Consider the following 61,590-nt stretch of genomic DNA (forward strand, 5'->3'; position numbering starts at 1 on the left):
GAACATGTCCCTACCTTAGAAATTCCTAGGCTTACTCATAGCCCTGTATTTTTCTAAGCTCCATGTACCTATCCAAAAGTCTCTTAAAAGGCCCTATCGTATCCGCCTCCACCACCATTGCCGGCAGCCCATTCTAAGCACTCACCACTCTGAGTAAAAAACTTACCCCTGACATCTCCTCTGTACCTATTCCCCAGCACCTTAAGTCTGTGTCCTCTTGTAGCAACCATTTCAGCCCTGGGAAAAAGCCTCTGACTATCCACATGATCAATGCCTCTCATCATCTTGTACACCTCTATCAGGTCATCCTCATCAAGTCAAGTCAAGTCACTTTTTATTGTCATTTCAACCATAACTGCTGGTACAGTACACAGTGAAAACGAGACAATATTTTTCAGGACCATGGTGCTACATGAAACAATACAAAAACTACACTGAACTACGTAAAACAACACACAAAACTCCACCAGACTACAGACCTACCCAGGACTGCATAAAGTGCACAAAACAGTGCAGGCATTACAATAAATAATAAACAAGACAATAGGCACAGTAGAGGGCAGTAGGTTGGTGTCAGTCCAGGCTCTGGGTATTGAGGAGTCTGATGGCTTGGGGGAAGAAACTGTTACACAGTCTGGTCGTGAGAGCCCGAATGCTTCGGTGCCTTTTGCCAGATGGCAGGAGGAAGAAGAGTTTGTATGAGGGGTGCCTGGGGTCCTTCATAATGCTGTTTGCTTTATGGATGCAGCGTGTGGTGTAAATATCCGTAAAGGCAGGAAGAGAGACCCCGATGATCTTCTCAGCTGACCTCACTATCCGCTGCAGGGTCTTGCGATCCGAGATGGTGCAATTTCCGAACCAGGCAGTGATACAGCTGCTCAGGATGCTCTCAGTACAACCTCTGTAGAATGTGGTGAGGATGGGGGGTGGGAGATGGACTTTTCTCAGCCTTTGCAGAAAGTAGAGAGGCTGCTGGGCTTTCTTTGCTATGGAGCTGGTGTTGAGGGACCGGGTGAGATTCTCCGCCAGGTGAACACCAAGAAATTTGATGCTCTTAACGATCTCCACGGAGGAGTTGTTGATGTTCAGTGGAGAGTGGTCGTTCTGTGTCCTCCTGAAGTCAACAACCATCTCTTTTGTTTTGTTCACATTCAGAGACAGGTTGTTGGCTCTGCACCAGTCCATTAGCCGCTGCACCTCCTCTCTGTATGCTGACTCATTATTCTTGCTGATGAGACCCACCACGGTGTGTCATCGGCGAACTTGATGATGTGGTTCAAGCTGTGTGTTGCAGCACAGTCATGGGTCAGCAGAGTGAACAGCAGTGGACTGAGCACACAGCCCTGAGGGGCCCCCGTGCTCAGTGTGATGGAGATGCTGCTTCCAATCCGGACTGACTGACTAGGGTCAGATTGCAGAGGGAAGTGTACAGGCCCAGTCGGCTCAGCTTTCCAATCAGTTTCTGAGGAATGATTGTGTTGAATGCTGAACTGAAGTCTATGAACAGCATTCGAACGTACGTGTCTTTTTGGTCCAGGTGGGTTAGGGCCAGGAGGAGGGTGATGGCACTGGCATCATCTGTTGAATGTTTGGAACAGTACGCAAACTTCAGGGGGTCCAGTGAGGGGGGCAGCAGGGTCTTGATGTGCCTCATGACGAGTCTCTCGAAACACTTCATGATGATGGATGTGAGTGCGACGGGACGGTAGTCGTTGAGGCAGGACACTGAAGACTTCTTCAGCACGGGGACGATGGTGACGGCCTTGAAGCTCAGGGAGAAGTTGAAGATGTCAGTGAGAATCTCTGCTAGCTGGTCTGCACACCCTCTAAGCACTCTGCCAGGAATATTGTCTGGTCCAGCAACCTTCCGTGGGTTGACCCTGCACAGGGTTCTCCTCACATCGGCCACGGTCAGACACAGCACCTGGTCATTTGGAGGAGGGGTGGTCCTCCTCGCCACCACATCATTTTCCGCCCCAAAACGAGTGTAGAAGTTGATCAACGCATCTGGGAGGGAGGCATCACCAGCACAGGCAGGTGATGTTGTCCTGTAGTTGGTGATGTCCTGAATGCCCTTCCACATGCACCGCGTGTCGCCGCTGTCCTGGAAGTGGCTGTGGATTCGCTGGGCGTGTGCACGCTTTGCCTCTCTGATGGCCCGGGACAGCTTGGCCCTCGCTGTTGTTAGGGCTGCCTTGTCGCCTGCTCTGAAGGTGGAGTCACGGGTCCTCAGCAGCGCACGCACCTCCGCGGTCATCCATGGCTTCTGGTTAGCGCGTGTAGTGATGGTCTTGGCCATGGTGATGTCATCAATGCACTTGCTGATGTAGCCAGTCACTGATGCCGTGTACTGCTCTAAGTTGCTGGAGTCGCCATCGGTTGTAGCCTCCCTGAACATGTGCCAGTCAGTGTGCTCAAATCAGTCCTCCATCGCTCCAAGGAGAAAAGGCCGAGTTCACTCAACCTGTTTTCATAAGGCATGCTCCCCAATCCAGGCAATATCCTTGTAAATCTCCTCTGCACCCTTTCTATGGCTTCCACATCCTTCCTGTAGTGAGGCGACCAGAACTGAGCACAGTGCTCCAAGTGGGGTCTGACCAGGGTCCTATATAGCTGCAACATTACCTCTCGGCTCCTAAATTCAATTCCACGATTGATGAAGGCCAATACACCGTATACCTTCTCAAACACAGAGTCAACCTGCGCAGCTGCTTTGATCATCCTATGGACTCAGACCCCAAGACCATCTGATCCTCCACACTGCCAAGAGTCTTACCATTAATACTATATTCTGCCATCATATTTCACCTACCAAAATGAACCACCTCACACTTATCTGGGTTGAACTCCATCTGCCACTTCTCAGCCCAGTTTTGCATCCTATCAATGTCCCGCTGTGACCTCTGACAGCCCTCCACACTATCCACAACACCCCCAACCTTTGTGTCATCAGCAAACTTACTAATCCATCCCTCCACTTCCTCATCCAGGTCATTTATAAAAATCATGAAGAGTAAGGGTCCCAGACCAGATCCCTGAGGCACACCACTGGTCACCGACCTCCGTGCAGAACATGACCCATCTACAACCACTCTTTGCCTGTGGGCAAGCCAGTTCTGGATCCACAAAGCAATGTCCCCTTGGATCCCATGCCTCCTTACTTTCTCAATAAGCCTTGCATGGGGTACCTTATCAAATGCCTTGCTGAAATCCATATACACTACATCTACTGCTCTTCTTTCATCAATGTGTTTACTCACATCCTCAAAAAATTCAATCAGGCTCGTAAGGCACGACCTGCCTTTGTCAAAAGCCATGCTGACTATTCCTGATCATATTATACCTCTCCAAATGTTCATAAATCCTGCCTCTCAGGATCTTCTCCATCAACTTACCTTGTGGCCATCTGGAAGGCTGGGAGTCTCCAGGACCTCCCACATCTGACACCGAGCACAGAAAACTGATCCCACACACATACCTTCTGTCTGTGTTCTATACAGATAACCTACCTCACCTCGACCCTTTATCGCCGAAGCCCTGTTGAGTCAAAGCCTTCCTACTCTGTTTCCCTTTACTCTGGCGTTCACATCTACTGTGATGAAGAACTTTGAGAGTTTGGTCATGGCCAGAATCAACCTGCATCAGCAAGGACCAGGACCCGCTGCAATTTGCTGATTACCACAAGAGGTCCACAGTGGATCTTCACTCAGCCTTAGATCAGCTGGACAATGGCAATATCTATGTCAGGCTGCTGTTTATTGATTACAGCTCAGTGTTCAACACAGTCATAACCTCAGTTCTAATCAACAAGCTCCAAAACCTGTACCTCCTTCTGCAATGGGATCCTTGGTCTCCTCACCAGGAGACCCCATTCAGTGCTGATCAGAAATAACATTGCGTCTCATTGACAAGCAACACTACTACACCTTAGGGATGTGTGCTTAGCCCACTGCTCTACTCTCTCTACACCCACGACTCTGTGGCTAAGCGCAGCTCAAATGCCATCTATAAATTTACAGATGACACAAATATTATTGGGAGAATTTCAGATGGTGACAAGGAGGTGTACAGAAGCAAGACAGATCAGCTGGTTGGATAGTATTCCAAGAGCAATCTTGCACTCAACGTCAGTAGGACCAAGGAATTGATTGTGGATTTCAAGAAGGCAAATTGAGGGAACACTCACCAGTCCTCATCGAGAGATCAGAAGTGGAAAGGGGGAGCAGTTTCAACTTCCTGGGTGTCAACATCTCCGAGGAACTATCCTGGGCCCAACACATTGGTGCATTTACAAAAAAGGTACAGCAGTGGGTATATTTCATTAGGAATTTGAGATTTGAGGAGACATTTTAATGAGTTGCATGACTGTCTGGCATGGAGCGACCACTGGACAAATTTGGAAAAAGTAGCAGAAAGTTGCAAACTCAGCCAGCTCCATCATGGGGACTGGCCTCGGGCAGCATCGAAGGCATCTTCAAGAGATGCCTCAGAAAGCAGCATCCATTATTAAGGGCCCGCAATACCCTGGACACTCTCTCTCCTCATTGCCGCCATAGAGGAGCCTGAAGACACACACTCAATGATTCAGGAACAGCTTCTTCTCCTCTGCCATCAGATTTCTGAATTAACATTGAACCCATAAACACTACCCCACTATTTTTGCTCTCTCTTTGCAATTGGGCCATTGGTTAATCAGGACAGCCTGATTTGGAGTAACTCTTAAAGAACAAAAACAAATCGAGAAAATAGCTTCCTTTATTTGGGATACTTTGCCACTTAACTAGGGCAGGAGACCTGCAGAACAAGTTCTAAAAAGAGCATAAGATGCATGCACTTGTGTGGCCATTAGTCACTACACCGTACTTAGAGCAAAGTTTTTAAACAACGTCAGTTGTGTGTTTGTGATCAAAAAGCAGAGATTTTTCACTGAGAGTCAGTGAGAAATAAGCAGCAAGAAAAGACAATTTAGAACCATTTTGTTCACTGTGGTTTCAAGCATTCAGGCTTGGAGATGCCAGAAATGGTTGGGAGTGAAAATGAAACCACTTCACTATTTCAACAGGTTAGGAACTAAGAAGGATTCAAAGTTATCAACAATCATCTTAAATGTTACAATGAAAATGAAGATTTGGAGGATGAGATTGTGGATACCATTGTATGAAGGTAGTCCATTATCTGCCCCAGGTGTGTGGGCTGATTTTGCTCATTCTGTACACTGGATGAATTCCTCAGTTGATAACTATTAGGAACTAATACACAGTTTTATAGTACCAGAGTAGTTTCTAATTTGTTCTGTATTTCATTCAAATACATAACTTGATTCTCATTGCTTTTATTTTTCTTTCCATGAAACTTCAGCTAATTTGGCCAAAATGTACCGGTCCCAATATGAACTATAAATTACAGGTATTTACTTATTATCATTTATGGTTTATTTTACTACATTTTGCAATGTACCACTGCCACAAAGCATCAAATTTCACAACGTACGTCGGTGATATTAAACCTGGTTCTGGTTCTGATCCAGAGTCAGAGTTCGTTGCTCTGTATTTCCAGCGTCTGCACAATCTCCCGTGTTTATGATACACCAACAAATTCCAAGTCCAGACAGGCGTGGAGGTAGAGCATTTTATTCCGTAACAATTTAGAAAACAATGCTTAGTGCTCTGTACAGTAAGTTATATACATCTTGCAAACAGTCCGCGCTTACCGCAATGACAGGTAACACATACACCATGAAACACATACGTTTACTAACAGTCTGCAGTTAACATGGTTCTTGGCCGAATCCGTAAAAACGCACACATTTATTAACAGTCCACAGTTAACAGGGGTCTTAGCCAAATCCATGAAGACACACATTGTAAAACAGAATAAGGTCCTCCCTCTTCCTCCTGTACATGCCATGCAGTCCGAGGGTGACCTGGAACAGACAACTCCTGTTACTGGACACCAACAGAGGACAGGGAATGCGGTGAAAGACGACAGTGAGTGAAGGAGGCAGGGAACGGATAACCGTGGCAAAGCCACAAAGCAAGTGACTTCAGGGAGCACCCTCATTCCGTCTGCCAGTACAGGCGTGATTTCCTGACGGCCCGCCATTTCAATTGGACTTCCCATTCGGACCATGTCTATCCACGGCCTCCTCTACTGCCACAACGAGGCCGCACCTCATATTGTATCTGGGTAGCCTCCAACCTAATGGCATAAACATGGATTTCTCAAACTTCTAGTAATTTCTCCCCATCAATCTCTTTCTCCATTCCTCATTCTGACTCCCCCCTTGTCCATCGGCTGTCCCTCTGGGTGAGATGGTGGGGTGGTGGGCAAAGTGTTGGGGCCACCCCTGGTGGGGTCTGGTCTGGAGCAGAGACCACCCTCATGGCCTCAGCACCCACATTTTCAGATTGTTTGCGGAGTCTGCGCTAGGATGCTGGCGGTTTACACAGCCAATCCGGTCCTCCTCCAGGCATTTAATCATTTCGGAGGCTTAGGGGAATGAGAGATGATCAGGTGAACACACTCAATCTTTTCCCAAGGATTGGGGAGTCAAGAACCAGAGGGCACAGGTTTAAGCTGAAAGGGGAGAGATTGAATAGGAATCTGAGGGGCTCGTGGAGGTGCTTGAGCTAAGTACATTAATAACATTTAAAATACAATGAGACAGGTCCCTACTGAATATTGAAAGGCCTAGTTAGATTGGACATGGAGGAGATGTTTCCAATCGTGGGGGGAGTCTAGGACCAGAGGACATGGCCTCAGCTTTGAGAGATGTCCATTTAGAACAGAGATGAGGAGAATTTTTCTTTTTATCCAGAAGGTGGCGAACCTGTTGAATTCGTTGCCACAGACAACTGTGGAGGCCAAGTCACTTGGGTTCATTTGCAGCGGAGGTTGACAGTCAGGGCATCCAGGATTACAGGGAGAAGGCATAGGAATGGGGCTGAGGGAGGGAATACAAGTCGGCCATGACGGAATGGCGCAGCAAACTCAATGGGCTGAATGTCTTATGGTATGTGGACGTACCTCCCTTCCCCCAACGATCACACTCAACACCTCATCCCCAACAGACCAAAAGCTGGTCCTTCCCAACCAGGGATATGTAGTAGTGAGTCACTGGGCAGAGAGACTTTCACATATTGCCCTTCCTCTGAGGGCAGATCCTTACTCCCCCCATTGAACCAAGTGTGGGGTCGAGCCCTGACTGGGGGAATATCTCTCAGCAACTATATCCATGCCTGTGTCTCCTCAGCCTCCGATAAGTTCAACTACTGACTGGACTGGGCTCTGCCGGGGCCAGCGGTAAGGTAAATCTATGGGAGGTGATGGCCAATGGTAGGCTACAGATGATGGGCTGATTTACTGATGACCAATTGTTGGGCAGAGGTGATAGGCCAGTTTTGAGGTTGGCCAATGGTAGGATGGAGCTGATAGGCTGATTTACTGATGACCAATTGTTGGGCAGAGGTGATAGGCCAGTTTTGAGGTTGGCCAATGGTAGGATGGAGCTGATAGGCTGATTTACTGATGACCAATTGTTGGGCAGAGGTGATAGGCCAGTTTTGAGGTTGGCCAATGGTAGGATGGAGCTGATAGGTTGATTTACTGATGACCAATTGTTGGGCAGAGGTGATAGGCCAGTTTTGAGGTTGGCCAATGGAAGGATGGAGCTGATAGGCTGATTTACTGATGACCAATTGTTGGGCAGAGGTGATAGGCCAGTTTTGATGTTGGCCAGTGGTAAGGTGGAGCTGATAGGCTGATTTATTGATGGCCAGTTGTAGGGCAGAACCGATAGGTTGCCTAAAACATAGTACAGCACAGTACAGGCCCTTCGGCCCACAATGTTGTGCCGACCCTTAAACCCTGGCTCCCATATAACCCCCCCACCTTAAATTCCTCCATATACATAAACAAGGAAGACTACAATGGGATGAGGGAAGAGTTGGTTAGGGTAAACTGAGAACACAGGCTATATGGTGGGACGGTTGAGGAACAGTGGAAGACTTTCAAAGAGATTTTTCATAGTGCTTAGCAAAAGTATATCCCAGTTAAAAGCAAGGACAGTGAGGGTGGGGAGAGCCAGCCTTGGATAACTAAGGAAATAAAAGAAGGCATCAAACTAAAAGCTCATGCGTACAAAGTCGCCAAGAGTACTGGGAAACTGGAAAATTGGGGAAACTAAAAAGTACCAAAGAACCAATAGGAAAGGGAAGACAGATTATGAAAATAAACTAACACAAAACATAAAAACGAACAGTGAAAGTTTTTATAATTATATAAAGCAGACCAGGGTGGCCAAAGTAGGCCCCTTGGAGGATGAGAAGGGGGAACTGATATTGGGTAATGAGGAAATGGCCGAGGCTTTGAATGACTATTTTGTGTCGGTCTTCACAGTGGAGGACACATCTAACATGCTGAAGGGAGATGATATGGATGCGATGAGGACCTCGATACGATAGCTGTCACTAAAGAGGTAGTGCTGAGCAAACTTGTGGGCCTAAAGATAGATAAGTCTTTTAGTTCTGATGGATTGCATCCCAGGGTACTGAAAGAAATGGCAGAGGTTAGGCTGAGGCTTTGGTGATAATTCTCTGGACTCTGGGCAGGTCCCGGCAGACTGGAAGATGGTGAATGTGACGCCACTTTTCAAAAAAAGGATGTAGGCAAAAGGCAGGTAACGTAGGCCAGTTAGTTTAACATCTGTAGTTGGGAAAATGCTTGAACCTATCATTAAATATGAAATCTGGAAAGAAATAGATCCATCAGGCAGATGTAGCATGGATTCAGCAAAGGCAGGTCCTGATTGACAAACTGGCTGGAGTTCTTTGAGGATATAACGAGTGCAGTGGATAGAGGGGAACAGATGGACGTTATTTACTTGGATTTCCACAAGGCGTTCAATAAGATGCCACATAAAAGACTTATCCATAAGATAAGGATGCATAGAGTTGGGGTGATGTATTAGCATGGATAGAGGATTGGTTAACTACTAGAAAGCAGAGAGTTGGGATACATGGTTGTCACTCTGGTTGGCAATCAGTGGTGAGCGGTGTGCCACAGGGGTCGGTGCTGGGCCCACAACTGTTCATGATATACATTAACGATCTGGAAGAGGGGACTGAGTGTAGTGTATCTAAGTTTGCTGATGACACTAAATTGAGTGCGAAAGCAAATTTTGCAGAAGATTTAGAGTCTGCAGAGAGATATAGATAGGTTAAGTGAGTGGGCAAGGGTCTGGTAGATGCAGTACAACATTGCTAAATGCAAGGTCATCCACTTTGGAAGGAAAAATAAAAGAGCAGATTATTATTTAGACAGTAAAAAATTGCAGCATGCTGCTGTGCTGAGGGACTTGGGAGTGCTTGTGCATGAATCACAAAAGGTTGGTTTGCAGGTGCAGCAGGCTATCAAGAAGGCAAGTGGAATGTTGGCCTTCATTGCTAGAGGGATTGAATTTAAGAGCAGGGAGGTCATGCTGCAACTATACAGGGTACTGGTGAGGCTGCACCTGGAGTACTGTGTGCAGTTCTGGTCTCCTTACTTGAGGAAGGATCTACTGGCTTTGGAGGCAGTGCAGAGGAGGTTCACCAGGTTGATTCCAGAAATGAGGGGGTTAGACTATGAGGAGGGATTGAGTTGCCTGGATTGTACTCATGGGAATTCAGAAGGAGGAAAGGAGATCTATTAGAAACATATAAAATTTTGAAAAGGATAGATAAAGATAGAGGCTGGAAAATTGTTTCCACTGGTGGGTGAGACATATAAAACTAGGACTAGGAGACACAAAATACTCTGCAGATGCTGGGGTCAAAGCAACACTCACAACATGCTGGAGGAACTCAGCAGGTCGGGCAGCATCCTTGGTTTCCAGGTTGCTAGGACTAGGAGACATAGCCTCAAGATTCAGGGGAGTAAATTTAGGACAGAGATGAGGAGGAACTGCTTTTCCCAGAGAGTGGTGAATCTGTGGATTTCTCTGCCCAACAAAGCAGTGGAGACTATCTCAGTAAATATATTTAAGACAAGGTTGGATGGATTTTTGCATAGTAGGGGTATTAAGGGTTATGGGGAAAAGGCAGGTAGGTGGAGATGAGTCCATGGTCATGATCTTATTGAATGGCGGGGCCGGCTCGATGGGCCAGATGGCCGACTCCTGCTCCTATTTCTTATGCTCTTATGGTCTTATTGGTGGGGAAAGGTAGGGCAGAGCTGATCAGCTGGTGCACTGATGGCCAATAGTAGGATAGAGCTGACAGGATGGTTTACTGTGGACGGTCTCTACAGGAACCGGGAGGTTCCCATCTCACCCCCACCCCCAATACACACCCATCTGTACGTACCCCTGGCCTCAGCAGAACTTCACAGGTTACTGACTCTTCTCCTGGAAAGAGATGAACAGCATGTAAACAGATTCAAATTCACAAATGCAAACTTCCTCCCTCCCCGAGAAAACCCTACCCTTCCTGCAAACCCCTTTCCCTCATTTGAGGTGGTCAGCGTAGGACCGGTCATCATAGGAGTGGTCTGCGTCAGAGTGGTAAGGCTTTGGCTCATGGGCTTTAGCTCAACAGGTGGAAGCGCGGCAAGTAGATAATTCTATTTATTTCTTTTTCTTATCTAACACTTGAAAGAATAGTGGGTATGTCTACAGGACCAGAGCTCTGTTCTGGGTGTCAGGTGTGGGATTTCCAGGAGATCAACAGCCTCCCTGGTGGCCACATCCACACCAGGTACATTGAGAAGCAGCTCCTTAGAGACCGTGTGAGGGAACTGGAGCTGCAGCTCAATGGCCTTTGGCTTGTTAGGGAAAGTGAAGCGGTGATAGTCAGGAGCTATAGGAAAGTAGTCACCCCAAGGCTACAGGAGACAGATAAGTGGGTGACTGTCAGGAGAGGGAAGGGAGAACATCAGACAGTGGAAAGCACCCCTGTGGCCATCCCCCCCAACAATAAGTACTTCATTTTGAGTATTGTTTGGGGGATGACCTACCTGGGGAACCTATAGCAGCCATGCCTCTGGCACTGAGTCTGGCCCTGTGGCTCAGAAGGGTAGGGAACTGAACAGGATGCCAGCAGTAATAGGGGGCTCTATAGTCAGGGGGACAGATGGGCATTTCTGTGGGCACGAAAAAGAAACATGGTTGGTAGTTTGCTTCCCAGCTGCCGGGGACTGCGATGTTTCTGAAGACGTCCACAATATTCTGGAAAGGGAGGGTTAGCAGCCAGAAGCTGTGGTACATGTTGGTACCAACGACACAAGTAGGAAAAGGGAGGAGGTCCTGAATACAGAATACAGGGAGTTAGGAAGGGTAGTTGAAAAGCAGAACCTCAAGGGTGGTAATCTCAGGATTGCTGATGTGCCACATGACAGTGAGGATAGGAATAGAATAAGGTGGCAGATAAATACAGTATGTGGCTGAGGAATTGGAGCAGGGGGCAGGAATTCAAATTTCTGGATCATTCTGGGGCAGGTGGGACCTGTACAAAAGGGACAGGTTGCACGTGAATCCGAGGGGCACCAATATTCTTGCAGGCAGATTTACTAGAGCTGTTGGGAGTGGTTTAAACTAATACGGCAGGGGGACGGGAACCAGGATGATAGAGCTGAGGATGAGCCAGCAGGTTTACAAGCAGATGATGGATGTAACATGAATGTAAGGAAGGACAAGCCCATGATTGGGTATGAATGCAGACAGAGTAAACAGTTAATTTGTACCACAGAGGCAAAATTCAGAAGGGCAGAGAATGCAGGACTGAAGATGTTGTATTTAAATATGTGTAGCATTTGGAATAAGGTGGACGAACTCATGGTGCAATTAGAGATGGGTCGGTATGACGTTCTGAGCATCACTAATCCGTGGCTGAAAGAAGGCCATAGCTGGGAGTTTAATATCAAAGGATTTACCTTGTATCGAAAGGACAGGCAGGGAGGCAGAGGTGGTGCTGTGGAATTACATATTTAGAAAGAGGTGACATAGGATCAGAGAATATTGAATCTTTGTGGGTAGACTTAAGAAATTGCAAGGGTAAAAAAACCACTAAGGGAATCATAACATAGTCATAGTCAGACTTTATTGATCCCGGGGGAAATTGGTTGACATAACATATTGGTCCTCATAACATATGGGGAGTGTTTGGCAGCTTTGGGCCTGTACTCACTGGAACTTAAAAGAATGTGTGGGGATCTCATTGAAACCTACCGAATGTTGAAAGGACGAGATAGGGTGGATGTGGAGAGGATGTTTCCCCTGGTGGGGGTATCCAGAACTAGAGGGCACAGCCTCAACATTGAGGGGTGACCCTTTAAAATAGAGGTTAGGAGGAATTTTTTAGCCAGAGAGTGGAGAATCTGTGGAAAGCTCTGCCACATGCTGTGGAGGACATGACTGTGGGTAAATTTAAAGTGAAATTTGATAGAGCCCTGATTGGTCAGGGCATCAAGGGTTACGGTGAATGTGGTTGTGTGGGATCCGGGATCAGTGAGCAGACTCAATGGGCTGAATGGCCTAATTCTGCTCCTACGTCTTACTGTCTACAACATCGCTGGGTCTAAACGCTGGAACTGCTTCCCCACCTCCTCCACCAGAGACCGCAGAGGTTCAGGGGGCAGTTGCCCCTCCTGCGCCTGAACCGCTGTCCTCAGATGCCGTTAGGTACGGACAGTAAGCGGCCGGATTACTTTATACAGGGAGGGGGGCATCTCTCACAATCTATCCTGGGCTGAACATATTGACGCAAACACACAGATTCATGACAGCTGCTTTTTTTCACCGGGAGCCTGAGGAGACTTGGTTTGTCACCAGAGACACTGTAAACCATCACACCTTCTGCTCACATCAGGAAGGGGGTCCCAGAGACGGGACTGGGGGCTGGTGAGAAACGCAGAGACGGGGAGGGGTGTGGGGACTGGGGACTGGGAGCTGGTGAGAATCATGGAGACGGGGACGGGTGTGGGGACTGGGGGCTGGTGAGAATCGCAGAGACGGGGAGGGGTGTGGGGACTGGGGACTGGGGGCTGGTGAGAATCACAGAGACGGAGAGGGGTGTGGGGACTGGGGACTGGGGGCTGATGAGTATCACAGAGACGGGGACGGGTGTGGGGACTGGGGGCTGGTGAGAATCGCAGAGATGGGGAGGGGTGTGTTGCAGAGATGCTCATTCGTACAGATGTACCGTGGAGAGCATTCTGACTGGTTGTGTCTCCGTCTGATGTGAAGGAATCACTGCACACGAGTTATGAACTCAGCCAGCTCCAAGAAGGACACGAGCCTCCCCACCCAGCACCGAGGACATCTTCAAAAGGTGATGCCATAAACAAATGGCAGCACCCATCGCTAAGGACCCCCATCACCCAGGACAAGCCCACTTTTCATTCCTACCATCGAGGAGGCAATCTAGAGGCTGAAGACACACACTCAATGCTTCTGGAACCCCTCTGCCATCAGATCTCTCAATGGACAACGAACCCATGAACACTTCCTCACTATTCCTTTCCGCTCCCGTTCGCACTACTTACTTAATTTGATTTTTTACATATTCACGAGATTTGCCAGTGATATGAAATCTGATTCTGAAGTTACCTTTTCTCCATCTTCAGTGCCAACGCTGAGCGCAGAGCCTGCAGGACGGACAAGACACAGCTGATTATCCTGACCCCACACACCTCCCTGCAGTGACCCCAGGCATCGGCACCCTCAACCATCACACCAACTGCTCACGTCAGGAAGGGGGTCACAGAGACAGGGAGGGGTGTTGGGGCTGGAGTTGGAGGGGGTCACAGAGACAGGGAGGGGTGTGAGGGCCGGTGTTGGGGGAGTCACAGAGACAGGGAGGGGTGTTTGGGCTGGAGTTGGTGGGGGGGTCACAGAGACAGGGAGGGGTGTTGGGGCTGGAGTTGGAGGGGGGTCACAGAGACAGAGAGGGGTGTCGGGGCTGGAGTTGGGGGGGGTCACAGAGACAGGGAGGGGTGTGAGGGCCGGTGTTGGGGGAGTCACAGAGACAGGGAGGGGTGTTTGGGCTGGAGTTGGTGGGGGGGTCACAGAGACAGGGAGGGGTGTTTGGGCTGGAGTTGGTGGGGGGGTCACAGAGACAGGGAGGGGTTTTGGGCTGGAGTTGGAGGGGGGTCACAGAGACAGGGAGGGGTGTTTTGGCTGGAGTTGGAGGGGGGTCACAGAGCCAGGGAGGGGTGTGGGGGCTGGAGTTGGGGGGGGTCACAGAGACAGAGAGGGGTGTCGGGGCTGGAGTTGGGGGGGGGTCACAGAGACAGGGAGGGGTGTGAGGGCCGATGTTGGGGGAGTCACAGAGACAGGGAGGGGTGTGGGGGCCGGAGTTGGGGGAGGTCACAGAGACAGGGAGAGGTGAAGAGGCCAGAGAGAGTCACAGAGATGGGGAGGGGTGGGGGTTTTACAGAGACGGGGAGCGGTCTGGAGGCTGGCACAGAGACGAGCAGGGGTTTCGGGGCCAAAAGAACAGAGGCCGGACTGTCCGTACAGGGACCAGCTCCTGCTCTCCCCGTCCCCCTCCTGTCAGATCCATCCCCAGCCCAGCCGATGGTCGCCACAGCCCGGCAGCGGGTGCTCACCTTGTGGGAACACACAGCAGTACAGCAGTTTCAGAGCTCCGTACAGGACAAAGGCACAGATCAGCATCCCCACTGCCTCCTCCACTGAGGGTCCCGACGCTCCTGTGGACACATTAGGAAGATTTAAACAACTCACCCACCCCTCATCGGCACAGACAGCAGCTGGGCTGCACCGGATGCATGTGTTCCCGTCGGACCAGGAAACAGGGCTGGGAACGCAGGATCATCTCTCTACCCATAGGGTCTTGAGGGAGCACTGCAGGACGAGTGGCGGTAGAGGAGGGACGCTGGAGGGGCGGGTGGGGCACGGGAGACACTGCAGAGAGGCAGAGCTTGAGAAGAGACAAGGGGAATGCCGGGAAGTCTATGGCCAGGCACTCTGGTAGAAGGGATAAAAGGACAGACTATTTTCTAAACGGCGAGGCAAAGGGACTTGGGAGCCCTCGTGCAGGATCCCCTGAACATTAACTTGCAGGCTGAGTCAGTGGTGAGGAAGGCAAATGCAATGTTATTATTCATTTTGGGAGGGCTAGAATATCAAGGTTGTAATGCTGAGGCTTTATAAGGCACTGGCAAAGCCTCACCATGTATTGTGAGCAGTTCTGAGACCCTGATCTCAAAAAAAGGATGAGCTAAACTTTGGATTAGATTTTTTTGCCTCCAGGATAAACACGAAGGAGGCCTGAAACCTTCTCTGGTGTTTAAATGGCATTATGTTATTGCATTGTATTGCATTTAAGAAAGTAACCATCCTATTCATGCATCTGAGTTGAGCTTTTGTACATTGCTTGTACTGGCTGATACTTGATTTTGTTTATTGTTTATTTATTTTATTTGTTTTATGGCATTGAGTACGAGAGTTGCAAACTCATTTTCGCTGTATTGGTGCACGACATTTTGTACCATGCAGTGACAATGAAGGTATTTCATTCTGTTATGAATTTCACAATTTTAACATTAATGGAAAAGACAAGCGTTTAATGTTGTGGAAGGACCGCCATGAAAGGCGGCCCATGCAGCGGGAAAGGTGGCGAGAGAGGGACACCGAGGCTGGGGAAGGGGGCTTCTGCTCTGAGAGAGGAACGGTGGTTGAGGGGAGGCAGGGGAGAGCATTGCCCCGTGGGAGGGCAGGGAGGAGAGGGTGCCACACTGTGGGAGGGGGCTCGGCAGTGGGAGGAGGGAGCATGCTGTGGTCTTCACCTGCCACCTTCAGCGTCAGGCTCTTCCTGAGCCCACCCTTCACGGAGACGTGCTGCACGTGGCAGGTGTAGACGCTGCCGTGATCGGCAGCGGCGGGGCGGACCGAGATGACGCTGGTCACGTTGAAGGTGCCGTCGCTGTTCTTGTCGTGTCCGTTCAGCCAGCTGTTGGGCAGCACCTCCGCGCTGCTGTTCCCGGGGGCCCTGCGGGTCCACGTCATGCTGACGTCCAGCGGGTAGTAGCCCAGCGCCTCGCACAGGATGTCCTGTGGCTGGTCCGGATACAGGTACAGTGGGTCCGGTCTCAGCACCAGTGTTGGTGGCTCTGCATGGACACGCAGGGGCAGTGAGACAAGGAAAAACGTGGAACAGGACAGAAATAGCCTCTTACGCCCACCTACTCTGAGCCAAACTGCTCCTCTGTGTGTTCTCCCATCATCCTGTACTGGGACCACAGCCCTCCATACCTCTCCCATCCAGGTACCTTTCCAAACTTCTCTTAAATGATTAAATCAAACCTACATCCACTTCCGCTAGCAGCTCGTTCCACAATCTCACCAACCTGTAGGCGAAGAACCTCCCCCTGGCGTTCTCCTTAAATATTTCACCTTTCGCCCTTAACCCATGACTTCTAGCCATAGTCTCACCCAACCTCAGTAGGAAAAGCCTGCTTGCGTTTACCCTATCCATACCTCTCATAATTTTGTATACCTCCATTAAATCTCCCTTCAATCTCCATGTTCTAAAGTCCAACCCCTGTTCAACCTTTCCCTATAACAAAGGTCATCCAGACCCGGCAACATCTTGTAATTTTTTTCTGCACTCTTTCACTCTTATTTACATCTTTCCTGCAGGTGTAACCAAACCTGCACACAATACTCCAAATTAGGCCTCACCAACATCTTATACAACTTCAACATAACGTCCTAACTCCTGTACTCAGTACTTTGATTTATGAAAGCCATCATGTCAAAAGCTTTCTTTACGACCCTATCTAACTTGTGACACTACTTTCAGTGAATTATGGATTTGTGTTCCCATATCCTTTTGATCTACCGTTCACTCTGTAAGACCTACCTTGGCTGGTGCTCCTAAAGTGCAACACCTCGCACTTTTCTGCATTCAATTCCATCTGCCATTTTTCAACCCAGTTTTCCATTTGGTCCAGATCCTGCTGTAAACTCTTATAGTCTTCCCCACTGTCCACTACGCCCCCAATCTTGGTGTCATCCACAAATTTGCTGATCTAGTTTACCACATTATCATCCAGATTATTGAAATAGATGACAAACAACAACAGACCCAGCATCAATCCTGATGGAACATCTCTAGTCACAGGACCCCCCCCCACCCTCAGAGAGGCAACCATCTATAACTACTCTTGCTTCTCCCATAAAGCAAATGTCTAATCCAATTTACTACCTCACCTCCTCGACCAACATCCCAAGTGGGACCTTGTCGAAGGTTTGCTAAGGGCTGCGTAGCCAACAACCACTGCCCTACCTTCATCAACTTTCCAGTTAACTTCCTCGAAAAACTCTAAGATAGGTTAGACACGACTTACCACGCACAAAGCCACGTTGACTATCTCTAATCAGTCCCGATCTATCCAAATAATTACACATCCGGTTCTTTAGAACTCCCTCCAATATCTTTCTTAAGCAGTGGAACAATATTAGCGATCCCCCAATCCTCCGGCACCTCTCCTGTAGCTCAGGATCTTCTAAACAGCTGCTGTGGCCCATTGCAATCTTGGCAGTTGCCTCCCACAGGGTCTGAGGGAACACCTCGTTAGGCCCTGGGCATTTATCCACCCTAATTTGCCTCAAGACAGCAAACATCTCCTCTTCTGTAATCTATACAGGGTCCATGGACTCGATGCTGCTTTGCCTCACCCCTCCCCATCTCTGTGACTCTCTCTGACCCCTTCACCCCTCCCTGCCTCTGTGACTCCCCCCCCCCAACTCCGGCCCCCACCCCTCCCCCCACCAAAACTAGTCTGCAGTCTCTACAAATTTGTTTCTCTAAGTCCCACTACTGGGTGGCCTACAATGCAATTCCATTAATGTGGTCATACCATTCTTATTGCTCAGTTCCACCCATAACGACCAACCAGACAAGCTCTCCTGTCTGTCCTGACTGAACATTGCCATTCAGGTCTAAGACAGCAGAACGTTAGAATAGCCTACCACCACCTAACGATGGAATAGCCTAACACCATTGCACTCACAGGGGCACGGGACGATGACAGAGGGGCGAGGACGGAGACTAACGGGCTGAAGGGTGGACGTACCTAAGATGTGGAGGCTGACGGATTGCTGGGCCTGCAGGTTGGGGGCATACACGGTGCAGATGTATGTGCCGTCCTGCTGTAGGCTCACATTGTGCAAGACCAGTGACGCGTTCCCGCGGCTGTGGAGAAGGTCGAGCAGAAGTTCCGCACCCTCCTGCGCTACGTGTACCCGGTCCTGCAGCCCGTTGTAGGCGTAAACCACATGCCCGGAGCCCTCGAACTGGTAGCGCCACTCCACCGCGAATCCCATCGACCGGTCCAGGGTGAAGCCGCAGTCCAGTAGTACATCTTGACCCAGCCTGGCGCTGGCCTGGGGCTCCCGGCTGAAGACATTCAGCACGACTGCAGGAGACAGAGAGGAGGGAGTCACTATTGTCAAGGGGAGCCTGGAGATGAGCAGGTGCCCAACCGTGGCAGAGACATTACACCCTCCCTCCACATCTCCCTCAGATATAAGAGCAGAGAGGTCCTTCTGCAGCTGTACAGGGCCCTGGTGAGACCACACCTGGAGTACTGTATACAGTTTTGCTCTCCAAATTTGAGGAAGGACATTCTTGCTATTGAGGGAGTGCAGCGTAGGTTCACAAGGTTAATTCCTGGGAAGGCGGGACTGTCATATGTCGAAAGATTGGAGCAACTGGGCTTGTATACTCTGGAATTTAGAAGGCTGAGAGGGGATCTTATTGAAACATATAAGATTATTAAGGGATTGGACACGCTGGAGGCAGGAAGCATGTTCCCACTGATGGGTGAATCCAGAACCAGAGGCCACAGTTTAAGAATAAGGGGTAGGCCATTTAGAACAGAGTTGAGGAAAAACTCTTTCACCCAGAGAGTGGTGGATATATGGAATGCTCTGCCCCAGAAGGCTGTGGAGGCCAAATCTCTGGATGCTTTCAAGAAAGAGATGGATAGAGCTCTTAAAGATAGTGGAATCAAAGGTTATGGGGATAAGGCAGGAACTGGATACTGATTGTGGGTGATCAGCCATGATCACAGTGAATGGCGATGCTGGCTTGAAGGGCCGAATGGCCTATTCCTGCACCTATTGTCTATCTCACACCCTTCCCTCTGTGCAGCACTCCCTCAGTCCTGCCCCTCCCGCAGTGCGACTCTCCCTCTGTACCACCCCTCCCACAGCAGGACAAGCCAGCACTGCCCACTGCGCTCCCCAACAGGAATAAGGCGGGTGTACCTGAGGTCTGCACGGGTGCGGGGTCCTGTTCTCCGCCGGGGTCCGACACCACGCGGTGGAGGCTGCTTACGCTGAAGGAGCGGTCGCGGGTGTGCAAGTGGGTGCTGAGCCAGCGGCCTGACTGGTAAGCCGGGGTCCGTTCGTCTTCCGACAGGGGCGTGGCCCAGGCCAGGACTGATTCCTGGGGCAGGTACTTGTTAATCTCACAGCCGTGCTTCTCCCTCACGTCCGGGGGCTGGTGAAACCCCGGGTGTCCGGTAACCTGAGAGTGATCTGTTCCAGGGATGAGGGTGGGGAAGATTAGAGAATAATTCTGCTCATGCTGGGAATTCAGAGTAACACTTGCAAAGCACTGGAAGAACTCAGCAAGTCAGGCAGTGTCCAAGGCGAGGAATAAACAGTGGATATTTCAGATTGAGACAGCCCAAAATGACAAGAGATTAAAGATGATCATCCCGTTTGTTCAGGGTGCACAGCAGAGAGCATCCTAACAACTTCCATCACTGTTTGGTACAGAAACTGCACTGCGGCGGAGAGGAAGGATTTAAAACGGCCACTAAACCTGCTCAACTCATCAGCACACCAGCCTATCTGCCATCAAGGACATACTGGATCTCCAGAAAGGTTCAGGAATAGGGCCAGTAGCATCATGAAGGATCCTACCCACCCTGCTCATCGACTCTTTGTCCCACTCCCATCAGGAAGGAGGCTACATAGCATCCACACCATATTTGTACTCATTGGTACCCCCGTGATCACCCGTTTACATGCACCGCCATTTCCCCTCTCCCCCCTCCCCAACTCTCCTCCACCCTCCCCTCCTCCCCCTCTACCCCTCTCCTCCCCCCTCCCCCTCTCCCCTCTCCTCCCACTTCCTCCTTTCCCCTCTCCTCCCCTCCACTCTCCCTTCTCCTCCCCTCCCCCTCCCTCTCCCCTCCTCCCCTCCCCCTCCCTCTCCCCTCCCCCTCCCTCTCCCCTCCTCCCCTCCCCCTCCCCCTCTCCTCCCCTTCTCCCCTCCTCCCTCTCCTCCCCCTCCCCTCTCTTCCCCTCCCCCTCCTCCCCCTCCCCCTCCTTCCCCTCTCCCTCCCCCCTCTCCACCAGACACAAAAACAGTTACTTTCCCCAAGCAGTAAGGCTGATCAACACCTCCACCCACTAGTACACCTCTCCACAAACCCCACCCATCATTTCCTGTCAGAGTCACCCTCTGTTCAGACACCCCTGTCCCTAGCATCACTTTAGGGACATACAATCAATGTATATAAGATATCTTATTTATATTTGTTGTTTTTTAAAATTGTGCTTTGTGCTGCATCAATCCAGAGTAACAATTATTTCATTCTCCTTTTCACTTGTGTGCTGGAAGTTACATTCAACAATCTTTAACTGAATCTTAAATGCATCGTTGGGTTCAACAACGTAACGCATTGTTGAACACATCTCCCTGCGTTCCAGGACCGGCAAAATACCAGGTGTGCCATAATCCTAGAGTAATCTACTCGGGCAGGGGCGGGGAGGGCGGTGGGAGGCGGCAGGTGATTAAACAGTAGAGATTAACTCATTGTAATTAGCAATTTTCTCTGCGTATCACGAGTTTACAGAGTTTAAAATTAAAGCCTTGCCACCTTATCAGATCCTTGAGGTCAAAGTGTCTGAGGATCTACCCTGGGCCCAATGTGGTGATGCAGTTACAATAATGGCACAAAAGCATTTAATTTCATCAGCAGTTTGAGGGGACTTGGTGCGTCACCAAAGACTCTCACAAATATCTACGGTTGTATGACGGAGAGCATTCGCACTGGTTGCATCACACCCTGGCGTGGACCGGCCACTACACAGGGTCGGAAAGAGCTGTAGGAAGTTGTAAGCTCCATCACGGGGACTAGTCAACGACATCTTCAAGAGTGATGCCTCAGAAAGGCGACATCTACCAGTGAGGACCCCCATCACCCAGGACTTGTCATCTTCTCACTGCGACTGAGACACAGGAGCCTGAAGACTCACACTCAATGTTTCAGGGACAGCTTCTTCCCCTCCACCATCAGATTCCTGAACGGGCAATGAGCCCGTGACCTCCCTGGGCTCTCTTCTTGCACCAGTTATTTAAAATAACTATTTGGGAGCTGTGTACATACATCTACTGGTGCTTCTGGACACGTCTTCAGTGATGTTCCTGGAATCATCGGGTGTTTCGGGTCTTTCAACATCATACAACCCTCCTCCAGGTGACCCAGCCGGGGCTGATCAGACTATTTGGGAAAACTATTTGGGAAAAATCGCTTATTTGGGAAAAGTCTTAAAGAACAAAAACAAATCAAGAAGATAGCTAGGATTCCTTTTGTTTATTTGGGACTGTTGGCCATAAGAAAGGACAGGGGAAGCAGACAAGCCAGTTGTCTTTGATTCCGCCCCCCCGCCCCATTTTGTGGCCGGTGAACTGAGTCTTGCTCTGGGACAATCTAATCAGAGTACTTGAATGTGGACACGAGGAACTTCAGGTAACGACATGCTAAATCTGAGACCATTCCCAGATGAGTAGCTAGTTATTATGTAAAATACCAGACCTACCAAAGAAGCAATCTGTAATCTCGCTGGACTCTATTTGAGTTGCCTAGATTAACTGTTTTTCCACTAGTCAGAGTTGAAAGACTCAAGTACACAAAGCTTGAGAGGTGATGAGGGGGCAGAGCCATGAAACAATGTTGGTTGTAGCCCTGGACAAGAACCAGTCAGAAGGTGACCCAGGTAGGTCAGGTGACCTTGAGCTGAAGAGATGGAGATCGAATGGTTCAATTGATGAGGAATGGTATAGGATTCAGGAGCTCCAAATATGCTCCAGCAACCAGAGACCAACCATTGTGAATAAGGAAGACCCCTAGACACGTGGAGATTGGGACCGCGAGGAATGCCTGACCAGCGTAAACTCCTTTTCTGGGTGATACCTTTTCTCTTCATTGACTGTTCATGGAGGGTCAGGGATTCTAGTCGGGTGCAGACAGGTAGTTAGTTTGTGAACCCATGTGCTTCTTAGTTGAGACAATAAATTACAATCAAATACAAGTGCCTCACTGATCATTATTACAAGGGGTGATTCTTGTAACAGAATTGGCGTCCCCATTGTAGGCTCGAGGATAAGTCTCTTTGTTCAGCGGGAGACTCGAGTCGGACCACGTGGGTGAGGTACAGAGATCTGGGGCTGGGTAGTTAGCGGTTACTGAACCAGGATGAAGAATTCAGGAAATTCTGCAAGTCCACAGGACTTGGGTTGTTTTGATTGGAGGGGATACCTCCAGAAATACATGTTGGGGAAGTGGCCACGATACGAGGAGTTTGTCGGCCACCCTGGCTGTGAAAGGAAATCTGCTGGTGATGCTCTGTGGAGAATCGCCCAAGGGAAGCTATTGATCAGGAAGTTTAAACAATTACTAAAACCAGCAGCAGTTGGCTGTTTAATTGAGGATTTGATAGAATTACGACAAAATGCTAAAGCAGAACCGCAACGATTAGAATCGGAAAATGAATGTCCGCATAAAGCAGAAGCTGGGTGAGATAGGTTACAACAGGAAATTCTAGAACTTCAGTGGAAATCTGAAACCCAGCGAGTGAGGTTAGAAGGACACAAAGGGCTCCAAAAGAAGGTAGAAACTTTTAGAGAAAGGGTTACTGATTTACAGAATCAGAGAAGTACAGTCTTGGTGCATGTCAACAAGTTTCAGCTGATGTGGGAGAAATTACATACTTAAAAGAAAAAAGCCGATTAGAGGAAGCAGTTGAATTAGCGAAGGGTGAAGGAAACAGTGCGGTGATCTAATGATGGCTATGAATGCGATTAAGAAATCAGCACAGGAAAGGACGAGTAACACTGGAGATCATGCAAAGTGCTTAAAGCAGATTCAAAAGCTGCAGGACCAACCTGCGGCACAATGAGGAATAATATGTGCTTTTGGATCTGAAAGAAGGGAGGAAGGTGAATATGGAGATATTCATTGGAGTGATTTAGCAGATGAAACTGCTAGATACGATTACAATACTTACGAAGCACCATTTCCCCAAGGAACTCCCACCGTCACCCTACCAACGGGAGCCGGTGCTACCGTCTGCACGATTGGCACCCCGAGTTACTATCAGAGAGGGGGGGCAGCCGGGGGAGCAGATCAAAATCAGAATATAGCACACACCACAGTGTTCGTGGTACAGCAACTTAGAGATACTGCTATAGATATCGGGACATGTGTGCTCGGAGACAATCCTCAAGAGCTTTCCCGAGCAACTAATCACCAGGGGATAATACACGGCTGAGACAACACTGAGGAAAGGAAACTGATTATAATGTGTTTACACTCAAATATACACTCAGCTTTGCCAGATAAACAATGTGAGGAACTGGAAAACGCAACAATGACCGTATGGGAGTTAACAGAGGGGACTCGGTAGACGTGCTAGCCAAATGTCACCAGAGGAGAGGTGACCATCCTGTTTATGGACTGCGTTCCAAGGGGTTTATAGGACAGCATTAGAGTGGGACCATTTAGGACCAGAGGCATCAAATAGATGGTTGAGGACACTGGTGTCTCACTGTACCGATGAATCTAAAAAGGCACTGGAAATATTTGATCCTTCTGAACCCACACATACTGAGGCATGGGTACTGAGGAAAATGTGTAGAGCGTGGGAGAAGGAGATACAAAGACCATCTAAACTCTCTAATGGGAAGGTGACACCTATTAAAACCTGCCTGGAGAAATGAGGGTAGGGGACCCACCCCCAAGGACCTCCCTGCCTCTATCAAGGGGCAAGGAAGGGCAGAGGAAATGGAGCAGGGCCGGGAACAGGGAGAACCGAAGGTGGAGTAATTAAATGCTATAACTGTGGTCAAGAGGGACACATCAATAGAGAATGTCCAAACCTGAGACGAGAAAGAGCAGAGCAATGCGGTTTGCCCTTGGAGGGGCCGGAAAGACTGGGCCCACAAAATAAAATGGTGGAGACACCACCATCCAGGGGACTGTACCCTGAGCTTCAATGATGGTGTCAGGGCTCACCAACATGGGTGTGTGACACAAGGTGCAATGAAACCGGAAACCTCTAGTGAGTGATAGGGTCAGAGGCCGCCCTGTTACCTTTTTATGGGACACTGCAAGATCCCAAACCACCATCAACACCACTAATATAAATAGTATAAATTGGGAGATACAAGGTAAAATTATCCCAACTGGGGCATGTGAGTGTGACATTGGAAGTTAGAGTAGGAGACATTAGATTAGATTAGCATTGAAACATAGTGTTGGTGGAATTACGCAGGGAGCAGGAACACACACTGGGGAGTGATTACACGGCCAAAGCAGGGCTTTGTTTTGACCCAGTTAATTGTGTGATCTGGCAGATGCCAACCTGCATGAACAACATACACCACATGCCAATCCTGGCAGGAGAATATCGGGATAGAATATGCACAGTGGGTGAGATGAGCAATGATCAGAAGGTGCAGCAAATTATGGCACAGAACTCAGGGACATTTGCAAGCACAAGCACGACTGTGGTACAAAGGTACTGTTCCTGTGCAATAAAATTCTAGAGATGACATTATTCAGTATCCCGGAGGGGATAATCAGAAGTCAGTCTGTCGTCCAATTATTGAACAGCGTTTGGATAATGATTGACATGGTAAGATTACAGTTCTGTGGGATCACACACGTGTGAATATTGAGTGGGGCAGTGATCTACATAAGAGGTATATCAACTGGGGTGGGTCACCCCAAACGTTTCTTGAGGGTTGTTTTCGTCACCAGTGAAGGTCAGAACAGGAAGATGGGGCAGATGAATGAGTGGCTGAGGTGATGGTGCAGGGGGCAGGGTTTCAAGTTCTTGAATGATTGGAATCTTTTCTGGGTAAGGGGTGGCCTGTACTAGTGGGATGAGTTGCAACTGAACTGGAGGGGAACCAATGCCCTGAGAGGGAGCTTTGCTCATGCTGTAGGGGAGGGTTTAAACTGGATATGCAGGGGGATGGGAACTGAAGTGAGAGGCAGAGTTTGCATACAAGTAGAGACAGCTTTTAGGGAGTTTGTGAGGAAGGATAGGCAGATGACAGAGCAAAGAAGCACTCTGGCTGATGGATTGAGATGTGTCTATTTTAATGCAAGGAGTGTCATAAGCAAAGCGGATGAACTTAGAGCGTGCATCGATACGTGGAACTATGATGTTGTGGCCGTTACAGAGACTTGGATGTCTCAGGGACAGGAATGGCTGCTGAGTGTGCCTGGCTTTAGATGTTTCAAAAAGAACAGGGAAGGAGACAAAAGAGATGGGGGAATGGCACGGCTGATCAGAGATAGTATCACGGCTGCGGAAAAGGAGGAAGTCATGCAAGGATTGTCTACTGAGTCATTGTGGGTAGGAGTCAGAAACAGGAAGGGGGCAAAAACTCTACTGGGTGTTTTTGTACACCCCCCCAATAGTAACAGAGACATCGAGGGGCAGATCGGGAGGCAGATTCTGGAACGATGTAAGAATAATAGGGTTGTTGTGATGGGTGTTTTAACTTTCCCAATATTGACTGGCATCTCCTTAGAGCAAGGGGTTTAGATGGGGTGGAATTTGTTAAGTGTGTTCAGGAAGGTTTCTGACGCAATATGTAGATAAGCCAACTAGAGGAGAGGCTGGACTTGGTCTGGTATTGGGAAATGAACCTGGTCAGGTGTCAGATCTCTCGGTGGGAGATACACCATCTCCTTCACCATAGCTCTGGAGAGGGATAGGAGCAGACAACTGGGGAAAACATTTAATTGGGTTAGGGGGAAGTATGATGCTATTAGGCAGGAACTTGGGAGCAGATGTTCTCAGGGAAATGCACGGCAGAAACATGGCAAATGTTCAGGGAACATTTACATGGAGTTCTGAATCAGAATCAGGTTTATTACCACTGGCATGTGACGTGAAATTTGTTAACTTAGCGGCAGCAGTTCAATGCAATACATAATCTAGCAGAGAGAGAGAGAAAAAATAAATAAGACATAATAAATAAACAAGTAAATCAATTATGTATATTGAATAGATTATTTAAAAACGTGCAAAAACAGAAATACTGTATGTTAAAAAAAGTGAGGTGGTGTCCAAAGCTTCAATGTCCATTTAGGAATTGGATGGCAGAGGGGAAGAAGCTGTTCCTGAATCGCTGAGTGTGTGCCTTCAGGCTTCTGTACCTCCTACCTGATGGTAACAGTGAGAAAAGGCCATGCCCCGGGTGCTGGAGATTCTTAATAATGGACACATAGGTATGTTCCATTGAGGCAGGGAAAGGATGGTAGAGTTAAAGAACTATAGTGTACGAAGGATGTAGAAAATCTAGTTAAGAAGAAAAGAAAACCTTATGAAAGGTTCAAGAAACTAGGTACTGTTAGAGCTCTAGAAAATTACGAATGTTCCAGGAAGGAGCTGAAGAATGGAATCAGGAGAGCCAGCACTGAAGAATGGAATTAAGAGAGCCAGCAGGGGCCACGAGAAGGCCTTGGAGAACAGGATTAAGGAAAACCCCAAGGCAAGAAGATGAACCGTGTGAGAATAGGACCAGTCAGAAGTGGGAGTGGAAACGTGTGTATGGAACCGGAGGAGGTAGCGGAGATACTTAATGAATACTTTGCTTCAGTATTCAGCAGTGAAAAGGACCTTGGCAATTGTGGGGATGACTTAAAGCAGATAGAAACGCTTGAGCATATAGACATTAAGAAAGAGGATGTGCTGGAGCTTTTGGAAGGAATTTAAAGTTAGATAAGTCATCAGGACTGGACAAGATATACCCCAGGAAGCGAGGGTGGAGTATGCTGAGCCTCTGGCGATGATCTTTGCATTATCAATAGGGTCGGGAGAAGTACCAGAGGATTGGAAGGTTGAAAATATTGTTCACTTGTTCAAGAAAGGGAGTAGAGATAACCCAGGAAATTATAGACCGGTGAGTCTTACTTCAGTGTTGGGCACTGAAGTTGTTGGAGAAGATCCTGAGAGGCAGGATTTATGAGCATTTGGAGAAAAAGGCTTATTCAGAAAGTAATGAGGCATGAGACCTTGCTTTGTGGATCCAGAACTGGCTTGCCCACAGAAGGCAAAGAGTGGTTGTAGATGGGTCATATTCTGCATGGAGTCTGGTGACCGGTGGTGTGCCTCAGGGGTCTGTTCTGGGACCCCTTCTCTTCGTGATTTTTATAAATGACCTGGATGAGGAAGTAGAAGGGTGGGTTAGTAAATTTGCTGAAGACACAAAAGTTGGGGGGGTTGTGGATAGTGTGGAGGGCTGTCAGAGGTTACAGCAGGACATCCATAGGATGCAGAACTGGGCTGAGAAGTGGCAGATGGAGTTCAATCCAGATAAGTGTGAAGTGGTTCATTTTTGTTAGGTCCAATTTGAAGACAGAATATAATATAAATGGTAAGACCCTTGGCAATGTGGAGGATCAGCGAGATCTTGAGATCCATATCCATAGGACGCTCAAAGCTGCTATGCAGGTTGACAGTGTTGTTAAGAAGTTGTATGGTGTGTTGGCATTCATCAACCATGGGATTGAGTTCAAGAGCCGTGAAGTAATGTTAAAGATATATTGGTCAGACCTCATTTGGAGTACTGTGTTCATTTCTGGTCACCACATTACAGGAAGGATGTGGATGTAGAGAGAGTGCAGAGGAGATTTACAAGGATGTTGCCTGGATTGGGGAGAATGCCTTATGAGAGTAGGTTGAGTGAACTTGGCCTTTTCTCCTTGGAGCGACGGAGGATGAGAGGTGACCTGATAGAGGTGTACAAGATGATGAGAGGCACTGATCATGTGGATAGTCGGAGGCTTTTTCCCAAGGCTGAAATGGCTAACACAAGGGGGCACAGTTTTAAGGTGCTTGGAAATAGGTACCGAGGGGATGTCAGGGGTAAGTTTTTCACACAGAGAGTGGTGAGTGTGTGGAATATTCCGCCGGCACCAATGGTGGAAGCGGATATGATAGGGTCTTTTAAGAGACTCTTAGATAGGTACATGGAGCTTAGAAAAATAGAGGGCTATGCGCTGGGGAAATTCCAGGCAGTTTCTAGAGTAGGTTACATGGTCGGCACAACATTGTGGGCCGAAGGGCCTGTAATGTGCTGTAGATTTCTATGCTTCATTATGAACTGCCCGTGGGAATGTAGGACACAGGGAAAGTAGAATAGGGAAGACACTAAAGGAACGGAGAAGTGTTTTTGTCAGGGGCCAGGCCCTCTTCAGCTTCACAAAGCTAGTAGAAAAATCACTACTCCACACCCACAAGTGACAGAATCTACACCAGAGCCTGAAAGTAGTGAGACCCAGTGTAATACAAATGGGGTAGGATTAGTGTTAGGAGATACAGGGGGAGTTTGTCACTTTCATACCAGGGAACCAGCATGTTGAGGTAATCTTTAATCAAACTGAAATAATGGTGGCTGAATGGTGCTCACCTACAATAAAACCATTCTGTACTCACCTTCTTGGGAGACAACTAAGCAGGAGTGAGTTTAAGCCAGTCAAAAATAGAAGGAAAAGAGGACTATTGGAATGAGTGGGAGCAGGTTATGCATCAGGGCTGGCAATGGTTAACACCCTAGATATAGCAGAATTAGAAACCCAGATACAGATCTTCCAGAAAATAAGGGATATTACTAGAGAAAATTACCAAGATCAGGCACAAACTAATCAGATTGGTCGAGATGAATCCCAGGTAACTCTGGACTGCAATTAAATTTCTGAAGCCCCTTCATTTACAACACACCTGATTATTGACCACATAGACCTCATGTCTAAGGAAATGCATAAAACTGAAATCCGTGCTACATATGCTAGTTGCTGCTTACCATGATTCGCATTAATTTATTGCAACATGATGCACATCAAGGAGCAAATTGGGTCTCAGATGAGCATCTAAAAGACTGGATTGGGGAAAGGGTGCCATTGTGTCATATTAGAAGCCTTACAATAACCAACAGAGTACTGGGTACCTGTGATGATGGTAAAGGAAGCTTCTACGTCAGGGCAGTATTCCACATTCCCCGACATGGAAATAATTCAACCTACTCTTTGAAAAGGGCTCACAATGTTGGTAAACATCATGAGAATACATGGATACCCACCAACACAAGCTATTGTTATGAATGGTACTGGGAGAGGAATAGATTTATCAAAGGGACGACCACTGGTCTTGTCCAGAAGAAATAACAAAGCAGAAATTTACAAAGCGTGGTTTCAGTACTTATGAAAATTATTCATGGGCAACTGCTGGTCTTCAATACAACCTTGCCCAGGCCTGTGCCCTGGAAACCTTCCAAGGCGCAAATCCATGGTCTCACGACACTAACGGATGCCTATTCTTGTAACAGGACACAATGTTACTTAATTGGGGCAGGAGACTGTTGCCAAACAAGTTCTAGCTGAATGGACAGTGAACCCGTGAACACCATCTCAGTAATTTTGCTTCCTTTTTGCACTTTGTGTTTGTGCGTTTCTCACACCTGACTGCTGCCACAAAACACTAAATTTCACCACGTATGTAGAACATTAAACCCGATTCCGGATGAGGAAGTACAATGGCAATTTGTAAACCCGTAACCCATGGGGAGAGGCCGCTCGGCCGGTCCGCACTCTGTCCCATTCAGTAGCGTCAACCCAGATCTCAACACCCCAGAGTTTGTGGGATCTTACCGAACACCTCGAGGAACATGCCTGGCTTCAGGTCAGGGGGCACGGCCACGCCCGAGGGCTGCTCATCCTCCATCTTACGGCCAGACACCCTCCGCAGCAGCAACACAGCGTCGGTCTGGTCAACGGAGCCCGGGAAGCTCCCCTTGCCATGTGCCTCCTCTACAAACATGCAGTCCACCAGCGTGTCACCATCCAGCACGGAACCATGGCTCAGGACTGGGTGGAGAGAGAACCTGGGTTAAAGCAGGCAGAGCCCAGGGGACACCAACCGGACTCAGGAGATACTGGTCAACATCAGCCTCCTCATAGAGTCAGAGAGCACATCAGCACAGGGTCAGGGCATTCGGCCTGATAAAGTCTAAGGGAATGGGGGAACTCTCAGATTCCTGTAAACAATGGGTTAAGTACCGACTATGTCTGTGTATTTTGTGGGTGACTGCAGTGTGTTTGAATAATGTCTCACAGCTACTTTCTTTTTCAGCAAGATAAGGGTTGAAGTTCACCCAGATCCACATAAGGTGTCTCTGAGCTTTTCGCACCTTTTGGTTTTGACAAAAGGCAGTACCTGATGGAAATTAGACAGGACATCCCTTTCTTAATTAAAGCACAAATTTGATGTATGTTCTTATCTTTGTAATTAAGTTGAGGCTCCAACAAACCAGGCAGGGCATTCCTTTCTTTAACTAAGGTGGCTGGAGTGTCTATCAAACTGATTGTTCTTTTTTATCAGTGGCCTTATAACTTCTAACAATTCTGACATCAGGCAGTGAACTTGTTGAACTGCCAGAGGGATGAGAACACTTCTGTCTCTGATGTCAGGACCAAGTTCACTCGCCGGCTGAGCTCAAGGAAATAAACAGGTGAAACCTACGCTCTGTCCGCCAGAGAAAGCAGGATCTCCCAGTGGCCACACATTATAATTCCTCATCCCATTCCCATTCTGATATGTCTATCCACAGCCTCCTCTACTGTCAAGATGAAGCCACACTCAGGTTGGAGGAACGACACCTTATATTCCGTCTGGGTAGCCTCCAACCTGATGGCATGAACATCGACTTCTCTAACTTCCGCTAATGCCCCACCTCCCCCTCGTACCCCATCCCTTATTTATTTATTTATTTATTTACTTTCTTTCTTTCTCTCTTTTTCTCCCTCTGACTACACCCCTTGCCTATCCTCTGGGCTCCCCCCCCCCCCCCACTTTCTCCCTGGGCCTCCTGTCCCATGATCCTCTCATATCCCTTTTGCCAATCACCTGTCCAGCTCTTGGCTCCATCCCTCCCCCTCCTGTCTTCTCCTATCATTTTGGATCTCCCCCTCCCCCTCCCACTTTCAAATCTCTTACTAGCTCTTCCTTCAGTTAGCCCTGACGAAGGGTCTCGGCCTGAAACATCGACTAGAGATGCTGCCTGGCCTGCTGCGTTCACCAGCAATTTTTATGTGTGTTGTTTGAAAAGATAAGTAGCAATCTTTTTGTGCTGTCGTTATTTGATCCAGCAAATTTACGTTTACAGGCCCACAGTGTTGTATCAAGCCAATTACATATTTGTAATCAAATGCCCAATTGAACTGATCCTTCCTGTCTACACAACGTCCGTGTCCCTCCGTTTCCTACGCATTCATGAGCCCGAGAGCCTCATAAACACTTCCATCACACCTCCACCTTTGGCTGCACAATCCGGGCACTTCCCATTCTCTGTAAAAAAAAAAATGCCCTTTCTGATCCCTTTCAATTTCCTCTCTCTAACCTTTCGGGTGTCGGGGTGGAGTACGTCTCTACCGAAGGAGGTGTGAGGCACTCGTTCCCTCCGCCAGCCCGCAGGACACTTTACTATATAGTCCACTTTTCCTCCACAGTGTCTGTGGCAATGAATTCCACAGACTCACCACCCTCTGGCTAGAGAAATTCCTCCTGGTCTCTGTTCGAAATGGACGTCCCTCTACCACCACCCTGACTCCGCAAGGGCCCCACCCTCAACCTTGTCTGAAGGTTGTAACTCTGTTGGGGTGTTGCTCTTTCCGATCATTTGTGTTCTCGTTAAAATGACTATGTCCTTGTCCACTAGCGCTCAAACTGAGGTAATCACAAAACAATATATCTCTGAAAACACCAGGGCATTGCTCACGCAGGCCTTTTCTCCCCACCCCTGCCTTCTCGCCGGCCTCTGTCAATGACCTTGCAGACCAGCTCAAGTCTAAGATTACAGATGTCAGTGATGCAATCGGCTGCAAAAAAAGTAAAAAGTAGTTTCTGGGAGGCAAAAAGCACCACGGAGAAACACGGCGCTGGTTAAACTCCAAAAAGCTGAACACCAGCGTTGGAAAATAAAAGCTCAGCTCCATTGCAACATTTATAAAGAAACGTTCTGCATCTATGAAGCTGAGACATGAAAGGCAGTCCTTCTCCTCTGGTATTATAAAGACAAACAGCTACAATGCATGTGCCTGATTTGAGAGGCTCACACATCCTCCTGTATCAGCAGCACCTGAACTCCTATCCACCAAGTCCCTGCGTTCTGTTTTACCAACAAAATTCAGAAGATCAGATATGTTGTCGGTGTCTCTGCCTCAGGTCAGAGGTCAGCGTCACCCTTTCACTCACTTAGAACTAATTTATTTAAGATGACACAATTCAAAGCTACAGACCACAGAGGAAATTGTGCTACACCTGAAATCCTCCTTCTGTCCCCTTTTACCTACACCCTTTTCAATTGCAAAGTGCCAGACATTCTGCAGATAGTCAATACTTCTATCGTGCTGCTTCCCCAAAGCCCTGAAAACTGCGGTCATTGAGCCTCCTTTAAAAAAGAACAACGTAGCTGCCTCAGTTATTGATAACTACAGGCCTAAATCAAACTTACCATGTTTAAGTCAAATCATTGAAAAGGCTGCTTATCAGCAACTTAACAGCTTTCTGGCACTCAGCATCTGTATGGATGTTTTCCAGTCTGGATTTCGACAACGTTATAGTGAGAGCCAAAGGCCTTAAGTCTCAGCGAGGTCTAGAAAATCTCATCCAAGCATTTATTTTTAGCAGGCTTGACTGTAATGGTCTCTGTAAAAAATCCCTCAGACAGCTGTAGCTCATTCAGAACGCGGCTGCTGGAGTCCGCACTGAGAGTTTAGAACACATCACTCCAGTTCTCAGATCTCTACGCTGGCTTCCTGTCCATCAGAGGAGGGAATTTAAAATACTGTACTACTAACAAGAGAAAATCTGCAGATGCTGGAAATCCAAGTAAAACACACAAAATGCTGGAGGAACTCAGCAGGCCAGGCAGCATCTATTGGGGGGGCGGAGGGGTTAGTACAGGCCGAAACCCTGAGTCCTGCTGAGGGGGTTTGGCCTGAAACATCGACTGAACTTAAAGCTCTTTTTAATCGAGGCTTAAAACTTTTCTTTTCGCTGTAGCTTTTAATTAGAACCTGCACTGAAACTTTTATTTATCATAGCTATTGTTGTGTGATTTTATTCCCTTTTATATTGTCTGAAATTTGATATTTGGTTTTATTTTTTTCTATGTAAATCAACTACCTTGTGATTGAAAAGGGTTATATAAATAAACTTGCCTTGCCTTTATTCTGAGGCTGTGCCCTCTGGTCCTAGACCCCCCCATTACAGGAAACATCCTCTCCGCATCCACTCTATCTAGGGCTATCAATATTCAATCGCTTTCAAAGAGATTCCACCACACTCCCTATTCCCCCTCCCCCAATTCTTCTACACTCCAGTGAGTACAGGCCCAAAGCCATCAATCGTTCCTCGTAAACTAATCCTTTTATTCCCGGAATCATTCTTGTCAACCTCCTCTGGACTGTCTCCCCCGCCGGCACATCCTTTCTCAGATATGCGGCCTAAAATTGCTCACGGTACCCCAAGCGTACAAAAACGCTCAACATCACACTCTTGCTTTCAGCTTCTAGCGGGAAGGTGAAAAGGGTAAGAGGTTGAAGAAGAAGGAATTTGATGGGAGTGGAGAGTGGGCCTTGGGAGAAAGAGGAGGAGGGGAAAGTGAGGACAGAGCGAGGAACCGGAATGTGGAATGGAAAAACAGGGAAAGGTGGGTTGTGGGATGGGTTGAGCAGAAATAACTAAGGTAAAGAAATCGATGTTCATGTCATCAGGTTGGAGGCTACCCAGACAGAGTATGAGGTGTTGCTCCTCCAACCCGAGTTTGGCCTCATCTCACACCCAGGGGAGGGTATTTCACAGGGGGTCGGGGGGGGGGCAGAGTCGGTACTTCACGGGGGAGCTGGGGGGCAAGTCGGTGTTTCGCGGGGGGTGGGGGGGGGTCGGTATTTCACAGGGGGTCAGAGGGGGTGTCGGTGTTTCACAGGGGGTCCGGGAGGTCGGTATTTCACAGGGGGTCTCCAGATTCTATCCGCCACCAGCGCACACTGAGGATAATTCACATCGGGCGATTACCCTCCCCATCGACCCCGCTCGTCCCCGGCATGTGCGGGAACCCGCAGACTCGCAGGGCAGGACGTGCACCTCCGCGCAGACACCGTCGAAGGTCGGGAACGAACCCGGAACTCCGGATCTCTGACCGACAGGGAGAGGTCCAGCTGGCCCGGAGTGAGCGCCGGGAGGGAGAGACGGAGGCCAGCAGAGAACGGTGGGCTGAATGGTGCTTCCGAGTGGGTAGGATTTTCCTCCGGTCCTTCACCTCCCCTCCGGGACTCGGCCGGAGCGCGGCGGGGATGGGGGCTTTACCTGGTGGGTAGCAGGTGCCGAGAAAGAAGGCGACCCCGAACAGCGCACCAGCTGCATCCATTGCGGGTGGCGGCGAATCGGCGGCGGTCGCGGCTGCGCCTTTACTTCTCTCACGGTTTCACTTTCTCTTCCCGGAATAGCGGCGGGGGGAGGGTGTGGGGGTGAGGGGGGGAAGGGAGGCGGGGCTGAGGGCGAATTCGCCGGGACTCTCCGCTCAAAAACACCCCGGAGCGGTACTAAACACGAAAGACGACCCCTCTCCCCGTCTCCGTGACTCCTCCGGCCCCTTAAAACTTCCCGATCTCTTTGACCCGTCCCGAACCCCTACACCCCTCTCTCCCCATGATTCCCCCGGCCCCTAAAATCTTCCTTATGTCATTGACTCGTCCCGACCCCTACACCCCTCTCTCCCCGTGATTCCCGCGGCCCCCAAAAACTTCCCGACCTCTTTGACCCGACCCGTCCCCTACCCCCCTCTCTCCCCGTGATTCCGGCGGCCCCCTAAAACTTCCCGACCTCTTTGACCCGACCCGTCCCGTCCCCTACCCCCCTCTCTCCCCGTGATTCCGGCGGCCCCCTAAAACTTCCTGATCTCTTTAACCGACACCCTCCCAGTTTCTGTGACCGGCGATTCAACAACTTCTTCCCCTTTGTTATCAGGTTCCTGAACAGACTGCATCGGTCTTGGTTCCACCTCCCCCATCCACCCCCACACGAGTGTCGTTATCCTTGATGTGCTCTTTATGTTAATGTGCTATGCTGCTGGGAAAAGATAATGTTCATGACATTAGTACCGCGGAATGGCCGATCAAAATAAACTTGAACTCTAGCTCGAATACTGGTCCTCCCACCAACATCTCCCCCTGGCGGTCAGCGCGAAGTGAGCGTCCTGAACCAGCTTCCAAAGGTGAGGGAACACCCGCGATTCCAGACAAAACGCTGGAGGACCTCAGCAGGTCAGGCAGCATCTAGGGAAGGGAATAAACCGTCTGTGTTTCTGGTCTCGAAGGGAGAAGAGGCCAGAATGAGAATGGCGCTGGAGGAGGAGGAGTACAAGCTGGCAACTGGTAGGTTAGGCCGGGTGACGGGGAGGGAGGTGGGGGAGAGGGCGATGCAGTCGGAAGCTGTAACAAGAAGGATGAAAAAGGACTGAGGAAGAAGGAATCTGAGAGCAGATTTGACAATGGGAGAAAGGGCACCAGAGGGGGGTGATGGGCCGGTGAGGAGAAGAGAAGGGGTAAGACGGGTACCAGAACCGGGGAATAGAAAAAGAGAAGCGGGTGGAGAAATTACTGGAAGTTAGAGAAATCTATGTTGATGCCATCAGTTTGGAGATTACCCAAATGGGAAGTAGAATTGAAATCAGTAAGCTAATTTGGGAAACTGAATTTAAACGCAAACAACAGGAATTCTGCAGATGCTGGAAATTCAGGCAACACACATAAAAGTTGCTGGTGAACGCAGCAGGCCAGGCAGCATCTCTAGGAAGAGGTTAGTCCTGACGAAGGGTCTCAGCCTGAAACGTCGACTGCACCTCTTCCTAGAGATGCTGCCTGGCCTGCTGCGTTCACCAGCAACTTTTATGTGTGTTGTTGGGAAACTGAATGATAGGTTGAGAATGGGACAGTAGGTATACGAACAGAGACAGTGTATGGAGAGGCCGTCAGGAAGGACAGGCAGATGACAGGGAACATTTCAGCCAATAGGATGAGCTGCAGTGTAACGGGGACAAAAATGAAAAAGGTGGCGAACAGAGGACTGAATGCGGACAGTCTACGGAATAGGGTCGGTGATCTTGTAGCGCAGTTAGAAATCAGAAGGTATGACATTGTAGGCATCACTGAGTCGGGCTGAGAGATAACTTAATTGGGAGCTTAACGTCTAAGGACACACCTTGTATTAAAAGGACAGACAGGTAGGTAGAGGGGTGGGGACACTCTGTTGGTTAAAGGAAATGAAATCCAATCCTTAGAAAGGGGTGACATAGGATTGGACAAGGTAGAATCAATGTGGGTAGAGTTAAGGAACTGCAAGGGTAAAAAGACCCTGACAAGTTATACACAGACCTCTGAACAGTAGCCAGGATGTGGGCTCAAATTCAAATGGGAAATAGAAAATGCATGTCAAAAGGGCAATCTTACGATAGTCATGGGGGATTTCAATATGCAGGTAGATTGGGAAAATCAGGTTGGTGTTTATCATGGACTTTAGTAAGGCCTTTGACAAGGTCCCACATGGGAGGTTAGTTCAGAAGGTTCAGACACTAGGGATCTATGGAGAGGTTGTAAACTGGATTCGAAATTGTCTGTGTGGGAGAAGACAGAGAGTGGTAGTGGATAATTGTTTCTCAGACTGGAGGCCTGTGACTAGTGGTGTGCTTCAGGGATCTGTGCTGGGACCATTGTTGTTTGTTGTCTATTTCAATGATCGAGATGATAATGTGGTAAATTGGATCAGACAAGTGTGAAGATACTAAGATTGGAGGTGTTGTAGACAGCGAGGAAGGCTTTCAAAGCTTGCAGAGGGATCGGGACCAACTGAAAAAAATGGGCCAGAAAATGGCAGATGGAATTTAATGCAGACAAGTGTGAAATGTTGCATTTTGGAAGGACAAATCAAGATAGGACATACACAGTAAATGGCAGGGCACTGAGGAGTGCGGAGGAACAAAGGGATCTGGGAGTTCAGATACATAATTCCCTGAAAGTGGCATCCTGGCACTTTCAAAGTATTGAGTATAGAAGTTGGGATGTTATGGTAAGATTGTATAAGACATTGATGAGGCCAAATTTGGATTATTGTGTACAGTTCTGGTCACCTAACTATAGGAAGGATATCAGTAAGGTTGAAAGAGTGCAGAGAAGATTTACTAGGATGTTGCCAGGTCTTCAGGAGTTGAGTTACAGGGAAAGATTGAACAGGTTAGGACTTTATTCCTTGGATCATAGAAGAATAAGGGAAGATTTGATAGAAGTTTACAAAATAATGAGGGGTATAGACAGAGTAAATGCGAGTAGGCTCTTTCCACTTAGATGAGGAGAGATAAATACGAGAGGACGTGGCTTTAGGGTGAAAGGAGAAAGATTGAGGGGGAACTTCTTCACTCAGAGAGTGGTGGGAGTGTGGAACGAGCTGCCATCTGACCTGGTAAATGCGGGCTCATTCTTAAGTTTTAAGAATAAATTCGATAGATACATGGATGGGAGAGGTCTGGAGGGTTATGGACTGGCTGCATGTCAACGGGACTAGCGAAATAAAGTTTTGGCACAGACTAGAAGGGCCAAATGGCCTGTTTTCTGTGCTGTAGTGTCCTGTGGTTCTAACCCCAGAGAGAGAAAATTTGTAGAATGCCTACGAGATGGCTTTTTAGAGCAGCTTGTAGTTGATCAGTTGATTGGATGTTGTGTGATGAACTGGATTTAATTAGGGAGCTTAGGGTAGTGATCATAATATGATAGAATTCACCCTGCAGTTTAAGAAGAAGAAGCTAAAGTCAGATGTATCAGTATTACAGTGAAGGGGATGAGAGAGGAGCTGGCAAAGGTTGATTGGAAGGGGGCACTCGAAGGGATGGTGGCAGAGCAGTAATGGGTGGAGTTTCAGGCAGCAATTTGGAAGGTGCAGGATAGAAACATCCCGAAGAGGAAGTGGTATTCTCGAGGCAGGATGATGTATTTGTAGCTGACAAAGGATGTCAAAGCCAACATCAGAGCAAAAGAGAGGGCATAGAAAAGAACAACAATTAGTAGGAAGTTCAAGAATTGGGAAGCTTTTAATAACAGAAGAAAACTAAAAAACTGTTTGTTGAAATTGTACAAGGCATTGGTGAGGCCAAATTTGGAGTATTATGTACAGTTTTGGTCACTGAATTATAGGAAAGATGTCAACAAAATAGAGTACAGAGAAGATTTACTAGAATGTTACCTGGGTTTCATCACCTAAGTTACAGAGAAAGGTTGAACAAGTTGGGTCTTTATTCTTTGGAACATAGAAGGTTGAGGGAGAACTTGATAGTCATAGTCATACTTTATTGATCCCGGGGGAAATTGGTTTTTGCTACAGTTGCACCATAAATAATAAATAGTAATAGAACCATAAATAGTTAAATAGTAATATGTAAATTATGCCAGTAAATTATGAAATAAGTCCAGGACCAGCCTATTGGCTCAGGGTGTCTGACCCTCCAAGGGAGGAGTTGTAAAGTTTGATGGCCACAGGCAGGAATGACTTCCTATGATGCTCTGTGCTGCATCTCGGTGGAATGAGTCTCTGGCTGAATGTACTCCTGTGCCCACCCAGTACATTATGTAGTGGATGGGAGACATTGACCAAGATGGCATGCAACTTGGACAGCATCCTCTTTTCAGACACCACAGTGAGAGAGTCCAGTTCCATCCCCACAACATCACTGGCCTTACGAATGAGTTTGTTGATCCTGTTGGTGTCTGCTACCCTCAGCCTGCTGCCCCAGCACACAACAGCAAACATGATCGCACTGGCCACCACAGACTCATAGAACATCCTCAGCATCGTCCGGCAGATATTAAAGGACCTCAGTCTCCTCAGGAAATAGAGACGGCTCTGACCCTTCTTGTAGACAGCCTCAGTGTTCTTTGACCAGTCCAGTTTATTGTCAATTTGTATCCCCAGGTATTTGTAATCCTCCACCATGTCCACACTGACCCCCTGGATGGAAACAGGGGACACCGGTACCTTAGCTCTCCTCAGGCCTACCACCAGCTCCTTAGTCTTTTTCACATTAAGCTGCAGATAATAGAGGTACTTAAAATTGAGAGGGATAGATAGAGTTGACATGCATAGGCTTTTTCCATTGAGAGTGGGGGAGATTCAAACAAGAGGACATGAGTTGAGAGTTGAAGGGCAAAAGTTTAGGGGTAACATGAGGGGGAACTTCTTTACTGAGAGAGTGGTAGCTGTGTGGAACGAGCTTCCAGCAGAAGTGGTTGAGGCAGGTTCAATATTGTCATTTAAACTTAGATTGGATAGCTATATGGACAGGAAAGGAAAGGAGGGTTATGGGCTGAGTGTAGGTCAGTGGGACTAGGTGAGAGTAAGAGTTCGGCACGGACTAGAAGGGCCGATATGGCCTGTTTCCGTGCTGTAATTGTTATAAGGTTATATTAGGAGGAAAAGATTAAATAAGAAGGCGAGCTAGCCAATAATGTCAAAGAGGAACCAAAAGATTTTTTTGAGATAAATAAAGAGTAAAACAGAGATGAAAGTAGATATAGGGCTGCTGGAACATGACACTGGGGAGATAGTAATGGGCAACCAGGAAATGGCAGATGAACTGAGTAAGTATTTTGCATCAGTCTTCACTGTGGAAGACACTAGCAGTATTCTGGAAGTTGGGAGATTATCAGACAGCAGAAGTGAATTAAGAATCATTAGGTTCTGAAGGACTGGAAAATTGCAAATATCACTCCACTCTTCCAGAAGGAAGGGAGGAAGAAAAAAGGAAATTATAGGTCAGTTAGCCCGACCTCTGTGGTTGAGAACATGTTGGAATTGATTAAGGATGAGGTTTTGGAGTATTTGGAGGCTCATGGTAAAATAAGCATGGTTTCTTCAAGAGAAAATCTTGCCTGGCAAATCTGTTGGAATTCTGTGAGAAAGTGGCAAGCACGAAAGACTAAAGAGAGTCGGTAGATATTGTGTACTTGGATTTTCAGAAGGCCTTTGACAAGGTGCTGCGCGTGAGGATGCTTAGCAAGATAAAAACCCATTGTATTACAGGAAAGATATGAGCACGGATAGAGCATTGGCTGACTGGCAGGAGGCAAACAGTGGGAATAATTGGAGATTTTTTGGTTGCCAGTGACTAAGAGCAAGGATAAAATGCTGAGGCCTTATAAGACACTGTTGAGGCCTCACTCGGAGTATTAGTGCCCCATATCTAAGAAAGGATGTGCTGACATTGGAGAGGATTCAAAGGATGTTCACAAAAATTGGGTTAATTAGGAAAGGGAGAAAAGATTATGAGAGAAAGCTGGCAGGGAACATAAAAACTGACTGTAAAAGCTTTTATAGATATGTGAAAAGAAAAAGACTGGTAAAGACAAATGTAGGTCCCCTACAGACAGAAACAGGTGAATTGATTATGGGGAGCAAGGACATGGCAGACCAATTGAATAATTACTTTGGTTCTGTCTTTACTAAGGAGGACATAAATAATCATTTGGAAATAGGGGACAGAGGGTCCAGTGAGATGGAGGAACTGAGCGAAATACATGTTAGTAGGGAAATGGTGTTAGATAAATTGAAGGGATTAAAAACAGATAAATCCCCAGGGCCAGATGGTCTGCATCCCAGAGTGCTTAAGGAAGTAGCCCAAGAAATAGTGGATGCATTAGTGATAATTTTCCAAAACTCTTTGGATTCTGGACTAGTTCCTGAGGATTGGAAGGTGGCTAATGTAACCCCGCTTTTTGAAAAAGGAGGCAGAGAGAAACCGGGGAATTATAGACCGGTTAGCCTAACGTCGGTGGTGGGGAAAATGCTAGAGTCAGTTATCGAAGATGTGATAACAGCACATTTGGAAAGCGGTGAAATCATCGGACAAAGTCAGCATGGATTTGTGAAAGGAGAATCATGTCTAATGAATCTCATAGAATTTTTTGAGGATGTAACTAATAGAGTGGATAGGGGAGAACCAGTGGATGTGGTATATTTGGATTTTCAAAAGTCTTTTGACAAGGTACCACACAGGAGATTAGTGTGCAAACTTAAAGCACACGGTATTGGGGGTATGGTATTGATGTGGATAGAGAATTGGTTGGCAGACAGGAAGCAAAGAGTGGGAATAAATGGGACCTTTTCAGAATGGCAGCCAGTGACTAGTGGGGTACTACAAGGCTCAGTGCTGGGACCCCAGTTGTTTACAATATATATTAATGACTTAGATGAGGAAATTAAATGCAGCATCTCCAAGTTTGTGAATGACACGAAGCTGGGCGGCAGTGTTAGCTGTGAGGAGGATGCTAAGAGGATGCAGGGTGACTTGGATAGGTTAGGTGAGTGGGCAAATTCATGGCAGATGCAATTTAATGTGGATAAATGTGAAGTTATCCACTTTGGTGGCAAAAACAGGAAAACAGATTATCTGAATGGTGGCCGATTAGGAAAATGGGAGGTGCAACGAGACCTGGGTGTCATTATGCACCAGTCATTGAAAGTGGGCATGCAGGTACAGCAGGTGGTGAAAAAGTCGAATGGTATGCTGGCATTTATAGCGAGAGGATTTGAGTACAGGAGCAGGGAGGTACTACTGCAGTTGTACAAGGCCTTGGTGAGACCACACCTGGAGTATTATGTGCAGTTTTGGTCCCCTAATCTGAGGAAAGACATTCTTACCATAGAGGGAGTACAAAGAAGGTTCACCAGATTGATTCCTGGGATGGCAGGACTTTCATATGATGAAATACTGGATCGACTAGGCTTATACTCTCTGGAATTTAGAAGATTGAGGGGGGATTTTATTGAAACATATAAAATTCTAAAGGTATTGGACAGGCTAGATGCAGGAAAATTGTTCCGATGTAGGGGAAGTCCAGAACGAGGGGTCACAGTTTAAGGATAAAGGGGAAGCCTTTTAGGACCGAGACTAGGAAAAACATCTTCACACAGAGAGTGGTGAATCTGTGGAATTCTCTGCCACAGGAAACAGTTGAGGCCAGTCCATTGGCTATATTTAAGAGGGAGTTAGATATGGCCCTTGTGGCTAAAGGGATCAGGGGGTATGGAGGGAAGGCTGGGGCGGGGTTCTGAGTTGGATGATCAGCCATGATCATACTGAATGGCGGTGCAGGCTCGAAGGGCCGAATGGCCTACTCCTGCACCTATTTTCCATGTTTCTATGTTTCTAAAATGATTCCAGGAATGAAAGGCTTATGAGGACCATTTGATGGCTCTGGGCCTATACTCACTGGAATTCAGAAGAATGAGGGGCAGGGGCTTCATTGAAACTATCGAATGTTGAAAGTGGATGTGAAGAGGATGTTTCCTATGGTCAGGGAGTTTAGGACCAGCATCAGAGTAGAGGGCCTTCCATTTCGAACAGGGATGAGGAGGAATTTCCTTGGCCAGCAGGTGGTGAACCTGCAGGGTGCATTACCACAGGCAGCTGTGGCGCCAATTCATTGAGTATATTTAAAGCAGAGGTTGATAGATTCTTGAGAAGTCAGGGTGTGAAGGGGTCCGGGGAGAAGGCTGTTGATGTCGAGAGGGAAATGGAACGGCCAAGATCAAATTGCAGAGCAGACTCGGTCGGCCGTCTGGCCCAATCCGGCTCCTCGGTCTGCGAGCCCTGCCCGCCGCTGTGGGCAGAGCAAAGGTGCTCGGTGAGGATCGATCTCACAGCCAGCACAACTTCGAGGGCCGAAGGGCCAGTTCTGTGCGGTGTTATTCAGTGTTCGAAGAGACTTGCAGACGCTGGAGATCTTGAGCAACATGCAAAGTGCAGGTCAGGTCGGGCAGCGTCTTTGGAGGGGAATAAACAGTCAACCTCTTGGACCGAGGTAATCATCTGACAGAGAATTAAAGCCTTCCAACCTCCTGAGCTTGCCTCGACCCCCACCCCCGTCTGGAACTTGGGCTGGGTAGAATCTGGTTGCATTGCAGCCTGGTGTGGAAACAGCAGTGCCTGGGGCTGGAAACTACTGAATGTGGTGGAGACAACCCAGTCAGGCACAGGTAAGGCCCCTCGCCATTAAGCACAACTACAAGAAAGCAGCGTCCATCACCAAAAACCCCTGCAATCGAGGTCTTGCTCTCTTTTGCCACCCTCATCAGGCAGGAGCCTTGGGTCCCACACCATCAGGTCCATGAACAGTTGTTACCCTACAGCCATCGGGGCCCTACGCTGGTGTGGATAACTTCACTCTCTGTGGTGCTTGGCTCCCACACCACCAGGTCCATGAACAGCTATTACCCTACAACCATGGGGCTCTTGAACCAGCACGGATAACTTCACTCACCTGCTTCCACAACCTAGAGACTCACATCACGGACTCCACGACCATCTCCTTGGGGGTGCTTACTTCTCTTTATCCGCACACTGCATCTTCTTTTGCACATTGTTATCTTTGCTTATGTATGAGGGTCAGACACCCTGAGCCAACAGACTGGTCCTGGACTTATTTTCCATCTGACATAGTTTGCATTTTGTTGTTTGATTGTTTGTGGTTTTTGTATTGCTATATTTATGCTCTATTCTTGGTTGGTGCGACTGTAACAAAACCCAATTTCCCTCGGGATCAATAAAGTCTATCTATCTATCTATCTTTATTTGTAAACTGTATTGTATTTCTTTATTTTCCTGCAAACGTCTGAATGAAAATGAATACCGAGGCAGTACTTGTAACTACCTTGATAGCTACTTTGATAATAAATTTAACCTAACGCAAGTTGTCAGTGGGCTGGATTTTTCAGGGGCATAGGCTGTGTCACTGGACAGAGGATCCAGGATCCCGGCTCAAGGGCGGGATCCGAACATTCCAAGCCCAGATTTCCAGAATGAAGAGAGGAAGTAGGCCACTCGGCCCTTCTAACCTGCACCTCTACTCAGTATGATCTACCCCCGGGCCTCCTGTCCTGCCAACTGCTTCTCATCCTCAAATGGATTGTGGACTTAAGAAAGGGTAAGTTGAGGGAAGACACACCAGTCCTCCTGACAGGATCAGAAGGGGAAAGGGTGAGCATTTTCAAGTTTCTGGGTGTCAACATCTCTGAGGAAATATCCTGGGCCCAACATATTGATGTAATTACAGCTAAGGCAAAACAAGCAGCGGCTATATCTCAATAGGGGTTTAAGGAGATTTGGGACATCACCAAAGACTCTCACAAATCTCTACAGATGTACGGTGGAGAGTGTTCTAACAGGTTGTAACACTGTCTGTCACAGTGGAGGGGCCACTGCACGAGATCAGAAACTGCTGCAGGAAGTTGTAAACTCACTCAGCTCCACCATGGGCACAGCCTCCCCAGCATCCAGGGCACCTTCAAAAGGCCATGCATCAAAAAGGTGGCAATCAGTATTAAGGACCCCCATCATCCAGGACATGCCCTCTTCACATTGCTGCCGTCAGAGTGGAGGTACAGGAGCCTGAAGACACATGGTCAAATGATCCAGGAACAGCTTCTTCGCCTCCGCCAATGGATTTCTGCATGGACAATGAGCCCATGAACACTGCCTCCCTGTTTCTGGTTCTCCTCTGTATGTGCCGTTGGGTTTAATTTTAGAGATACCCCTTGCAGTAATTTATAGTTTTATTATGTACTGCTGCAAATTTCAAGACAAATGCCAGTGATATTCAACCCAATTCTGATTCCTTGATCTTTCCATTAGTTGTCTATCACCCCCACCCCCTTAAATAAATGTGATAATCTGGCTTCCACCACCCTCGGGGGGACAGAGATTAACACCCCCACACCTCCCCTCCCTTCCGTTGTCAGAGGGCCCCCCCATGTCCAAGTCTACTACTCCTGGGACAGGGGGCGGGGTGGGGGGAGACACTGGGTGGGTGCAGTGAGAGACGAGGGAGAATGGAGGGGAGATAGGGACAGAGGGAGGGAGGAGGGGGCGAATGGAGGGGAGAGGGGTGGGGACAGAGGGAGGGAGGAGGGGGTGAATGGAGGGTGGAGGGGAGAGGGGGATGGGGATAGAGGGAGGGGAGGGGGTGAATGGAGAGGAGAGGGGTGGGGACAGAAAGGGAGGGGAGGGGGTGAATGGAGGGGAGAGGGAGAGGGGGTGGGGACAGAGGGAGGGAGGAGGGGGTGACTGGAGGGGAGAGGGGGTGGGGACAGAGGGAGGGTGAATGAAGGGTAGAGTGGAGAGGGGGATGGGGACAGAGGGAGGGAGGGAGGAGGGGGTGAATGGAGGGGAGAGGGAGAGGAGGTGGGGACAGAGGGAGGGAGGAGGGGGTGAATGGAGGGGAGAGGGGTGGGGACAGAAAGGGAGGGGAGGGGGTGAATGGAGGGGAGAGGGAGAGGGGGTGGGGACAGAGGGAGGGTGAATGAAGGGTGGAGTGGAGAGGGGGATGGGGACAGAGGGAGGGAGGAGGGGGTGACTGGAGGGGAGAGGGGTGGGGACAGAAAGGGAGGGGAGGGGTGAATGGAGGGGAGAGGGGGTGGGGACAGAGGGAGGGTGAATGAAGGGTAGAGTGGAGAGGGGGATGGGGACAGAGGGAGGGAGGGAGGAGGGGGTGAATGGAGGGGAGAGGGAGAGGGGGTGGGGACAGAGGGAGGGAGGAGGGGGTGAATGGAGGGGAGAGGGGTGGGGACAGAAAGGGAGGGGAGGGGGTGAATGGAGGGGAGAGGGAGAAGGGGTGGGGACAGAGGGAGGGTGAATGAAGGGTGGAGTGGAGAGGGGGATGGGGACAGAGGGAGGGAGGAGGGGGTGAATAGAGGGGAGAGGGAGAGGGAGAGGGGGTGGGGACAGAGGGAGGGTGGAAGGGGTGAATAGAGGGGAGAGGGGTGGGGACAGGAAGGAAGGGGGGAGAGATTCAAGGAAGAGGGAGGAAGGAGGAGGCGGGAGAGAAAAGAGATGGGGATGGGGGGGAGGGGAAGCCATCACCTCCCCTGGCCAACCCTCCCGACTGTGCATGCCCGTTCCTGTTCGCAGGTGAGGAACTCGAGAGATTTGGAGCCCTGTCCCGCACCGGGCGGTCAGGGTAGTGGGAACTGTGGATGGGGGGGCGGCGGTGATCTCGCTGGTTGGTTCCCTGCTGGCACTCCCGGGATATGCCCGAATCGAGTCCCCGCGTCTGGCCGCTGTTGTCCGAGAGTCGGATTCCTGGGTGGGCGTCGGGGGCGGGGGTGAGGGGAAGGCCGAGTCTGATCATGTCACAGCCGCTACGAGGGTCTCCCGGGGCCCGGGTCACAGCGGCCTATTCCCAGGGCCATGTACCACACCTCGTTACGTCGTCCGAAGAGGCCGAGTGGGCTGCCAAAGGGAGGGGAGAGCGGACGTCAGTGAACGGCAGAGGTGCCCTCCCCTCCGGCTGGGCCGACACAGAGCACCCCCTTTCTGATGAGTGAGTGAGAAGAGGGAGAGGGGAAAGGGTGGGTGAGGGAGAGGGGAAGAATAGGGGAGGGAGAAGGAAACGGAACGCTGGCCTTCATTGCTAGAGGGATTGAATTCAAGAGCAGGGAGATCATGCTGCAACTATACAGGGTATGGTGAGGCCACATCTGGAGTGCTGTGTGCAGTTCTGGTGTCCATAATTGAAGAGGGATATACTGGCTTTGGAATCAGTGCAGAGGAGGTTCACCAGGTTGATTCCAGAGATGAGGGGGTTAGACTATGAGGAGAGATTGAGTCACCTGGGACTGTCCTCTCTGTAATTCAGGAGGATGAGAGGAGATCTTATAGAAACATCAAATTATGAATGGGATAGATAAGATAGAGGTAGGAAAATTGTTTCTACTAGTAGGTGAGACTAGAACTAGGGAATGAGGGGACATAGCCTCAAGATTCAGGGAAGAAGATTTAGGACCGAGATGAAGAGGAACTGCTTTTCCCAGAGAATGGTGAATCTGTGGAATTCTCTGCCCAACAAAGCAGTGGAGGCTACCTCAGTAAATATATTTAAGACAAGGTTGGATAGATTTTTGCATAGTAGGGGAATTAAGGGTTATGGGGAAAAGGCAGGTAGGTGGAGATGAGTCCATGGTCAGATCAGCCATGATCTTATTGAATGGCGGGGCCGGCTCAATGGGTCAGATGGCCAAATCCTGCTCCAATTTCTTATGTTCTTATGACGAGTGGGAAAGGGAGAGGGGAAGAGTGAGGGAAGGAGAGGAATGGGGAAGTGAGGAAGGTAAGAGTCTGGGAGGGAGAGGTGGAGGAGAAGATGAGGGAGAGAGAGGGAGAGATGGGGAAAGGTGGGGGAGAGAGGAAAAGATCCCACTGCATCAGCCATTCTCCCCCCCACATCACCCGTACCCCCCCACATCACCCGTACCCCTCCCACATCACCCGTACCCCCCACATCACCCGTATCCCTCCACATCACCCGTACCCCTCCCCATCACCCGTACCCCCTCACATCACCTGTACCCCCCCCCACATCCCAGTACCCTCGTTGTCGATCCCCTCTCTCCATACATCACCTGTACCCCCCTACATCACCCGTACCCCTCCCACATCACCCGTAACCCCCCACATCACCCGTACCCCCCCCACATCCCAGTACTCTCGTTGTCGATCCCCTCTCTCCATACATCACCTGTACCCCTCCCACATCACCTGTACCCTCGTTACCGTTCCCCTCTCTCCATACATCACCTGTACCCCTCCCACATCACCTGTACCTCGTTATCGTTCCCCGCTCTCCATACATCACCTGTACCCTCATTACTGTTCCCCTCTCTCCATACATCACCTGTACCCCCCTACATCACCCGTACCCCTCCCACATCACCCGTAACCCCCCACATCACCCGTACCCACCCCACATCCCAGTACTCTCGTTGTCGATCCCCTCTCTCCATACATCACCTGTACCCCCCTACATCACCCGTACCCCTCCCACATCACCCGTAACCCCCCACATCACCCGTACCCCCCCCACATCCCAGTACTCTCGTTGTCGATCCCCTCTCTCCATACATCACCTGTACCCCCCTACATCACCCGTACCCCTCCCACATCACCCGTAACCCCCCACATCACCCGTACCCACCCCACATCCCAGTACTCTCGTTGTCGATCCCCTCTCTCCATACATCACCTGTACCCCCCTACATCACCCGTACCCCTCCCACATCACCCGTAACCCCCCTACATCACCCGTACCCCTCCCACATCACCCGTAACCCCCCACATCACCCGTACCCCCCCCACATCCCAGTACTCTCGTTGTCGATCCCCTCTCTCCATACATCACCTGTACCCCCCTACATCACCCGTACCCCTCCCACATCACCCGTAACCCCCCTACATCACCCGTACCCCTCCCACATCACCCGTAACCCCCCACATCACCCGTACCCCCCCCACATCCCAGTACTCTCGTTGTCGATCCCCTCTCTCCATACATCACCTGTACCCCTCCCACATCACCTGTACCCTCGTTACCGTTCCCCTCTCTCCATACATCACCTGTACCCCTCCCACATCACCTGTACCTCGTTATCGTTCCCCGCTCTCCATACATCACCTGTACCCTCGTTACTGTTCCCCTCTCTCCATACATCACCTGTACCCCCCTACATCACCCGTACCCCTCCCACATCACCCGTAACCCCCCACATCACCCGTACCCACCCCACATCCCAGTACTCTCGTTGTCGATCCCCTCTCTCCATACATCACCTGTACCCCCCTACATCACCCGTACCCCTCCCACATCACCCGTAACCCCCCACATCACCCGTACCCACCCCACATCCCAGTACTCTCGTTGTCGATCCCCTCTCTCCATACATCACCTGTACCCCCCTACATCACCCGTACCCCTCCCACATCACCCGTAACCCCCCACATCACCCGTACCCCCCCCACATCCCAGTACTCTCGTTGTCGATCCCCTCTCTCCATACATCACCTGTACCCCCCTACATCACCCGTACCCCTCCCACATCACCCGTAACCCCCCTACATCACCCGTACCCCTCCCACATCACCCGTAACCCCCCACATCACCGGTACCCCCCCCACATCCCAGTACTCTCGTTGTCGATCCCCTCTCTCCATACATCACCTGTACCCCTCCCACATCACCTGTACCCTCGTTACCGTTCCCCTCTCTCCATACATCACCTGTACCCCTCCCACATCACCTGTACCTCGTTATCGTTCCCCACTCTCCATACATCACCTGTACCCTCGTTACTGTTCCCCTCTCTCCATACATCACCTGTACCCCCCTACATCACCCGTACCCCTCCCACATCACCCGTAACCCCCCACATCACCCGTACCCACCCCACATCCCAGTACTCTCGTTGTCGATCCCCTCTCTCCATACATCACCTGTACCCCCCTACATCACCCGTACCCCTCCCACATCACCCGTAACCCCCCTACATCACCCGTACCCCTCCCACATCACCCGTAACCCCCCACATCACCCGTACCCCCCCCACATCCCAGTACTCTCGTTGTCGATCCCCTCTCTCCATACATCACCTGTACCCCCCTACATCACCCGTACCCCTCCCACATCACCCCGTACCCCCCCCACATCACCCGTATCCCTCCACATCACCCGTACCCCCCCCACATCCCAGTACTCTCGTTGTCGATCCCCTCTCTCCATACATCACCTGTACCCCTCCCACATCACCTGTACCCTCGTTACCGTTCCCCTCTCTCCATACATCACCTGTACCCCTCCCACATCACCTGTACCTCGTTATCGTTCCCCGCTCTCCATACATCACCTGTACCCTCGTTACTGTTCCCCTCTCTCCATACATCACCTGTACCCCCCTACATCACCCGTACCCCTCCCACATCACCCGTAACCCCCCACATCACCCGTACCCACCCCACATCCCAGTACTCTCGTTGTCGATCCCCTCTCTCCATACATCACCTGTACCCCCCTACATCACCCGTACCCCTCCCACATCACCCGTAACCCCCCACATCACCCGTACCCCCCCCACATCCCAGTACTCTCGTTGTCGATCCCCTCTCTCCATACATCACCTGTACCCCTCCCACATCACCTGTACCCTCGTTACCATTCCCCTCTCTCCATACATCACCTGTACCCCTCCCACATCACCTGTACCTCGTTATCGTTCCCCGCTCTCCATACATCACCTGTACCCTCATTACTGTTCCCCTCTCTCCATACATCACCTGTACCCCCCTACATCACCTGTACCTCGTTATCGTTCCCCGCTCTCCATACATCACCTGTACCCTCGTTACTGTTCCCCTCTCTCCATACATCACCTGTACCCCCCTACATCACCCGTACCCCTCCCACATCACCCGTAACCCCCCACATCACCCGTACCCACCCCACATCCCAGTACTCTCGTTGTCGATCCCCTCTCTCCATACATCACCTGTACCCCCCTACATCACCCGTACCCCTCCCACATCACCCGTAACCCCCCACATCACCCGTACCCCCCCCACATCCCAGTACTCTCGTTGTCGATCCCCTCTCTCCATACATCACCTGTACCCCTCCCACATCACCTGTACCCTCGTTACCGTTCCCCTCTCTCCATACATCACCTGTACCCCCCCTACATCACCCGTACCCCTCCCACATCACCCGTAACCCCCCACATCACCCGTACCCACCCCACATCCCAGTACTCTCGTTGTCGATCCCCTCTCTCCATACATCACCTGTACCCCCCTACATCACCCGTACCCCTCCCACATCACCCGTAACCCCCCACATCACCCGTACCCCCCCACATCCCAGTACTCTCGTTGTCGATCCCCTCTCTCCATACATCACCTGTACCCCTCCCACATCACCTGTACCCTCGTTACCGTTCCCCTCTCTCCATACATCACCTGTACCCCCCTACATCACCCGTACCCCTCCCACATCACCCGTAACCCCCCACATCACCCGTACCCCCCCCCACATCCCAGTACTCTCGTTGTCGATCCCCTCTCTCCATACATCACCTGTACCCCTCCCACATCACCTGTACCCTCGTTACCGTTCCCCTCTCTCCATACATCACCTGTACCCTCCCACATCACCTGTACCTCGTTATCGTTCCCCGCTCTCCATACATCACCTGTACCTCGTTACCGTTCCCCTCTCTCCATACATCACCTGTACCCCTCCCACATCACCTGTACCTCGTTATCGTTCCCCGCTCTCCATACATCACCCGTACCCTCATTATCATTCCCCTCCAAACCAACCCCATATTCTTTCTTTACCCCCCCCCCACTTCTCCCGGTAATCATCCTTCGTTTACCCCCCTTCCTGCTGCACCTCATTCCCTAACAGCCCCTTCCGCACCCTCTGAAACCCCAGTCCTTCGTGCCCAAACCAGCACAACTCTCCTGTACTCTGCAACCCTCTCGTGCCCTTTCCTCGCATCCTTCCTCTCCTGCGTTCAACTTGTACCCTCCTGCACCCTCCTTCTGCATCCCACACTGTACACCACACCCTCCTTTACATACCTCACACCGTGTACCCTCCGTCCCCACTCTTGCAACGTCCCTTCTATTCCCCACCTCTCTGTAACCCCCTCATGCCCCTCTCCTGTAACCCTCCACTCTGCACACTCCACCTGTCCTCTCCTTCCCCACGTACCTGCTGTATTCGGCCACATAGAAACGGCCCTGGGCAAAGGCCTCACCCTGCCTCAGCAAGTCCTCGAACAGCTCCTGGGACGTGCGCTCTACGTTGAACAGGAAGGGACTGGCCAACCGCACGAATATAGTTCGGACCGAGGACTGGGTAAGGTAAACCTGCAGCAGGGGAGAGACCAGCTGGGAGGACCGAATGGTGATAGGAAGTGGGGAGTGGCCTCTGTTGAGAGGGCTCTCCTGGTCAGAGGCTAGCACCAACAGGGTGGGCAGGGTTTTTAACGGAGGAGAGCAGAGGTAGGGATGGCAGAGATCCACACTGGGGGCAATTTCCAACAGGGCATTCAAGTAATACCCAGAGTCCTTCAAATGTGTGAGGGGAGGACGTGCAAACTCCACACAGACAGTGAATTTAAGAGTCAAGATTGTTTCGTGTTATTTCCAGAACACAGCGTGTAAAGGAGAACAAGAAATTGTTACTCTGGATCTGATGCAGCACAGAAAAACACAATAAGATAAAGTACACTATCTGAAGAATGCAATAAATATAAATACATAAGATGGCTTATATACATCGATGGATTGTATGCCCGTAAAGTGACACTAGGTCCAGGAGTGTTGGTACATGAGGTGACTGACAGGAAATGATAAAGTGTTGGTGGTTGGGGTGTGGAGTAGTGGAGTTAGTGGGTGGAGGTGTTGATCAGTCTTACTTCTTGGGGAAAGTAACTGTTTTTGAGTCTGGTAGTCCTGGCGTGGATGCTATGTAGCCTCATCCCTGATGGGAGTGGGACAAACAGTCCATGAGCAGGGTGGGTGGGATCCTTCATGATATTACTGGCCCTTTCCTGTATAAATGCCCTTGATGGCAAGAAGGCTGGTGCCAATGATCTGTTAACCAGTTTTGAGTACCCGTTGTAGAGCCTCCCTGTCTGTCACAGTGCAGTTTCTGTACCATGTCCACTGTACATCTGTATAATGACCAGAGTATAGATGTGCAAAGCCCAACTCTCTTCATCCTCACCAGAAAGAAAAAGGCAATGGTGAGCTTTCCTGATTGTGTAGAATGCAGGGAACCAGGAATGGCAGGAACCTGGGGAGTACTGTGGGACCATGTGCTCTGGGACCAGGAACCTGGGAGTACTGTGGAACCATGTGTTCTGGGACCAGGAACCTGGGAGTACTGTGGGACCATGTGTTCTGGGACCAGGAACCTGGGAGTACTGTGGGACCATGTGTTCTGGGACCAGGAACCTGGGGAGTACTGTGGGACCATGTGCTCTGGGACCAGGAACCTGGGAGTACTGTGGAACCATGTGTTCTGGGACCAGGAACCTGGGAGTACTGTGGGACCATGTGTTCTGGGACCAGGAACCTGGGGAGTACTGTGGGACCATGTGTTCATGGCAGGAACCTGGGGAGTACTGTGGGACCATGTGTTCTGGGACCAGGAACCTGGGGAGTACTGTGGGACCATGTGCTCTGGGACCAGGAACCTGGGTGTACTGTGGAACCATGTGTTCTGGGACCAGGAACCTGGGTGTACTGTGGAACCATGTGTTCTGGGACCAGGAACCTGGGGAGTACTGTGGGACCATGTGTTCTGGGACCAGGAACCTGGGAGTACTGTGGGACCATGTGTTCTGGGACCAGGAACCTGGGGAGTACTGTGGGACCATGTGTTCATGGCAGGAACCTGGGGAGTACTGTGGGACCATGTGCTCTGGGACCAGGAACCTGGGTGTACTGTGGAACCATGTGTTCTGGGACCAGGAACATGGGGAGTACTGTGGGACCATGTGCTCTGGGACCAGGAACCTGGGGAGTACTGTGGAACCATGTGTTCTGGGACCAGGAACCTGGGGAGTACTGTGGGACCATGTGCTCTGGGACCAGGAACCTGGGTGTACTGTGGGACCATGTGTTCATGGCAGGAACCTGGGGAGTACTGTGGGACCATGTGCTCTGGGACCAGGAACCTGGGGAGTACTGTGGGACCATGTGTTCTGGGACCAGGAACCTGGGGAGTACTGTGGGACCATGTGTTCTGGGACCAGGAACCTGGGTGTACTGTGGAACCATGTGTTCTGGGACCAGGAACCTGGGGAGTACTGTGGGATCATGTGCTCTGGGACCAGGAACCTGGGTGTACTGTGGGACCATGTGTTCATGGCAGGAACCTGGGAGTACATTGCTTAACCTGCTGAGTTCATCCACCATTTTTGTGTGTGCTGCGTTGGGTTTCCAGCATCTGCAGAATCTCTTGCGTATTAAGTGTTACTGACGTCCCCGTCTCGACCACTGGCAACTCATTCCCAATACTGTATGCACTAATCTTTGTGTGAAGAAGCTGCCCCTGATGTCCACTTACAATTTCTCACCTCTGACCTTAAACCTGTGCCCTCTTGTTTTTAGCACGCTCCTTGGGGAAAGAAGAGTATGTGCTTTCACCCTTTCTGTGCCCCTCAATCTCCCACATTCTAGGGAATAAAACCCTAGTCTACACAGACTGTCCTTGGAACTCAGGCACGCGAGTGGAAAGAAGAGGAAATCTGAGCAACACACACAAAATGCTGGAGGAACTCAGCAGGCCAGGTTGGGAAAAAGCACAGTCGACATTCAGGCCAAAACCCTTCGGCAGGACTGGAGTAAAAAGCTGAGGAGCAGATTTAAAGGGGGGGAGGGGGGAGAGAAACACAGGGTGATGGGTGAAACCTGCAGGGGGAGGGATGAAGTAAAGAGCTGGGAAGTTGACTAATGAAAGAGACAGAAGGCCATGGAAGAAAGAAAGGGGTGGGGGAGGAGCACCAGAGGGGGGCGATAGGTGGGCAGGGAGATTAGGTGAGAGAGGGAAAGGGGGATGGGAAATAGTCATACTTTATTGATCCCGGAGGAAACCGATTTTCATTACAGTTGCACCATAAATAATAAATAGTAATAGAACCATAAATAGTTAAATAGTAATATGTAAATTATGCCAGTAAATTATGAAATAAGTCCAGGACCAGCCTATTGGCTCAGGGTGTCTGACCCTCCAAGGGAGGAGTTGTAAAGTTTGATGGCCACAGGCAGGAATGACTTCCTATGACGCTCTGTGCTGCATCTCGGTGGAATGAGTCTCTGGCTGAATGTACTCCTGTGCCCACCCAGTACATTATGTAGTGGATGGGAGACATTGTCCAAGATGGCATGAAACTTAGACAGCATCCTCTTTTCAGACACCACCGTCAGAGAGTCCAGTTCCATCCCCACAACTGGACTCTCTCACAGTGGTGTCTGAAAAGGGGGGGGGTGTGTAAAATTACCAAAATTGATGTTTGTGCCATCAGGTTGGAGGCTACCCAAACAGAATATAAGGTGTAGTTCCTCCAAACTAAGTGTGGCCTCATCACAGCAGTGGAGGAGCCCATGGATGGACATGTGGGAATGGGAAGTGGAATTAAAATGATTGGCCATTGGGAGATCCTGTTTGTTCTGGCAGATGGATTGTAGCTGCTCAGCGTAGTGGCCTCCCAGTCTATGTTGGGTCTCACTAATGTACAGGGGTCCACACCAGGAGCACCAAACACCGTAAATGACCCAAAGGTGAAGTGTCTCCTCACCTGGACGGACTGTTTGGGGCTCTGAATGCTAGGTAGGGAGGAGGTGTAGCACTTTTCTACTTGCAAGGATAAGTGCCAGGAGAGAAACCAGTGGGGATGGACGAATGGACAAGGGAGTCGCGTAGGGAGAGATCACTGCAGAAAGCAGAAGATTTGGGGCGGGGGGAGAAATGTAAAGATATGTTTGGTGGTGGGATCTCGTTGGAGGTGTGGAAGTTTCGGAGAATTACGTGCTGGGCATGGAGGCTGGTGAGATGGTAGGTGAGGACAACAGGAACCCTAATCCCTGGTAGGGTAGCAAAAGAATGGGGTAAGAGCAGGCGTGTGTGAAGTGGAAGAGATGTGGCTGAGGGCAGTGTTGATGGAGGAGGAAAGGAAACCTCTTTCTTTTAAAAAAAAAGAGGACATCTCCATTGTTCTAGAATGAAAAGCCTCATCCTGAGAGCAGATGCAGCGGAGACATAGGAATTGAGAGAAGGGGATGGCGTTTTTACAAGTAGCAGGGTGGGACGAGGTGTAGTCCAGGTAGCTGTGAGAGTCTGCGGGTTTATAATAGACATCAGTATATAAGCTATCTCCAGAGATAGAGACAGAGAGATTGAGAAAGGGGAGGGAGGTGTCGGAAATGGACCAGGTGAATTTGAGGGCAGGGTGGAAGCAAAGTGGATGAAATCGATAAGTTTAGCATGGGTGCAGGAAGCAGCACTAATGTAGACATCGATGTAGCATAGGAGATGTGTGGGACGGTCACCAGTGCAGGCTTGAAACGTAGACTGTTCCACATAGCCGACAAACAGGCAGGAATAGCTGGGACCCATGCGAGTGCCCATGGCTACCTCTTTTGTTTGAAGGAAGTGGGAGGAGCCAAAGGAGAAATTATTTAGAGTGAGGACAAGCTCCGCCAGATGGAGGAGAGGGTAGTGAAGGACAACTGTTTGGGTCTAGTGTCGAGAAAGAAATGGAGAGCTTTGAGGCCTTCCTGGTGGGGGATGGAGGTGTACAGGGACTGGACATCTGCAGTGAAATTACTGTTAACATTGCATTTGCCTTCCTCACCACAGACTCAACCTGTAAATTAACCTTTAGGGAATCCTGCACAAGGACTTCCAAGTCCTTTTGCACATTAGTTTTTTAAAATATATTTTCTTTTCATTTCGAAAATAGTCAACTCTTTCATTTCTTCTACCAAAGTGCATGACCATACACTTCCTGACACTATATTCCATCTACCACTTCTTTGTCCATTCCCCTAACCTGTCAGGCACTTCCGTAAACTCTTTCCTCCTTCAAAACTACCTGCCCCTCCACCTACCTTCATATCATCTGCAAACTTTTCAACAAAGCCATCAATTCCATCATCCAAATGATTGACGTAAAATGTAAAAATCGTTCACAACACAGGCCCCTGTATAACCACTAGTCACCAACAGCCAAACAGAAAAGGCTCCCTTTATTCCCACTCTTTGCCTCCTGCCAATCAGCCACTGCTTTATCCACGCCAGAATCTTTTCTGTAATACCACAGGCTCGTAGCTTGCGAAGCAGCATCATGTGTGGCATCCTAGAGTGCTTAAGGAAGTAGCCCAAGAAATAGTGGATGCATTAGTGATAATTTTTCAAAACTCGATAGATTCTGGACTAGTTCCTGAGGATTGGAGGGTGGCTAATGTAACCCCACTTTTTAAAAAAGGAGGGAGAGAGAAACCGGGGAATTATAGACCGGTTAGCCTAACGTCGGTGGTGGGGAAACTGCTGGAGTCAGTTATCAAATATGTGATAACAGCACATTTAGAAAGCGGTGAAATCATCGGACAAAGTCAGCATGGATTTGTGAAAGGAAAATCATGTCTGATGAATCTCATTGAATTTTTTGAGGATGTAACTAGTAGAGTGGATAGGGGAGATAGGGGATAGTGGATGTGGTATATTTGGATTTTCAAAAGGCTTTTGACAAGGTCCCACACAGGAGATTAGTGTGCAAACTTAAAGCACATAGTATTGGGGGTAAGGTATTGATGTGGATGGAGAATTGGTTAGCAGACAGGAAGCAAAGAGTGGGAATAAACGGGACCTTTTCAGAATGGCAGTGGCATGGTCAAGGCAGTGACAGGGTCACCTGGGTGGCGTCTGGGTTCTGGAGATCAGTAAGTCTCGTGGTCGGGTCCAGCAGGAGGGAAAGGTGGGTGATGTCTCTAAAACATGGACATTGTGAGACACGAGGACCTGGGTTACAGGGAGAGGTTGACTGGGTTAACACTTTATTCCTTGGAACACAGACGATGGAGGGGAGATTTGATGGAGGTGTACAAAATTATGTGGGGTATCGATAGGGTAAATGCAAGCAGGCCTTTTCCACTGAGTTTGGGTGAGACAACGAGAGGTCATGTGTTAAGGGTGAAAGGTGAACTATTTAAGGGGAACAGGAGGGGGAACTTCAGCACCGGGAGGGTGGTGAGAGCATGGACTGAGCTGGCAGAGCAAATGGTGGATGTGGGTTTGATTTCCATATTGAAGAGAAATTTTGGATGGTACATGGATGGGAGGGGTAAGGAAGGCTATGGTCCACGTATGGGTCAATGCGACTCAGGAGAATACAGTTCGACAGACCACATGGACCGAATGGCTGTGGCGATCTATGACACTTTCATAGTCCAGTATACACTAGATGGGCTGAATGGCCTGTTTCTGTGCTCTCGTGCTTTCTAACACAACTACTCACCGATAACATGGATCTCAAACTGGTCACGGTTTCTCAGCTCCCTCACAAAGTAGTTTGTCTGCACCTCGTACGTCCCTTGGTCGCTCGTCTTGATGCCTCGCGTCTCGATAACACCATCTCTCCGGAAGTGAATCCGGTTCCTGTAGGACAGCCAGATCACATACAGACTCTCTGGTTGGTCTGACATCCAGGCCAAGATCTTCAGCTGGTTCGGGGATGTTTTTGTCCTCGCTGCCATGGAGGATGGGAAAGTGGACGGACCCACCAACAGAGACGGTGATGATTGAGACCGGGGAGGCCACGGCCGCTCTGCACTGGACCACAGTGGGAAGGACTGGAATAAAACATGGAGAAGTTATCATCCTCACACCCGTTACAGGGAGCAGAGAATTTCTGTAGAAATTGGATCGAATTTGGTGCCACAAATCTTCTGAAAAACTATTAAAGTATAGCCTCTGGTCTGGAAATTAAGGAAAGATGGGATAAAGACAATGTCCAGTCAAGAGTGGCCTGGGGCAGTTGTGGTCCACCCAGACCTTTGAAGTCAGAATGTGGAGCCACCCTTGCTTCCTGCAGATGGGACAGGCAAGGTTGATCATGACAATGTGTAATCTACCTGGAGATGGTGAGTCTGGAGACAGAACTTTTACTTAGGAAAGGTCTTAGAAGAACTTTGGTTCCCTTTGTACATAGGGGATGCTGAAGACAGATGAGATAGGAATAACAGAAAGATGTGAAACACATTGAACAACTAAGGGACAATTGCTTTACTAACTTCAAAGTATCATCTGTTGCCAGCTTGCAGTTTCGATTCACTTTTAACACATGTACTGTGAAATGGCAATTGTTCTGGCAATGCCGGAATTCAAAGACAGACATTTTACCAGATGGTCAATATTCGTAACTGATACGACAATTCATGATTGCATCAGTATGTTGGGCCCAGGAGAGAGCTTCAGAGATGTTGGCATCCAGAACCTTGAAAGTGCTCACCCTTTCCACAGTTAACCCCTTGATGAGGACTGGTGTTTGATCCCCTTCCTGAAGTCCACAATCAGTTCCTTGGTCTGACTGACATTGCTGTGGCAACACCACTCAACCGAGTGGTCTTTAACCAAAGGGCACGCACTGGGGCAAGTTCAAGGGGGCTCAAGCAGAGGGTGGTTGGAATTGGAGCACACAGCCTGACAGGGAGGTGGAGGCATTGGAAAGAGTGAGCAGTTTCAAGTTTCTGGGTGTCAACATCTCGGAATTTCTATCCTGGGACCAAGATATTGATGCAATAATGAAGAAGACACACCAAAATCTCTACTTCATTGCAAGTTTGAGAGGATTTGTTACGTCATCAAAGACAAACAAATCTCCACCATAGTCTGTTTCAGCTTGGCTATGAAAGGTTGAGAGTTGGGAACAGGGGGCGGGTGTGGCGTGGCGAGCAACAGAAGCTCCAAAGACCTCATCCCTTATGGAGGAAGGATCTTCGAAGATTGGCTGCATCTGCAGACAACTTGAAAGACTGGCCCAGGTCAGAGGAATTTGGAGAGTTGCTGTCAATAGCCTACGTCCCAGCAGAGTAAAAGTTCTCCAGATGTACCAGAGAGAGCATTGTGATCGGTTGCATTACCACCTGGAACTGCCCAGGATCAGATACAGCGACAGAGGGTTGTAAACTCAGCCATCTCCATCACAAACACAACCCAACCACCAGCAGATGATCAAAGGTGGTGCCTCAGGAAGGCAGCAGCCAACATGAAGGACCCTCAGCACCCAGAACATACCCTCTTCTCATTGCTGCCAACAGGGAGGAGGGACAGGAGCCTGCAGACACTCACTCAATAATTCAGCAACACCTTCTTGTCCTCAGACAGGTTTCTGAACTCTCCAATGAACACCTCCTCACTAGTTTTCCCTTTATTTGTTTTTATAATCAATAAATTTTTATGTCTTTACACTGTACTGCTGCAATAAAACACAGAATTTCACACCATAGGACAGAGCTAATAAACCCAATACCTATAGTCATATGAACACTCACAACACGCTGGAGGAACTCAGCAGGTCGGGCAGCATCTGTGGAAATGATCAGTCGACGTTTCGGGCTGGAACCCTTCGTCGGACCAAGTTTGGTCTGATACACTGATCCAGACTGTGGACATTGGGGGGTGTATCGCCGGTTCTGGGGGGGGGGGGTTATGTGACAACCCACTTTCTACGCAGGCGAACCGACTCACAAAATGGTGCGCGTGTCGGCAGGGAGGCCAGCCCCAAAATGGCACTGGGCTGCCTTCTTCACCAGCAAGGGGAGAAAGCCCGCGCGCGGGAAGAGACTTTTGTTATGCGCCTCTGACGTCATTTCCGCCGGCAGAGGGCGGGAACGGAACTGCATAAAAGCCAGTGCAACTTACAGACGCGAACACTGGGATTTAGAATGTATGTCTAGCGCACGTTCTGGAGCAGAGGGTGGCGGTAATGCACCATTAAGCTGGATGCCAACCGCCGTGAAACAAGATACAGACAGACAGCGGGCAGCGTAGTTTGCGGGTTGCGGAGTGAGCCGGGAGCAGAATGAAGGCTTAAGGGCTTCGGCTCAACGGGTTTGGGTGGAAACGGGCGAGGCGAAGAAGGCTTGGTGTTCATTTTTTGTTCTTATTTGAGGAGAGGGGCAGTATGAGTGTGAGGGCAGCTTGTTGTTCTCGGTGTCGGATGTGCGAGGCCCTGGAGTCTCCAAGCCTCCCGGACGTCTACATCTGCGCCAGGTGCATCGAGATGCAGCTCCTAAGGGACCGCGTTAGGGAACTGGAGCTGCAGCTCGATGACCTTCGTCTGGTCAGGGAGAGTGAGGAGTTGATAGAGAGGAGTTACAGGCAGGTGGTCACACCGGGGCCACTGGAGGCAGACAAGTGGGTCACGGTTAGGAGGGGGAAGGGGAAGAGTCAGGTAATAGAGAGTACCCCGGTGGCTGTGCCCCTTAACAACAGGTACTCCTGTTTGAGTACCGTTGGGGCGGACAGCTTACCCGGGGGAAGCGACAGTGGCCGTGCCTTCGGCACAGAGTCCGGCCCTGTAGCTCAGAAGGGTAAGGAAAGGAAGAGGAGGGCAGTTGTAATAGGGGACTCGATAGTACGGGGGTCAGATAGGCAATTCTGTGGACGCAGTCCAGAGACCCAGATGGTAGTTTGCCTCCCTGGTGCCAGGGTCCGGGATATATCTGATTGTGTCCATGATATGCTGAAGTGGGAGGGTGAGGAGCCAGAGGTCGTGGTACATATAGGTACCAATGACATAGGTAGGAAAAGGGAAGAGGTCCTGAAAGGAGAATATAG

At 49.5% G+C, this 61,590-nt stretch overlaps 1 protein-coding gene across 3 annotated transcripts; it reads right to left on the reverse strand.

Annotated features, from left to right (window-relative positions):
- Positions 1-5,614: 5,614 nt before the first annotated feature.
- Positions 5,615-34,998, reverse strand: LOC140198322 (tapasin-like). Of its 3 annotated transcripts, none has more exons than XM_072259413.1 (9): positions 34,682-34,998; positions 29,965-30,180; positions 19,271-19,543; positions 18,076-18,417; positions 15,784-16,107; positions 14,584-14,685; positions 13,583-13,620; positions 10,344-10,384; positions 5,615-5,923 (listed from the first exon to the last, which is right to left on the reverse strand). In XM_072259413.1, exons 1-8 carry the CDS (start codon positions 34,740-34,742, stop codon positions 10,370-10,372), a joined length of 1,371 nt encoding a protein of 456 aa, XP_072115514.1. In that variant the 5' UTR covers positions 34,743-34,998; the 3' UTR covers positions 5,615-5,923; positions 10,344-10,369. The 3 variants fall into 3 exon arrangements, with proteins under 3 accessions (XP_072115514.1, XP_072115516.1, XP_072115515.1); XM_072259415.1 differs by lacking the exon at positions 34,682-34,998 and adding an exon at positions 33,535-34,174; XM_072259414.1 differs by lacking the exon at positions 5,615-5,923 and adding an exon at positions 5,930-6,198.
- Between the last annotated feature and the right edge of the window lie 26,592 nt (positions 34,999-61,590).

This window comes from Mobula birostris, chromosome 5, assembly GCF_030028105.1.
Source record: "Mobula birostris isolate sMobBir1 chromosome 5, sMobBir1.hap1, whole genome shotgun sequence".
NCBI lineage: Eukaryota > Metazoa > Chordata > Chondrichthyes > Myliobatiformes > Myliobatidae > Mobula > Mobula birostris.

Coding starts and splice junctions, on each gene's coding strand:
- LOC140198322 (XM_072259413.1), bottom strand. CDS start 34,742: ATGGATGCAGCTGGTGCGCTGTTCGGGGTCGCCTTCTTTCTCGGCACC. Junction 19,544..29,964: donor CATGTTCCTCGAGGTGTTCG/GTAAGATCCCAC, acceptor TCCCTGGAACAG/ATCACTCTCAGGTTACCGGA. Junction 13,621..14,583: donor CTGCTGTGTGTTCCCACAAG/GTGAGCACCCGC, acceptor TCCGTCCTGCAG/GCTCTGCGCTCAGCGTTGGC.